This window comes from Lathyrus oleraceus, chromosome 3 (genome assembly GCF_024323335.1).
Source record: "Lathyrus oleraceus cultivar Zhongwan6 chromosome 3, CAAS_Psat_ZW6_1.0, whole genome shotgun sequence".
In the NCBI taxonomy this organism is placed as follows: domain Eukaryota; kingdom Viridiplantae; phylum Streptophyta; class Magnoliopsida; order Fabales; family Fabaceae; genus Lathyrus; species Lathyrus oleraceus.
This window is the reverse complement of record NC_066581.1, coordinates 202,138,351-202,210,439: the sequence shown is the minus strand read 5'-3', so window position 1 is coordinate 202,210,439 and position 72,089 is coordinate 202,138,351. Positions and strand designations below refer to the sequence as shown.

At 39.1% G+C, this 72,089-nt stretch overlaps 1 long non-coding RNA gene and 1 other non-coding gene across 2 annotated transcripts; both read left to right on the top strand.

Annotated features, from left to right (window-relative positions):
* Positions 1 to 39,168: 39,168 nt before the first annotated feature.
* Positions 39,169 to 39,275, top strand: LOC127133002 (small nucleolar RNA R71). The gene has a single exon (XR_007807003.1). It is a non-coding gene; the product is annotated as a small nucleolar RNA R71 (small nucleolar RNA).
* Positions 39,276 to 53,582: 14,307 nt separating this feature from the next.
* On the top strand, positions 53,583 to 55,599 carry LOC127126290 (uncharacterized). The gene is made up of 3 exons (XR_007804946.1): positions 53,583 to 54,448; positions 54,557 to 54,699; positions 54,804 to 55,599. It is a non-coding gene; the product is annotated as an uncharacterized LOC127126290 (long non-coding RNA).
* The last annotated feature ends 16,490 nt before the right edge of the window (positions 55,600 to 72,089 follow it).

Here is a 72,089-nt window from a genome sequence, read left to right as displayed (position 1 = left end):
AGACATGGTCCGATCCATGATGAGTCACGCCGATCTTCCAAACTCCTTTTGGGGACATGCACTATTGACAACAACTTACACACTTAACCGTGTTCCATCCAAAAAGGTTGAGAAGACACCATATGATATATGGAGTGGTAAGAAACCACATATATCTTACATGAAGATTTGGGGTTGCGAAGTTTATGTGAAACGACAAATTTCAACTAAGCTTGAGCCCAAATCTGACAAATGCTTATTTGTGGGGCATCCTAAAGAAACAAGAGGGTATTACTTCTACAATCCTTCTGAGGGCAAAGTGTTTGTCGCTCAAACTGGAGTTTTCCTAGAAAAGGATTTTATTTCCAAAGGAATCAGTGGGAGGAAAGTAGAGCTTGAAGAAATTCAAGAATCATAAAATATTGATACACCTATGGAGGAATTAGAGCAGGAAACACGAGTAGTTGTGGAAGAGCAACCTGCTCAAGTAGAACAAGACCAGCGTAGGTCAAGCAGGATACGTCACTTACCTGAGAGATATGGATATCTCATAACTGATCAAGGTGATGTATTACTCATGGGTCAAGATGAGCCTGTGACCTACCAAGAGGCCATAACTGGTCCCGAGTCTGAGAAGTGGCTAGAAGCCATGAAATCTGAAATGGATTCCATGTACACAAACCAAGTTTGGACCTTGGTAGAGCATCCTATAGGAGTTAACCCTATAGGATGCAAGTGGGTCTTCAAAAATAAGACTGACATGGATGGTAAGGTACATACCTATAAGGTAAGACTGGTTGCAAAAGGATATAAACAAATTCATGGGGTTGACTATGATGAAACCTTTTCACCAGTTGCAATGCTTAAATTTGTTCGGATTTTACTTGCTATCGCTACATATCATGATTATGAAATATGGCAGATGGATGTCAAAACTGCTTTCCTTAATGGGAATCTTCTTGAGGATGTGTACATGACACAGCCTAAAGGATTTGACATATCGAAAGAAGCCCAAAAGATATGTAAGTTACAAAGATAAATCTATGGATTGAAGCAAGCTTCTAAAAGCTGAAATCTTCGTTTTGATGAAACAGTAAAAAACAATATGGATTCATCAAGAACGAAGATGAGCCTTGTGTCTACAAGAAGGTTAGTGGGAGCATGATCGTTTTCCTGGTATTATATGTAGATGACATATTACTCATTGGAAATGATGTCCATACCCTACAACAAGTAAAGTCTTGGTTGGGGAAATTCTTTTCTATGAAGGACCTAGGTGAAACAGCCTATATATTAGGAATCAAAATCTATAGAGATAGATCACAAAAACTGCTTGGCCTAAGTCAGAGTACATACATAGACAAAGTGCTGAGACGCTTTAATATGCATGATTCCAAGAAAGGATTCATACCTATGCAACATGGCATGTGTCTATCAAAAACACAATCCCCTTCAACTAAGGAAGAAAGGGATCGCATGAATAAGATTCCATATGCATATGCAATAGGATCTATCATGTATGCCATGTTATGTACTCGACCAGATGTCTCGTATGCTTTAAGTGCAACGAGTAGGTACCAATCTGATCCCGATGATGCTCATTGGGTAGCTATCAAGAAAATCCTTAAGTATTTGAGAAGGACTAAGGACTCATTCTTGATATATGGAGGTCAGGAAGAGCTTGCTATAATTGGATACACCGATGCTAGCTTCCAGACATATAAGGATAACTTTAGATCGCAATCTGGTTATGCGTTTTTCTTAAACGGTGGCGTTGTGAGCTGGAAAAGTTCAAAGCAAGATACAATTGCTAATTCTACAACCAAGGTCGAGTATATTGCTGCCTCAAGTGCATCAAAGGAAGTTGTTTGGATCAAAAAGTTCATTAGTGAACTTGACATAGTTCCTAGCATTGTGGATCCCATTGGTCTCTATTGTGATAACAATGGTGCTATCGCACAAGCTAAGAAGCCTAGATCTCACCAACGATCCAAACACATACTTAGGAGTTATCACCTCATTCGAGAGATAATAGATAGAGGAGATGTGAAAATATACAGAGTACCTACACTTGACAATATTGTTGCCCCACTGACAAAGCCTCTTGCGCAGCAGAAGCATGATGGCCATACTAGATCTATGGGCATTAGGGGTATGCCTAATTGGCTCTAGTGCTAGTGAGAGATTGTTGGTGTAAGCCCTAGAGGTCAATACTTTTGGTACTTGTATCAAACTATTTATTAATAATAAAAAGCTTTTTCTTTATTATGTTTGTTTAATAGAGTCCCTAGAATAGCTAGTCCGTTTAATGTATCAAGTGTGACTTAATCATGAGATCACATTAAACATAAGGACACTATTCTTAAAGTATCCGTAGTCGATCTTTATTGTGAAATGGGATAACATTAAAGCATTAAGACCATTATGTATATAGACTGATGATCACATCTCATGGATCATGGATAAGGAGTTATCAAGTCTTAAACATAGGTATGAATATTAAGAGTAATATTTATACTGGATTGACCCGCTATGAGAAAACTATATAGAATGTTATGCAAAGTGTCATAAGTTATTCTCATGGTGATAATGGTCTATACCACCCTTCGACCTGAAACCACTATGGACCCTAGATATAGAGTCGAGTGCTTTATTGCTAATCAAACATTGTCCGTAACTGGATGACCATAAAGACAGTTGATGGGTAATCCACGAAGCATGCTAAGGGACATAAGTGACCTAGATGGAATTTGCCCATCCTGTGTAACAGGATAAATGTCTATGGGCCCAATATTGAACTGGACAAGAATGACACGGTCTATGCCTTGTGTTCAATATAGACATAAGGGAAAAAGGGTAATTGTACACATAAGTATTATCACAAAAGGATTTGTCATATCATATGACATTTTCATGTATTGGGTAGCAGTGACGTGTTTCTAGATACCGCTCACTGTTTATTATATTAAATACGTGATTTAATATAATTGCCAATGCCGCGAAAACCTACAGGGTCACACACAAAAGGACGGATTGATGAGAGATAGAGTAACTAAGGAACACCTTAAGGTACGGTCACTTAAGTGAATTGTAGAACATCGTAAGGTACGGTGTACTTAAGTAGAATACGAAATATGGTAAGGTAGCACGCGCTTAAGTGATTTTGGCATATTATAAGATATGGGTCACATACACTTAAATTGGCTTTTTTTAGCTTGTAGCCTACACAAGTGGTTCTATAAATAGAACCCTTATGCAGAAGCATTTGCACAGTTGCAATTTCGTTTCTCTCTCTCTCTCACTCAAAGCCTTCATTCGTAGCAGCTAGCACTGAGATTGAAGGAATCTGTTCGTGTGGACTGAGTAGAGACGTTGTCATCGTTCAACGTTCGTGATCGCTCCCTAGATCCGCATCAAAGGTTTCAATCGTCACAAGAGGTAACGATTCTATCACTGATCATGCCCGTTCGTAAGGATCACTAAAGGAGAAAATTTTAAATTTCGTTGCGTTTTGGATCGCTCTTCTCCTTCATGGACTCCAAAATTTTATTACCTCTACCAAGACAAAAGAATATGTATCCTTTAGCTCAATGTGGATATCCAATGAAAAACAACGACTAGTTTTTGGGTCAAGCTTTGTCTCAAAGGGATTATATATTTTAATCTCTGTGGGACAACCCCATAGACGGAGATGGTTCAAACTGGGTTTTCTACCTGTCCAAAGCTCAAAGTTGTTTTTAGTACTGATTTACTAGGAACTTTGTTTAGTATATTGAGGGTTGTTTACAAAGCTTCACCCCATAAAAACTATGGTAAGTTACACCTACTCATCATGCTTCTCATCATATCCTTAAGAGTGCAGTTTCGCCTTTCGGCTACACCGTTTTGTTCAAGAGTACCAGTCATGGTGTATTATGGAACAATTCCATAATACTGCAAGTATTTTGCAAAAGGTCCCACATTTTTTCCAGTAGAATTATATCTACCATAATACTCTTCACCACGGTCAGAATGCACCACCTTTATCACATTTCCTAGTTGCTTTTCAACCCCAATTTTAAAGATTTTAAATTTTTCAAGTGCTTATGATTTTTCCTTAATTAAGTAGAAATAGTCACACCGGGAAAAATCAACCATGAAAGTTATAAAAGATTTATACGTACTGAGAATATTGATTCAATTGGTTTTATAATATTGAGAATAGGAAAACATTGTGTTGCAATTATTTTATACACTTGATAATATACACATGACAATTGGTTTTATAATATACATATAACAATTAACAATCGATTTTATAACATAAATATAATGATTGACGTGACGCAAAAAAAGGCAATTGAACAAAAAATCATTGCATCACATCAATTGAAAAAGGCAATTGATAAGATACATATTGTATCTCATCAATTTGTTGAATGTCAATCGTTGGGTTTCAATTTTAATCGATTTTCTAAAATAAAATGGAAATTAAAAAAAATTAGAATGTCAATGGTTGAATTTTGCAATCACAAAACAGTATCCATCAGTTAGAAATTCAATTTTATCAATTGTTCAAAATTTGATCAAATTGATTAGAATCCTCAATTCATAATCATATATTAAAGACAAAAAATTGAGTTATAACTCATATAAGAAAGCACTTATACCAAATGTAAGCGGAAAAATTCACTAATCATTTATATGAAATTAGAACATCAATACTTACTTTTTGTAGACATGATTTGGGAATAAGGTTGTCATTCTTGTCACCTTGATTCGGAATCCTGAAAAGATGAGTGATTGAATATTTCTCTGTATCTCACACTCCTATTCAGAACTCTCAATGGGGCAAGCTATGGAGTCATCCGTTATGTTTATGATTCTGTGATTACAGAGAGGACCTAGCCATACAATATATACAACCCTAGTCCCTACCCATTATGGGCTAATGGTTAAAATCAAGGAGGGGGTCGTGTGCCACTTATTTCTATGGTCGGGCATTTGAGATATATCTAGGAAATCCCCTATTTCTTGGAAGAAAGTATGCAATAGTAAAAATCAAGATGGGTTGAATATTATAACAATCGAGCACTGGAATAAATCCAACCTTATCAAGCTTTTATGGCACCTTAGTGGTAAGCGTGATAATCTTTGGATCAAATGGATCCATTGTTATTATATTAAAGGCGAGGATCTTATGAAAGTGTCTATGAAAAACAACTGGTCTTGGATAATCAAAGATATCCTTAAACAGAGACAAAGGATATTCCAAAATCAAGCTTGGGGATGAATTATGTGTTGGAGAATTGCCATCCAAGGCGCAGCGGAATTTAAAAATTTCTCCATTTAGTGATCCTTACGAATGAGCATGATCAGTGATAGAATCGTTACCTCTTGTGGCGATTCAAACCTTTGGTGCAGATTTCTGATAATGTTACCTCTTGAACGATGACAACGTCTCTACTCAGTCCACACGAACGGATTCCTTCAATCGCAATGCTAGCTGTTATGAATGAAGGCTTTGAGTGAGAGAGAGATACGAAATTCCAACTCTTCAGTTGTGTTGTCTGTCCCAGTGAGTGACAATGCTTCTACCCAAGGGGTTCTATTTATAGAACCACTTGTGTGGGCTTCAAGCCAAAAAGCCCACTTAAGTGCATTTTGGTCCATATCTCATAAAATGCCAAAATCACTTAAGTATTTGGTACCTTACCATATTTCGTATTCTACTTAAGTACACCGTACCTTACGATGTTTCTTAATTATTCTATCTCCCATCAATCCGTCCTTTGTGTGTGACCCTATAGGTTTTCGCGGCGTTGGCAATTATATTAAATCACGCATTTAACATAATAAACAGTAAGCGGTATCTAGCAACACATCACTGCTACCCAAGTCACGAAAATGTCATGTGATCTGACAAAACCTCCTGTGATAATAATTATGTGTATAATTACCCCTTTGCCCTTATGTCTATATTGAACACAAGGTATAGACCATGTCATCCTTGTCCAGTTTAATATTGAGCCCATAGACATTTATCCTGTTACGCAGGATGGGCAAATTCCATCTAGGACACTCATGTCCCTCAGCATGCTTTGTGGAGTACCCATCAACTGTCTTTATGGTTATCTAGTTACGGACAACGTTGGATCAGCAACAAAGCACTCCCTACATCTAGGATCCATAGTGGTTTCAGGTCGAAGAGTGGTATACACTATTATCACCATGAGAATAACTTATGACACATTGCATAACTTTCTATATAGTATTCTCATAGCGGGTCAATCCGGTATAAATATTACTCCTAATATTCATACCTATGTTTAGGACTTGATAACTCTTTATCCATGATCCATGAGATGTGATCATCAGTCTACAAACATAATAGTCTTAATGCTTTAATGTTATCCCACTTCACATTAATGCTCGACAACGAATACTTTAAGAATAGTGCCCTTATGTTTAATGTGTTCTCATGATTAAGTCACACTTAATACATTAAACGGACTATCTATTCTAGGGACTTTATTAATCAATCATAATAAAGAAAATGCCTTTAAATAATTTGATACAAGTACCAAAAGTATTGGCCTCTAGGGCTTACACCAACAATCTCCCACTAGCACTAGAGCCAATCAGGCATACCCCGTATGCCCATTAATCTAGTATGGCCATCATGCTTCTGCTGCGCAAGAGGCTTTGTCAGTGGGTCAGCTATATTGTCAAGTGTAGGTATTTTACATATTTTCGCACAACGCCTAAGTATGTGTTTGGATCGTTGGTGAGATCTAGGCTCCTTAGCTTGTGCGATAACACCATTGTTATCATAATAGAGACCAATGGGATCCACAATGCTAGGGACTATGCCAAGTTTATTGATCCAAACAGCTTCCTTTGCTGCACTTAAGGCAGCAATATACTCGGCCTCAGTTGTAGAATCAGCAACTGCATCTTGCGTTGAACTTTCCAAGCTCACAGTGCCACCATTTAAGCAAAACACATAACCAGATTGGAATCATTCATATTAAAGTGTTTCAGCACTTTGTCTATGTACTCTGACTTAGGCCAAGCATTTCATGATCTATCTCTATAGATTCTGATAGGCAGCTTCACCCAGGTCCTTCATAGAAAAACATTTCCCCAACCAACACTTTACTTGTTGCAGGGTAGGGATATCGATTCCAATGAGTAATATGTCATCTACATATAATACCAGGAATACGATCATGCTCCCACTAACCTTCTTGTAGACACAAGGCTCATCTTCGTTCTTGATGAATCCATACAGTTTTACTGTTTCATCAAGGCGAAGATTCCATGAGTAGGTCACAAGCTCATCTTGATCCATGAGTAATACATCACCTTGATCAGATATCCATATATCTCAGGTAGGTGAAGTATCCTGCCTGACCTACGCTGGTCTTGTTCTACTTGAGCAGGTTGCTCTTACACAACTACTTGTGTTTCCTGCTCTAATTCCTCCATAGGTGTATCGATGCTTTGTGATTCTTGAATTTCTTCAAGCTCTACTTTCCTCCCACTGGTTCCTTTGTTAATAAAATTCTTTTCTAGGAAAACTCCAGTTCAAGCGACAAACACTTTGCCCTCAGAAGGATTGTAGAAGTAATATCCTTTTGTTTCTTTAGGATACCCCACAAATAAGCATTTGTCAGATTTGGGCTCAAGCTTAGTTGAAATTTGTCGTTTCACATAAACTTCGCAACCCCAAATCTTCATGTAAGACATATGTGGTTTCTTACCACTCCATATCTCATATGGTGTCTTTTCAACCTTTTGGATGGAACACGATTAAATGTGTAAGCTGATGTCAATGGTGTATGTCCTCAAAAGGAGTTTGGAAGATTGGTGTGACTCATCATGGATCGGACCATGTACAACAGGGTTCGATTTCTTCTCTCAGATACACCCTTCCATTGGGATGTTCCAGGAGGAGTAAGTTGGGATAGGATCCCACACTCTTTCAGATGGTCATTAAACTCTAGGATTAAATACTCATCACTTCGATCTGATCGAAGAGTTTTAATATTCTTACCTAGTTGGTTTTAACTCGTTAGGTTTCACCCTTTTGTATTAATGTTATTAATAGGCATTTCAAGATCAAGGACATATAGTCCATTGTTCATTTGTGCAGTAGCATAGAATATATCATTTAAATAAATTGAGCAACAATTGTTCTTTATTATAAATGAAAAACCAAACTTGTCCAAACAAGCAATGGAAATAATATTCCTGCTAATTGCAGGTACATAATAACAGTTCTCTAACTGAATTATTAAACCACTAGGTAAAGTCAATACAAAAGTTCCTACGGCTAAAGCAGCAACCTTTGCTCCATAGCCAACTCGTAGGTCGACTTCACCTTTTGCCAAATCTCTACTCCTTTTTAGTTCCTGCACATTTGTACAAATGTGAGAAATGCATCCAGTATCTAATACCCATGATGCAGAAGTAGATAAATTAATAACAAAAATACCTGAAGTTGAAGTCTCTACTCCATTCTTCTTATCTTCCAGGTACTTTGGGCAGTTCCTCTTCCAGTGTCCAGTCTTACCGCAATGGAAGCAGGTGCCTTCTTTTGCTATGCCTCCAATAGGCTTCAAAGTAGCAGTGGGTCTGGGATTGACAACTTCCTTGCCCTTCCCCTTATCACTCTGCTTAGTGGGCCTTTTGTTCTGTCTCTTTCCATTTCCGATCATCAGAATGGACTTCCCTTTTGACTTCAGATTCTGCTCGGCAGTTCTTAACATGGTGAGCAGTTCAGGAAGAGATTTCTCCATATCAATCATATTGAAATTTAGGACAAATTGACTGAAGCTATCTGGCAACGATTGCAAGATCAAATCAGTTGCAAGTTCCTTTTCGAGGGGAAAACCCAATCTCTCAAGGTTTTCCACATACCCAATCATCTTGAGTACATGGGGACCTACAGGGGCTCCCTCAGATAACTTGCTTTGAAAAAGGGCTTTTGAAACTTCAAACCTCTCATGCCTTGCTTGCTCTTGATAGAGCAACTTCAGGTGTTCGATCATATCGAATGCTGACATGTTCTCATGTTGCTTTTGCAATTCTGAGTTTAGGGTAGCTAGCATGAGACAAGCAGTTTCATTGGCATCATCGACATGCTTCTTATAAGCATCTCTTTCTGCCTTAGGTGCAGAACTAGGAGGTTCCTCTTCAGGAACAGGTGTCTCCATAACATACAGTTTTTTATCATGTTTGAGGACAATCCTCAGGTTTCGGTGCCAATCTAGAAAATTTGTCCCAGACAATTTTTTCTTATCAAGGATTGATCGCAAGATGTTGTTAGAGGTGTTTGTTGTCATGGTAATCTACATAAGGATTAATGAAAATATAAGTATCATTGACATATTCAATTAGGCCTTTATTAAACATGCTCCCACTATTTTACTCAAAACAAATGACCCTCATCATCTGATTCGGAAAATCCCGTTGGAAGATTTTCTAGTGGGTCGAGATCCATATTTCACTTCGTACTAAGTCCGCGTAGGCGGATTACACAAAACTAGGTTATTTAGGTAGGAACTCCTTCCAATTGTATCTCATACAACTCTCGAAAATTTCAATTGGGTGAATAACTCCTTATTCCAATCCATCATATGGATTATTCCCAACTCTTGCTTCTAAACATACATAAGAAAATTATAATCAAGTTTGACTCATCGTTTTAGCAGTTGGATATTACAATTATCCCATCGCACCTTAACTAATACAAAACATGCACCTCGCGTAGGCAAAACCTACATTATTTGATACCAGTCTTGATGAGTGCTAAAACTTGGAAAGTAAACATATATAATATTCTCATAATTTGTTTAGTTAAGTTTGACCCATTGTTTTAACAGTTGGATATTACAATTATCCCATCGCACCTTACTAATATATAGATCATGCACCTCGCGTAGACGAAACCTACATTATCCATTACTAGTCTTGATGAGTGTTAAAACTTGGAAAGCATAAACTTAATATTTAATTTGAGGGAATTGCAAATTTTCTGATCTCACCGGCTTGTTTATCATATAAACCGTCTCTCACATGCATCAACATACATTCACATGCATCAACATACATACATACATAATGAAACAGTTATGGCCCCTAGCGCAAATGTTCTCCCAAGCCAATGAGAGAATCTAAGCTAACCTACAACGATCTAAGCTTCTCCAAGCAAGATCTTCAAGGTTGTCCTCCTTTGGTACTGACTTCTTTGCTTTCTTCATATCATTACATTACATGAAAGAAACTCGTTTTACATACGAGGGAGTGAGATGAGAAAAGAAGTTACATTTGGGAGATTAAGAGAGAGGCACGACACGCAGGTCGTATTTTAAAAACCCAAAATAAAACAAAGGAAAACTAAGGCCATAACCGATCACCACAAGACAATAATAAACACTTTATTATTATTATTATTATTAATTCCTTTCATTAATTAAAATCAAATTAAATTTCGACGATCGATCACACTACGCAGAGTTAGCCAAACGGGTGAATTTTTTCTTGCGTTAACCGGTTAACCATATGGGTTAACCGGTTAACACTGTTTGAAAACTTTTAGAAAATTCTTTTCTGCCTTGCGTTAACCGGTTAACCATATGCGTTAACCGGTTAACACTGTTGAAAAATTTCTTGGAAAACTCTTTTCCGCCTTGCATTAACCGGTTAACCAAATACGTTAACCGGTTAACACTGTTTGAAAATTTAAAAAAAATATTTCGCATTACGTTAACCGGTTAACCATATGCGTTAACCGGTTAACACTGTTCCAAAAATGTTTAGAAGGCTGTATTCAGTTTCTCGTTAACCGGTTAACCATACGCGTTAACCGGTTAACACTGTTCGGAAAAGTGTTTAGAACGCACAACTCTTGTGTAGTCAAACCCCAATCGCATAACTCTCTGACAACACAACCCTTGTGCCGTCACTAACCCTGATGCACCAATTTCAGACCGTCAAACACATCTCGATTGTTAATTCAGTATGATTGATCAACACGTCATTGCTTCACCATACTAATGTCGGATCAAGAAGCAAACGACCATTGATCGCTCAAAGGAAAACAATCACTGAGGGTTTGAATGAACGAAACGAGAACACTATATCATATATAATGTATTTTGCATCAGGATTACATATATCACATATATGTAACTTGATCGATCTCAATTTAACCTTTGATTCATTCTTTCTTTAATCATATTATTACAGAACAAAAACAGTTATCAGATTCATGGTTTCATAAGTGGCTCTGATACCACTGTTGGAGAATTGCCATCCAAGGTGCAGCGGAATTTAAAAATTTCTCCATTTAGTGATCCTTACGAATGGGCATGATCAGTGATAGAATCGTTACCTCTTGTGGCGATTCAAACCTTTGGTGCAGATTTCTGATAATGATCAAAACCTTTGATACAGATCCACGGGGCGATCACGAACGTTGAACGATGACAACGTCTCTACTCAGTCCACACGAACGGATTCCTTCAATCGCAGTGCTAGCTGTTATGAATGAAGGCTTTGAGTGAGAGAGAGATACGAAATTCCAACTCTTCAGTTGTGTTGTCTATCTCAGTGAGTGACAATGCTTCTACCCAAGGGGTTCTATTTATAGAACCACTTGTGTGGGCTTCAAGCCAAAAAGCCCACTTAAGTGCATTTTGGCCCATATCTCATAAAATGCCAAAATCACTTAAGTATTTGGTACCTTACCATATTTCGTATTCTACTTAAGTACACCGTACCTTACGATGTTCCTTAATTATTCTATCTCTCATCAATCCATCCTTTGTGTGTGACCCTATAGGTTTTCGCGGCGTTGTCAATTATTTTAAATCACGCATTTAACATAATAAACAGTGAGCGGTATCTAGCAACACATCACTGCTACCCAAGTCACGAAAATGTCATGTGATCTGACAAAACCTCCTGTGATAATAATTATGTGTATAATTACCCCTTTGCCCTTATGTCTATATTGAACACAAGGTATAGACCGTGTCATCCTTGTCCAGTTCAATATTGGGCCCATAGACATTTATCCTGTTACGCAGGATGGGCAAATTCCATCTAGGACACTCATGTCCCTCAGCATGCTTTGTGGAGTACCCATCAACTGTCTTTATGGTTATCCAGTTACAGACAACGTTGGATCAGCAACAAAGCACTCGACTCTACATCTAGGATCCATAGTGGTTTCAGGTCGAAGAGTGGTATACACTATTATCACCATGAGAATAACTTATGACACTTTGCATAACTTTCTATATAGTATTCTCATAGCGGGTCAATCCGGTATAAATATTACTCCTAATATTCATACCTATGTTTAAGACTTGATAACTCTTTATCCATGATCCATGAGATGTGATCATCAGTCTACAAACATAATAGTCTTAATGCTTTAATGTTATCCCACTTCACATTAAAGCTCGACTACGGATACTTTAAGAATAGTGCCCTTATGTTTAATGTGTTCTCATGATTAAGTCACACTTAATACATTAAACGGACTATCTATTCTAGGGACTTTATTAATCAATCATAATAAAGAAAATGCCTTTAAATAATTTGATACAAGTACCAAAAGTATTGGCCTCTAGGGCTTACACCAACATTATGAACCAACATTGTGTGACTACCAGGTACATACACAAAGCCATAAAACATGAGAATCTGCAAATTTATTGGCGCAAGATGCGGTTTGCCAATCCAGCAAGACCGCGCGCCTTATTCACCTTGTGGATGACTTGTAAGGGTAGATTAGCTACTAAAGATAAGTTATACCGTTTTGGCATGATTGACCATGTTAGTTGTTTCTTTTGTAACAATGAAGAAACACTCCAACAACGCATGTTATTTGATGCGGTGTTTCGCAAGTATACGAACGTGTCAAAGTAATATAAAAGATTGTCGAATCCATAGAGACCAAGTGTCAATATATCGTTATCTATTGTTATGGTGTTTATCAAAGGCAATCAAAATAGGTGTTTTTGGAGTGCGCAATGAAAAGTAAAGTGTTGAATAAAGATTAATTAATAAAGACATGGTCGAATGTAATTCACGTAATCAATTAATAATCCATGTACTTGCTAATAGAGCTACTTATGGGCAGTGTTTCCTACTTTGAAAAGAACTAATTTAACAGGAACTATCGCTTTCGCGTATTCAGAACCGAGTTGTACTCCCTAATCAAACCCTCTTATTGTCACTTATAAAAAGGCGCGCATTGCGTTAGAGTAGTAAACCTATTTTTAAGAAATATAGTATCTTGACTAAGTTGAAAAGTATTATTACCTGGATTTCTTAACCAAAAAAGGTTCTCACGAACCAGACTCTAAACTTATAAACGCGTCCGAAAATAGTTTTAAAATCTCTTTTCTTCTTAAGCTAAAAACTCCTAATGAACTAAACAAAGCGCTTTCGCTGTTTTTGAAATAGTTAAAAACAATTAAGTTTAAAAAGACATTGGACGGCTTTCGATCTTACCCAACGGAAATTAAGTGCGGGAAAACTTAAGTTGAAAGTTAAAATAGCCCTTAAGTGTTTCTACGAATAATTGTACGGATTATCGGTTCAATTACGATCCTTACATTCTAACCTTATAAATTTAGTTAGACATGGTAAAGTAAAAGTGCATTAATTTAAATAAAAGTAGTGCGAGTGCGGGAAATAAATAAAAGTAGTGCGAGTGCAAGGAAATAAATAATTTAAAGCGAGTGCGAGGAAATAAACGAAAGTAAAGCGAGTGCGAGGAAATAAATAATTTAAAGCGAGTGCGAAAAAATAAATAATTTAAAGCGAGTGCGAGAAAATAAATAATTTAAAGCGAGTGCGAGGAAATAAATAATTTAAAGCGAGTGCGAGGAAATAAATAATTTAAAGCGAGTGCGAGGAAATAAATAAGATAAAGACAAGTAATAAAAACCTGCTCCAATCGGAGGGTTGAATAAATTGCAAAGCGGAAATGAAAATGGCGGCAGGATTAACTTCCTTCCAAAGTGCTCCAAACTCGATTACAGACTCTATCACAGACTTGATTACACAATTGTGGTAACACTCCAATGCGAAGCGATTACCACTTTAAAATACTGAATATATGCCTAAGTGAAACAAAGTTGCTCTGAGTTTGCCTCTGTTATAAGTTTGGATGATTGTAAAAGTGATTTCGAGTTTCTATTTATAAGCAAGTAAAAAGATGGAAATGACAAGGATACCCTTCAACTTGAAAATGGGAGGGAAAACTTTTCCTCTTGTGGCGCCCGCCACAAGGCCAATCTGAGGCGTCTTAGTGGAAGTAGTGGGGAACGTGGCAGTTGATGGAAGTTGAGCTTGGACACGTCATGGCAGGGTCTATGGCGCCAGCCATGGGGTATGCCACAAGTACAAAATGCTGAATTTTAGGGTTTTTAACTCTTTTTCACTCCTTTTCTTGATCGGGGCTCCGATTAAAGTAAAAACCTGAAAACAAAGGAAAACATAGCAATAACACAACAAAATAACAATAAAACAACTAGAATACATGTGAAATCGGAGTCAAAAATACGGTAAATTTCAGTGTTATCAAACTCTCCCACACTTAAACCTTTGCTTGTCCTCAAGCAAAATATTAAAAAGCCCATAAAAGAAAATTTGTGTAAACGAGTGCTTCAGGTGAAAATTCTAAGTTCAAGTCGGGATGCAGTGATAGGTACTAACTGAGTGAACTAAGGGTATCATGATGACACTAATCCGCAAATACGGACATAAACTCCATTCCTATATTAACCAACCCATATTATCCGACAATACCTAGGCCTGCCTCTTCATCTCTTTTTGTGTCCTCATTCAGGCGCAATCACATTAAGCTCGTTATCCGTACATGCTTCATAGTAGAGTGGCCTATTAGTGATTATGATCTGAGCATGGGGTTTCCGGCACATAAATATGTGTAAACCCTTTTATTGGACCCAACTGTAGTTGTGGGAGATCGGATCGTAATCCGCCCTACCGAGTTCAGTGCCAGATACCTCTGAACCAACTAACAGTGGGTAAGTTTTTCTTTTTCTTTTTCTTTTTTCTTTTGTTTGTAGCAAATTTTTACAATTCTTTGGTTTAAATGACTTTGTGAGGGTCACCTATCCCGGAGTTGCCTTTTTGCTTTCTTTTATTTTTTTGTTTTGTTGGATCATTCACTTATTTGCATCGGTCCCCTACGTAGAGGATGCGTAGGCCGGAGCTGACTGCTGAGATAAACTACTGAGGACTTATACGGAAATGATGATTAAGGCCATGGTATATGGGGTTTCAGGAGTGGTTCCTATATTCACGAAGTCTATGGTGCTAAAATAATACTGATGTTTCTCAAAGTTCTCCCAAGTCACCGCATCCTTACTCAAAACATGTCTTTAAAACCTGAAAACTTTCGGAATAACACTATTTTCTTTTGCAAAAAAAAATTCGGTGGGGCTAAAGGTATGGGGAGGTAGGATTGTACTAAAGATCTACTATATTTGGTGACTCGTCAGACTCATGCATTATACTAAAAAGCAAAGTAAACAACTAAAAATAAACAAACTATCTAAAAACAGCAAAGAAAAACAATAAAGAAAAGACGAGAAAAGCAATAAAGAAAAGACGATAGAGTCTCCTCCCACACTTAAATCGAACATTGTCCCCAATGTTTTGAAATAAGATAAGGGAAGAGTTACCTGACAACCTATGGCTGACCAATGGTGCCCTCGCCATCCTGAGGTGGACGATAGGATCGGGTACGACGACGGTCTCTTTGATCCATCCTTGCCCGCAGGGCATCCTGAGCGGTCCTCACCTCTCGAAGGTTACCCATAATGGAACCTTGAGTGGCTTCAATGAGTGCCATGTGTCTCTGGTGGTAGTGTTGCTGACGGGCTTGTGTATCTGTGATCGTTTGCAGGGACTGTAGAACAGTGTCGTAGGACCTGTCTGTCCTCCGCTGCGACTCTTGCATGAAGCTCATGTTATTTGCCAGCTGTTGTTGGATGGTAGAGAGTAGGTCGTCACGCCTTTTCTCTCTAGCCATGTGGTCACGCCACATCTCCTCCGTAATATAAAAGCCAGGAGTGGTACCTGCAGAAGAAGAAGATGGTGCAGTGTGTGGTGGTGAAGGATGATGGGGGGACACATGGGGTACGGGAGATCTCTCTCTCTGATTGTATTCATCATCAGTGTCATGTTCCGCCTCATCAGGAATGTTAGGAGGAAGAGGATCCAAAACAAGTGGAGCATCTAAAGCGTAGGTCCAATTCCTTTCATCTCGTACATTTGTACGTCTAGTGCACGGTAAAACAACAGATGGGATGGCTACACCATGAACCATAAGCATATAGCCTCCTTCTCTCCTCAAACGGCACAATTTCATGTCTCTTAGAAATTTTAGGTTAATTGTGCGAGGAGGTAAGGGGTCTAGGGTAGCCATCTCATTGTTCAGGTTAAGCGCCCGAGCAATAGATGTAATCAATCCACCAAAAGAAATCGGTCCCGCTTTATTCAAAGTTAAAGTCATATGAGCAAGCATGAACGGGACCGAATTAATTTGTCTATTTGTGAGGCTTCCTTGTAAAAATAGAAGCTCTCTAGCATTAACCTTATTTGGATTCTCCCGGCCAAAAATAGTGCATGCCAACAGATATCTAAAAACTCTGATGGCCGGGTTATGGATAGTTGAGGCAAGAACTCCTTCAAAAGAGTTTATGGAAGTGTTTGATAAACGCTCCCAGAAGGAAAATACCTCAACTGACCACTCTGAATCCAAAGGGGCCTCACAAATAGCACCTTCCCCATGAGGGATTCCTAACAGACTGGCTAGTTCTTCGGTACTAAATTCATATTCAACAACAAACATTCTAAATCTGACAGTACCAACTGTGCTAGCAGTGCTAGGGTTGACAATATAGATTAAGGAACTCAAAAATTCAATTGTCAATCGCTCATAGGTGGGTTCTTTGTTGGAAAAGAAATTATGCAAACCTAAGTTATCTAATAAATGAAATATGCTATGATAGATACCTAAAGTGTAGAGACAGTTTTCGTCAATATACCTTGTTGGGAGGATCTCCCGATTTTGCAACCGTTCGATAATTTTTCTTTGTCTATCCCCCGGTTTCCCTCCTCGAAGAATGAATCCATTACACTCCATTTGTGTAGCTCTTGAAAAGTGACGAAGAAGATGAAGTGGAATGTGAAAAGGTTAGATTTTTACGAAATCCGACGGATGAAAATGGAAATGGAAATCGAAAAAATGATTTGTACGATGTGGTGATTAGAAAGGTATGAGCTTTTTGTGGGTTCAAGGATGTTTTTCCAAGGCAAAAAATGGGTTTGGGAGGTTGTAAGGTGTGAAAATGATGAAGAAAGGGATTCTGCCCCGACCTTTTACAGACGTTGTGGCGGGCGCCACAGGGTCTATGGCGGGCGCCACAAGGCAAAATCTGGCTGGGCCGGATTTTGGTCCTTTGGTTTGGGCTTCTCTTGTCTTTTGGCTTTGAGGGGTCCGGATAGCATTTGTCTTGTGATTTTCCTAGCATCATTGACTTGCATAATTTTATAAAAGTAAAAATAAAAATGAAAATGAAACAAAAATTAAATATTAGACTAATAAATAAATAAATAACTGAAAAATAAAAAATGCAAATAAAACAAACATAAGACATATATAGATAAAAGTAGAAATATCAATGTATAAACATAGTTTATATAATATTCCAAATGCGATAATATAAGATGAGTTATGTAAATACGAGAAAAATAAAATAAAAGAAAGATAAAATAAGATGGAATGGTGAGATCATATAGTAGGGATGTCGTCTTCCTGAGAGGATCCACAGAGCATGGCTACCTCCTGCCTGAGCTCTGCGATCTCCTGATATAGACAGTCGGCTTCAGTAGCATGGGTGAGATCAGACACTCCCATCTGTAAAGTGAGGTCAGCCACCTCCTGCCTAAGCTCTGCGATCTCTCTACGACACTCAGCAATCTGAGTGCGGATGTCGGGGGTCTGCAATGAAAGATTATTAGAGAAAACAGTGATCCTGGGAGATGGTGGTGTAGGCGTGTATTCAGCAATGGGTGGTGATCTGGGCTCCTCGACGGTCTCTCCCTGGCCCTCCAGAGCATAACTCCAATTCGCTGGATCATGCACACTGGTCATCATAGGATCTGGCAGTGTGAAATAATGGATAGCCTCGCTGTCGACCAGCAATCGGAACTGACATGGGTGGAAAGAGGCTCTCCTCATCAACCCTCTGGTCAAACAGAAGTCGGTGTCCATGGTAGTGTACCCACAGTAGATCCGGAGATGTGACAGCTTGCGAGACAGACCTAAAGCGACAACAATATGTGTGATGATTTCGCCCACATGGATGACTCCTTCGGTAGATCTGGAGATACCGCTGAGACTATATAACAAAAAGTTCCCACATGCTACTGGGCGAGACTGGGATGCACAAAATAGTAGGAAGATCTCCTCTTCACTCAGTAATGTCTCTGCATCCGGCCTTCCCAGGAAGGAATGTGCCAATATCATCTGAAAGTATCTGAAGGCGGGGTTATGTATAACATGGGATAGCTGCGTAGATGGATCCTGGCTTCCTCCACCTAATATATCACTCCAAAACTTCTCAACCTCCTTACTCATAAAATATCCCATAGGTGTCTCCGGGATAGCATCAGGAGTGGTTTGGAAACCCAATAGGTCGCCGAACTCTTTCTGGCTGAAAGAGTACTCAAGTCCAAAGAGCCTGAAAGCAGCATACCCATCTGGTCCAGAGTATGGGTCATAGTCGAATGAACTCAGGAACTCCAATGTCAGGTTCCTGTAGGTGTTACTCAAGTCATCAGCAAACTCGTCCCAGTGAAGCTGGTGGCTAAGGAATCGGGTACTCGGCTCGATACCCAGTGACTCCATACAGTGCTGATCAGGATAACGTGTGGGTGCCATAGGGCGCTGATACAGAGCGATGTAGCGCTCTCTCTGAGCATTATCTCTATAGGCCACGTGCATGTCATCGAAATCCTGCATCCTGTCAAAGTTAAGAAAGTGATCCTGAAAGTGCAAACCATTCAAATTTTAGTCCCAATGCAAAATATGATAAAATAAAATAAAAATAAATAAATGCGAAAAAGTAAAATGAAAGAAAAACCATGGGTTGCCTCCCACGCAGCGCTTGGTTAACGTCATTAGCTTGACGATTAGAATTTATACACATGTAGTAGTAGGAATTGGTGGATCAATCAGGGTGTGGCTTGAGTAGTATGCTGGAACGTCTCCTCCTTCGTAGAGCTTCAGTCTTTGTCCATTTACAATGAATGGACTACAGGTTTCGTTCTTGATTTCTACGGCTCCGGATCTCAGAATCTTGGATACTTCGAAAGGACCAGTCCATCTTGAACGTAGCTTTCCAGGGAAGAGTCGTAACCTAGAGTTGAAAAGGAGAACAGGATCGCCTATATTGAAGTTTTTCTTTACTATTCTTTTGTCGTGATAGGCTTTTGTCCCCTCTTTATATATTTTTGCATTCTCGTAGGCAGATTGCCTAAGTTCTTCTAGTTTATGAATGTCTAGGGTACGCTTTTCTCCAGCGGCTAGGTAGTCTAAATTCAAAGTTTTAATGGCCCAATAGGCCTTATGCTCTAATTCGAACGGTAAGTGACAGGATTTTCCATAAACTAGTTGATAAGGAGTAGTTCCTATAGGGGTTTTGAAAGCGGTTCTGTAAGCCCATAATGCTTCTTGAAGCTTCTGAGACCAGTCCCTCCTAGAAATAGAAACGGTTTTCTCTAGGATTTGTTTTATCTCCCTATTAGATACTTCGACTTGGCCACTAGTCTGTGGGTGGTATGGTGTTGCTACTCTATGCCTAACTCCATATTTTCTTAAAAGTTTGTCAAATATTCTCGATATGAAGTGTGATCCTCCATCGCTTATGACTAAACATGGTGTTCCAAATCTAGGGAATATATAGTTTTTAAATAGTTTGATTACTACCCTAGTGTCGTTTGTGGGTGCAGCTATAGCTTCAATCCACTTAGACACATAGTCTACAGCTACTAAGATATATCTGTTTCCTAAGGATGGTGGGAAAGGTCCCATGAAATCTATACCCCATACGTCAAAGAGTTCTACTTCCTGAATGTTTCTTAGAGGCATTTCATCACGCCTTGAAATGTTTCCAGTGTGTTGGCATCTATCACATTTGACAATGCAAGCATAGACATCACACCACATGGTAGGCCAGAATAGGCCAGCTTGAAGAATCTTGGCGTATGTCTTAGAGGTGTCGCATGTCCACCATAAGGTGCAAAATGACAATGCTTGATAATACTATTTACCTCTTCTTCTGGAACGCAACGGCGAAAAATGCCATCTTTACCCCTTTTGAAAAGGAGCGGTTCGTCCCAATAGAAGTTTCTCACATCATGGAAGAATTTCTTCTTGCGGTGGTAGTCAAGATCAGGGGGTATTATATCAGCAGCTAGGTAATTAACGAAGTTTGCATACCAGGGTACGTTAGTTATTGCTAAGGAATTTTGGGGATGCTCATGAGGGCTTAGGTTATTATCTTCAATGATTTCTACTCTAGCTATCAGTCTATCATAGGCGAAATCATCATTTATGGGTACTAGTTCTGGTTTTAGATGTTCTAGCCTAGAAAGGTGATCGACTACTACATTTTCAGTGCCTTTTTTATCTCTTATATCTAAATCAAACTCTTGTAGTAATAGAATCCATCGGAGTAACCTAGGCTTGACATCTTTTTTACTTAATAGGTAACGAATGGCAGCATGATCGGTGTAAACTATAATTTTTGCTCCTACTAGATAAGATCTAAATTTGTCTATAGCGAAAACTACAGCGAGTAATTCTTTTTCAGTTGTTGCATAGTTAAGTTGGGTAGCATCTAGGGTTCTACTGGCATAATAAATGGCATGTAATTTTTTTATCTTTCCTTTGTCCTAGAACGGCTCCAACTGCATAATCACTAGCATCGCACATTATCTCAAAAGGTTCAGACCAATCATGTGGTTTCATAATGGGTGCTGAGATTAAGGCTTGCTTTAAAAGATTAAATGCGTCATTACATTTTTCATCGAAAATGAATTCAACATCTTTTATTAAAAGTCCAGTTAAAGGTTTAGTTATTTTGGAGAAGTCCTTAATAAAACGCCGGTAGAATCCAGCGTGTCCAAGAAAGCTTCGGACTTCTCTGATGGTTTTTGGTGGTTTTAGGTTTTCTATAACTTCTATTTTAGCTTTATCTACCTCTATACCTTTTTCGGAAACTATATGTCCTAAAACTATTCCTTCGGTCACCATGAAATGACACTTTTCCCAGTTTAGCACGAGGTTCACCTCCACGCATCTCTCCAGGATTTTCTCAAGGTTAGCAAGACAATTATGGAAATCAAATCCGCAAACCGAGAAATCATCCATAAACACTTCCATGATACCATCTAGGTAATCTGCGAAGATTGACATCATGCAGCGTTGGAAAGTAGTTGGGGCATTACAGAGGCCGAATGACATTTGTCTGTAGGTGTCATACCCCAAAATTTGCCCATTAATATTTCAAGACATTTTTCAGGGCACTCCGACTCATTTTTATGACACTGATCTTAAAGGAACAAAGGCCCAGCTCACGAATGACCCAATCCAGAAAATGGCCCAAACTGGCCTGTTCGCTACACGCTCGCCTAGCGAACGTTCGCTACACGTTCGCTACACGCTCGCCTAGGGAACGTTCGCTACACGTTCGCTACACGCTCGCCTAGCGAAGCTGACAGACAACAGAAAATTTCGGGCTTCATTCTGAGCCCATTAGGTCATGAAAAAGAGCATTATAAATACCAGCACTTCAGTAATGAAAAGGGAGAACGAAAAAGGACGAAAGGAGAACCCTAGCAAGCAAACCCTCGCGCTCACAGACGGAAAACCCTGGAGGCTAACCCTGAGAATTCCGAGAAACCCTGAAGGAAAAGCCGGCGGCAGCAAGGTCACTTCCGCTCAATTCGATCCGGTCGGCCAATTCAAGGTTACAATTCGATTACAAACAGGTTGGCATTGCTATTACTACCTTATGTTCTTAATTTGCATATGGCATTATGATTAAATTTATGAAAATATCTTAAGTTTGTCATGTGAATTGTAGTGTGCACTTGAATACCTTAAATGATTAACCATATAATTGCTGTAATGAAAGCCATAAGGCATAAAATTGGTTGAAATTGTACTGATATCAAAACCAGAATCCGCAGTCGCTCGCTAGCACGTCGCTAAGCGAGCATGAAGCGAGTATTCGCTAAGCCTTCGCTAGGCGAGGCAGGCGCGAACCTGACAGTAGCCGACTTTTCTATTCTGATTTTTCATTCATGTTTTATCATAGCCAGGCATTGTTTATCTGATCATATTACTGTTGTGATTTCTTTTGCGGTGTAATCCTCGATTGCACCCTGATTTGGTATTCTAACCCGTTTGCTGAATGTTGCAAAGGTTCACACACCCCAGGAAAAGATTGTTGTTTAGGTCTTCCACTTTATCTGTGGGATACCCTTGTGAAGAGCTGCCCTAAATTGCTTAATTAATTTTAATGTATTAATTTTAATGTATTATTTTTAATGTATTGATTTTAATGTGGAGATTCACCCTAATTACCTAATAAACTTTAAAATATGGCCTCTAAATATGCGATCTTGGACCTCTCTTTTGCCCTACGGTATTACGGTATAACGGTCATGTCCCGCGAATGTAGGGATACACTTAGCAACGGCCCTTCGGTTAAATCATCATAAAATAAATCATGGTCCCTCGGATGTTGCCTTCGAAAATACGATTTTGTCCCTCGATGACCCTTCGGTGTAGCCTACGGTTAAATGATGATCGTCCCTTCGAATGCTAAGGTATCCTTACAACTGTTGCCTTCAATGACCTATCGATGACCCTACGATGACCCTTAAACATCCAAAGGGTAAAATTACTTACTTCTCAATAGTAAGGACAGTTTTACCCTCATAAGGATAGGAAACGTTCATAACGACCTTAGGAAGGTATAACTCTCAATTACTGGATCATAACCTAAAATATTTTCAACACCTCACACCTTTCAAACCTCTTTTGGAAAATCACCACTTGGTATACATTCATACTAGAATCATTACCGAGTTATATTTTTCTAAACAACTTTCAAAACAAACGAGATAACCACTTTGTATACATTCATACGAGAATCATTACAAAGTTAAACTCTCTTTTCGAAACATTTTTAAACAATTCACCAACACTTTTCAGACAAAAATATAAGTGATCCAGCAATTAAGAGCCCATGGATAACCATGGATACAAAGGGTGCTAATACCTTCCCTTTGTATAATGTACCTCCCGAACCCAAAATCTATTGAGGTCTTTCCTGTTCTTTTCCACCTTTCCTTATTGGATAAAAGAAAAGTCGGTGGCGACTCTTGCTATCCGCGACATTGCGATAAAAAGCAAAATACCCCAAGTCAGTTCACCGTATGATAGAACTGGCGACTCTGCTGGGGAGCATTACAAGAGAGGTTACCTTAAAAAACAAGATCACTTATTTAAAATTGTCTGATTTACTTTTAAGGGATTGCTTGGGTATTCTTGAGTGAAAGATCCTACACCCGGATCTAGTGTACCTTAGGTAAGTAGCAATAGATCATCGCGACTATCCGGCGTATACTGGAATGGTTAAAATGATGGCTACGGTTAATGTGACACTTTGGATGTCCTGATGTTCCTCATGTTTACTTGAGGAAAAATTTGGCATCTGCGTGGTGTCATTAAAGCATTAACCAGACTTTTAGAACCCTAATTGACTCATCCTGGCCATTAGAAAGTAGTGAGATAACTGACTTCGGTTCCGACTGGGGTTGGTTGAGACTCGATACTACACTCCTTGAGATTGGACTTTAGGGAAGCTTCGGTCAACCACTTGGTGTTGCACTGAAGTGGACTTGAGGAAGGTCAATGATTGGAGATCCTTTTAGAACCCGGTTACTATTCTAGGACAGGTTGAACCAACTAAACTTCAGTGGGGAGGGTACTTACCTATGGAACTCATGCAAGCCTTAAAACCTAGGAATGATGGTTGTGTGACTTGCTTGCGCTTGTTATTTATTTAACCTCATAACATCATAACATCATAACATCATGACATCATAACATTGTACTAACCATTTCAAGGACTTAGGGATTTAACTTTGCTCTGTTTTGTAAAGCTATGGCTCCCAGGAAGACCATCCGGATTAATCTTGTAGCAATCTCTCCTCAACTCAAGAACTTAGTGTCAGAACTTTCCGATCATGCCCAGTTCATCAAGAAACACGGTTCTCTCCTCAATTTGGTTACCACTGGTTTCAAAGAAGATATGATGAGAGTTTTATTCCAGTTCTTCGACCCTAAACATCATTGCTTCACATTCCCAGATTATCAGTTGGTACCTACACTGGAAGAATTCTCCAGACTGCTTGGGATACCTATCCTTGATCAAATACCTTTCAGTGGTTTAGAAAAGGTTCCGAAGGCTGAAGAAGTTGCCGCAGCTTTACACATGACGAAGTCCGACGTTGAAGCTAATTGGGTAACAAGGAGTGGAGTTAAGGGTTTACTTGCCAAATTCCTGACAAATAAGGCCCGAGAATTCTTAAAAGTTATGAATGTCCGTGCTTTCGAAGACATCCTGGCATTGCTAATCTATGGCTTGGTGTTATTCCCTAATCCAGACCAATTCATAGACATGAATGCTATTAAGATATTTCTCACTCATAACCCTGTACCTACCTTGCTGGGAGACATTTTGCATTCCCTCCACACTCGTACCATGAAGAAGCAAGGGACTCTCATGTGCTGCATACCTTTGTTGTCTAGGTGGTTTATTTCGCACCTTCCTCAATCAGTCTTGAAGAACGAGCAGAATTTGAAATGGTCTCAAAGGATAATGTCGCTCTCCCACCCAGACATCTGTTGGTGTCCTCAGTTCAAGGAAAATGTTACCATCATTGACCGTTGTGGCGAGTTCCCTAATGTACCACTCCTAGGAATAAGAGGAGGTATTACTTATAATCCTGCTTTAGCTCTGCGACAGTTTGGTTGTGCTCGAAGAGATGGTCCACATGAAATGATCATCGAAGGCATTGTGTTCGACTATGACAACGATTCCCAAGGCCTCCGTCAAAGATTTGTACGAGCTTGGGGCATGGTGAAGAGAGGTACGTTAGGACAGAAAAATTTTATTCCTATGGAACCTTATCTCAGATGGGTACGCGCCAGAGCTCGTGAACTTGTCATGCCATATCTTGCAATCGGACCTCAGATTGTCGAACCTGAAGCTGAAGGAGGTGCTCCTCAGATCATTCCTTATCCAGATATGCCTACCAACGTTGAGGAACTAAAGAGATCCTGGATCCAGTTGAGAGAAGAAAGGGATACTTTCGAGACTCAGTTCGTCGCAGAAAGGAAGAAAGTGTTAGAACTTACCAGTCAGCTTAATGAGGAACGAAGACTCAATGCGTATCTTCGCCCAAAAAGAAGCCGCCCCTGGGAGACTTGAGCTTTCATTGTATTTTATTATTATTCCTTTTGTAATGAACATTGATCAAAGAAATTAGCAATAAACATGTCTCTTGTTGGTGATTTACGCAAAGTTAAATTCCAAAAGTCCTTGAAAACATTTCATACATTGCATAGCATAACATAACACTGCATAACAGGTATTCTACAAGTTCAATGTTCTCACGGTCTTCATTACAAACAGAAAAATGGATCTCGAACAAACTGTCAAAGATCTCCAGACTCAGAATGCTCAATTCAAGGAGATGATGCTAAGCTTATCCAAGGGGCAGGAGGAACTGAAGGCTCTTTTGCTCGAAAAGAAGAAAGACAAGAAAGCTGTGAGTTTCATTAACCCGGGAAGAAGGCGTAAAGGACAGGCCGCAGGAGTCAAGTTTGGAATCCCGAATGGTCCAGAAGAGGGGGCGGAGAATGATTCAGAGGAAGAGAATGCTGATTTCTCCAACCCTGAGGATGACGATGAAGATTATGAAAATGAACAGTACTCTCCAAGAGATGATAAGTACAAGTTGCTGGAAGAACGTATGCTAGCTATGGAGGGTCAGAAGGCGCCCGGTCTGGATTTCGAAAGTTTGGGTCTGGTCTCCGATGTGACCATTCCTCGCAAATTCAAAATCCCCACTTTCACTAAGTACGATGGTGCGTCTTGTCCTCAGATGCATCTGAGAGCTTATGTGAGAAAGATTCAGCCGCATACCACTGACAGGAAGCTATGGATCCATTTCTTCCAAGAGAGCCTGTCTGGCACACAGTTGGAATGGTATTATCAGCTCGAGAGCTCTGACATCCGCACCTGGACTGATTTAGCAACAGCTTTCTATAAACAGTACCAGTATAACTCTGAACTAGCACCTACCCGGCTACAGTTGCAGAATATGACTATGGGATCTAAAGAAAGCTTTAAAGAATATGCTCAAAAGTGGAGAGATTTGGCTGGCAGAGTCAAACCCCCTATGACTGACAGAGAATTGGTGGACATGTTCATGGGCACACTGACCGGCCCATTCTACAGCCATCTACTGGGAAGTTCTTCATCAGGTTTCACTGAACTTATATTAACAGGTGAACGTGTTGAAAGCGGCATCCGAAGTGGAAAGATACAGGCGGCTACCTCTGCAAGCACCAAAAGGTCCTATCAGGGGAGGAATGAATCAAATGCTGTGTACGGTCAAAAGGGTCGTAACAAGAAAAACCGTGACCACGACATTGGAGCAGTTACGATTGCAGCACCACCATCTCAAAACTTCCAGCCCAAACAAGACAGGCCAAGAAGGCAGTTTACCAGGATCAATATGACCTTGGCACAGGCACTGCAGGGAATGCTAAAGGCAAATTTGATCACCCTCAGAGATCCTCCTACGAATCCCAACACTACCTCTTCTCGTTATAACCCTAATGCCAGGTGTGCATATCACTCCGATAGCCCCGGGCATGATACAAACGATTGCTGGTCATTGAAGAATAAGATTCAGGATATGATCGAAGCTGGAGAAATTGAGTTTGAGCCTCCGGAGACCCCTAATGTCATCACTGCCCCTATGCCTAATCATGACAAGACGGTTAATGCCGTGGATGATGACGATCACGTTTCCAATGTGGCGGACTTAACATCTCCTCTCCCGATCATAAAGAGGAATTTATTGCAAGCTGGTTTATTTCCAGGTTGTGCTGAAGATTGCAATCTCTGCATACTCCGGCCCGAGGACTGTTTGAAATTGAAGAATGGTATTCAACGGCTGATGGACGATCGTACAGTTCTCTTCGAAAGGATTCCTAAGGCGGAAAACCCTATTGAAGAAATATCTGTGATTGCTAGGTCCAAAGTTCCAGTGAAGATTACCGCTACCAGGGCGCCTGTGAAGATTACTGCTGAGCCCAGGGTTGCTCCCCTAATCATCACTGCACCTGGCCCGATCCCGTATTCCTCAAGCAAAGCTATTCCGTGGAATTATGGCGGTGATGTTTACGTCCATGGCGTGAAGCAAGTGGATAATGCTGCTAATACTAGTGGCATTGTTGGGACTAGTAAAATTACTCGAAGCGGAAGGATCTTCTCTCCAGAAATCTCACCTCCTGTCCTTGAAACTCGAGGAAAGGAACCAGTCAATCCTTCTCAGTCAGAGACACCGGTCGAAGTTACTCCCGAAGATGTTGCCAAACAAGAAATGGAAGAAGTGCTGAAAATCATCCGCAAGAGTGATTTCGATGTGGTAGAACAGTTGGGGCATACCCCGTCTAAGATCTCGATGTTATCCTTGCTGTTATCTTCTGAATCTCATGCCAATGCATTGATAAAATTCTTGAAGACTGCTCATGTGCCTCAGGAAACATCTGTCGATCAGTTCGAAAATTATGTTGCTCACTTGGCTGTTGACAATGGCCTAGGCTTTTCCGATGCTGACCTGACACCAGCAGGAAAGAATCACAATAAAGCCCTGCATATCTCCATTGAGTGTAGGGGAATCACTTTGTCTCATGTGTTGATCGATAATGGCTCTTCCTTGAATGTGCTGCCGACAGCTGTGCTGGATAAGCTGGATTGTAAAAGCATTGAACTGAAACCTAGTGACATTGTGGTACGTGCTTACGATGGTGCGAAGAGTGTTGTCCATGGCGAAGTAGTCCTTCCTATCAAGATAGGACCTCAAGTCTTCAACACTACCTTCCATGTAATGAACATTCGTCCTGCCTATTCCTGCTTACTGGGACGCCCTTGGATTCATGGGGCAGGCGCTGTAGCCTCGTCTCTCCATCAAAAGTTGAGGTATCCCACAAAGGGCAAAATTGTCACCGTGTGTGGAGAAGAAGAGTACATTGTCAGTAGTGTGCATACCTTCAGATACGTCGAGATGGATGGTGAATTCATTGAGACTCCTTGTCAGTCATTTGAAGTAGTTCCTCCGACCAATCCTGTCCTTAAGCCAACTTCCGTGTGTGCCCAAGGTTATTCGTGCTCCTCCTGCTATGATTTCTCTGAAGGACGCTCAAGCCGTGGTTGAAGATGGTGGTCGTACTGGCTGGGGTCAATTGATCGACGTACCGTACAAGTCTGACAAATTTGGCCTGGGGTTCAGCTCTGACAAGAGTCAAATTAATGCTGTAGAAGATGCTGACAGCGATTGCGACCTGGATAGCTGGATTTTCCCAACAATTGGTGACGGACTCAATAATTGGAAGGCTGAAGACACTATCCCGATTTCCTTTAGTCAGGAGTAATTGTTATTGTCTATTTTAGTGTTGCAAATTTTGTTTTTTTTTTACAATTGAACTTCTCCAAGCGTTGTGTCTATGCCCGGGGCACAATAGCTAATTTGTTAAGGGTTTTGTCATCTTCATAAGCATATTCATATTCAATAAATCAATGGACTTTTTGCATTCAAATATTGCGCTCTTTATCTTTTCTGTCATCTTCCAAACGAGCTATGTTTTCTTACACACACTCACGTAACGAATTGCAGATCCATACCCACTCTGGATCCTGTTGACAATAGTTCTACTACTGTTCATTATGACTTTGAAAATCCGATCTACCAAGCCGAGGATGGAAGTGAGGAAGATTGTGAAGTACCTGGAGAACTTGCCAGACTGTTACTGCAGGAAGAAAGGACTATACAGCCACACGAGGAGTCAGTTGAGACTGTAAATCTGGGTACTGAAGTAAACAAGAAAGAAGTCAAAATAGGAGCAGGCTTGGAAAACAGTGTCAAGAGAAGGTTGATTCAGATGTTGCATGACTATGTAGAGATTTTTGCTTGGTCTTATGAAGACATGCCAGGACTGGATACCGATATAGTAGTGCATCGACTGCCAACGAGGGAAGAATGTCGTCCTGTTAAGCAAAAGGTTCGTCGCATGCGTCCTGAAATGTCTGAGAAAATCAAAGCCGAGGTGATGAAACAATTTGATGCAGGTTTTCTGGCTGTTACTTCTTATCCTCAATGGGTTGCTAATGTGGTACCAGTGCCAAAGAAGGATGGTAAGGTGCGAATGTGTGTAGATTACCGAGACCTGAATAAAGCGAGTCCCAAGGATGACTTTCCACTCCCGCACATTGATGTTCTGGTAGATAACACCGCTCAACACAAGGTGTTCTCATTCATGGATGGATTCTCAGGTTACAACCAGATTAAGATGGCGCCTGAGGACATGGAGAAAACTACGTTTGTGACGCAATGGGGCACGTTCTGTTATAAAGTAATGCCATTTGGTTTAAAGAATGCAGGGGCAACGTACCAGCGTGCTATGGTGGTTTTGTTCCATGATATGATCCATCATGAAATAGAAGTATATGTGGATGACATGATAGCCAGATCTCATACTGAGGAGGAACATCTCGATCATTTATACAAACTGTTTGAGAGGTTGAAGAAATACAAGTTGAGATTGAACCCGAACAAATGCACCTTTGGAGTAAGATCCGGTAAACTCCTGGGCTTTATTGTCAGTGGTAAAGGGATTGAGGTTGACCCGGCCAAGGTGAGAGCTATTCAAGAAATGCCAGTTCCCAGTACAGATAAAGAAGTCAGAGGCTTCTTGGGACGCTTGAATTACATTGCCCGATTTATCTCCCATTTGACCGCCACCTGCAAACCCATCTTCAAATTACTGAGGAAAAATCAAGAGATGATATGGAATGATGAATGTCAAGAAGCTTTTGACAAAATCAAGAAATATCTCCAAGAACCTCCAATTCTGATGCCACCGTTGAAGGAAGACCTCTAATCATGTATTTGATCGTGTTAGAAAATTCAATGGGGTGTGTATTGGGGCAACATGACGAGTCTGGTCGAAAAGAGCATGCCATATACTACCTTAGCAAAAAGTTTACCGACTGTGAAACAAGATACTCACTGCTCGAGAAAACTTGCTGTGCTTTGGCCTGGGCTGCTCGCCGACTAAGACAATACATGTTGAATCATACCACTTTATTGATTTCTAAGATGGATCCTATCAAATACATATTTGAGAAACCCGCTCTCTCCGGAAGAATAGCAAGATGGCAGATGATCTTAACAGAGTACGATATCCAGTATACTACCCAGAAAGCAATCAAAGGAAGTGTGCTAGCCGATCATTTGGCTCATCAAGCAGTGGATGATTACCAATCTATGAATTTTGAGTTCCCAGATGAGGATGTCATGCTTGTTACTGATTATGAAGAACCTGGACCGGATGAAGGACCCGAACTAGGATCCCGATGGACTATGGTTTTCGATGGGTCTTCTAATGCATTGGGCAATGGTGTTGGTGTGGTAATCATTTCTCCCGAGGGTTACCATACGCCTTTCACTGCTAGACTATGTTTTCATTGTACCAATAATATGGCTGAGTATGAAGCATGTATTTTGGGACTCAAGGCTGCTATAGACCGGCGGGTCAAGTTTTTGAGTGTGTACGGAGACTCAGCATTAGTAATCAGTCAGATCAAAGGAGAATGGGACACTAAGCATCCGAATCTCATCCCTTACCGAGAACGGGTGATGACATTAATCCCATACTTTGAAGAGATAACATTCGAACATATCCCACGAGAAGAGAATCAGTTGGCAGACGCATTAGCTACCATGTCATCTATGTTCAGAGTCAGATGGGACAATGAAGCTCCCAGGATCACCATTGAGCGACTAGATGAACCGGCATACTGTTATGAACTTAACACGAGGGAGTACGGGAAAAACCTTGGTTCCACGAAGTAAAAAGATATTTAGAAACTCAGGAGTACCCTGAGGGGGCATCTATCAATGATAGAAAATTCCTGAGGAAGTTCTCTGCTAAATTCTTTTTGAGTAATGGAGTATTATACAAACGTAATCATGACTCAACTTTGCTTCGCTGTGTGGATAAAAAGGAAGCAGAAGAGATTATGGAAGATATGCACGACGGTATTTTCGGGACTCATTCTAGTGGACATACGATGGCCAAGAAGATTCTGAGATCAGGGTATTATTGGTCTACCATGGAAGCTGATTGCCATCATCACTCCAGAACCTGTCACAAGTGCCAGATATATGCGGATAAAGTACATGCACCTCCTGCTCCATTGAACGTGTTGACCGCACCTTGGCCCTTTGCAATGTGGGGCATTGATATGATTGGGAGATTAAACCTACTGCTTCTAATGGACATCGCTTCATCCTTGTCGCTATTGATTACTTTACAAAGTGGGTAGAGGCCGCCTCATTTGCTTCTGTCACCAAGAATGTGGTGGCACGATTCATCAAGAATAATCTCATTTGTCGGTATGGCATCCCTGAAAGAATTATCACTGACAATGGTACTAATTTGAACAATAAGATGATTACTGAACTCTGCACGCAGTTCAAAATAAAACACCATAACTCTTCTCCGTACCGGCCAAAGATGAACGGGGCCGTAAAGGCTGCTAATAAGAATATCAAGAAGATCATACAAAAGATGACGGTGACGTACAAAGACTGGCATGAGATGTTACCGTTTGCTCTTCACGGTTATCGCACTTCAGTACGCACTTCGACAGGAGCAACTCCTTTCTCTTTAGTCTACGGAATGGAAGCCGTTTTACCAGTGGAAGTTCAGATTCCCTCTCTAAGAATCATGAAAGAGGCGGGCTTAGATGAAGATGAATGGATTCAGACTCGACTCGATCAGATAAACTTGATTGATGAGAAGAGACTTGCGGTTGTTTGTCATGGACAGATATATCAGAAGCGCATGACCCAGGCATTTAACAAAAGAGTCAAGAGACAGGTGTATCAAATTGGCGACTTGGTGGTAAAGCGCATCACTCTACCACAAGGTGATCCCAGAGGCAAATGGATTCCCACGTACGAAGGGCCGTTTGTAGTTAAGAAGGTATTCTCTGGTGGAGCCATGATACTAGCTACAATGGACGGCGAAGACTTCCCACATCCCGTGAACGCAGACATAGTCAAAAAATACTACGCATAAAAGAGACCTGCTAGGTCGACGTACCTAGGCAAAAGTAAAGGCATCCCGGCGAACCAAAAAGGTTCGGGCAAAAATTAGGGATAAACATAAAAAATCTGCACCCGGCAAGTCGAAAACCTGAAAAGGCGGCTTGGGCAAAAAGGGGTATCCTGGTGGATTGAAAACCTGAAAAGGCGGTCCAGGCAAAAATTAGGGATTAAAGCGTATGACTATGTCCCGTTCTCAGACAGCTTCATCCAAGTTCAAAGGACTGAACAAGCTAATCACTTCTATCCGACAGCAGGAGATGAGAGGCTTGAAGACATAATGGCAGTAGTGGAATTAAAGTCAATAGGACGTTTTCGGCATAGCTTTCTCTTTGTTTTCTTGACAATTTCCTCTTACTAGGATTTTTGTCTCCTTGTACACAAATTGCCTGTTTATAGGCCCTCTTTCGAAATCAATATAATTTTAGTTTCAAAAAAAAAATGCTCTTGTTTTACTTTCTCTGTTTTGTTTGCATAAACGTCCATTGATTTAATTCGAATTAATATATGCATTTGGATATGATCGATGTTTACCAAAAATGCGTGCATAAAATAGAAATAGCAAGTACTACTAGGCTTCAGGATCGAGGAGAAGGTCTAACCATGCTTTCCAATGAATCCGTTGCTAATTCTATTCCCCAGCAAAGCCAGTTATTCCCCAAAAGCAATTGGCATTACTAGACAAATTGGTCATCTCTTCCACCCCCAGCCAGGCTTCTGTTAAATATTTCTACCCTCAGACAGAATCAAGCATCCCCGGCTAAGAAAGGGTCATCGATACCAATATCTCCCAACCAGAAGATTGAGATTTGTTTTCCCCAGTAGAGTCCTCTGGAAGAACTTTTCAGATGCATAATTCATTCATTACATTATTTCACAGCATACGCATGCATACATCGTTCGTAGTTATTTTCGAAAGCATAAAACATCTCATGCATCATGACATGGCATGAAGCTAACTTTATTTTTCAGGTTAATTATCTTCCTGATACAGTCAAAATAGAGAGCCATTCAGACGAACATCTTCATCGATTACGTTCAGATTCAAATACATCTTTCAGATACACTCCATGTCAACATTCATCCTGACGTCCTCCTAGTGATGGCATCTATAAGCCCATCCCAGACATTTATTGCAAATACAACATATACAAATACTATCAGATATAGCCTAGCGTACGGTTCATTCTGATTCAGCTCAACATATGACTCCTTCAACTCAGATGCGATCTAACGTACGATCCATTCCGACCTTCAACAACTCCAATACGGTCCAACATACGACCCATTTGGACCTTCAAGGCCTCGGGTGCTACCTAGCGTACGGTACCTTCTGAAGTGTAGTCTGGCGTATGACTACCCCTTTATTATCAGATGCAGCCTAACGGACGGCTCGTTCTGCTACTCAGAGACGGTCTAGCTTACGACCCGCTTGGATGTTCATCCCCTCAAATGCTACCTAGCGTACGGTACATTCTGAAGTGTAGTCTGGCGTATGACTACCCCCTTCATCATCAGGTACAGCCTAACGGACGGCTCAGTCTACAACTCAGATACGATCTAGCATACGATCCATTCTGATCCTTCACCCCCAGTAACGATACAGCCTAACGGACGGCTCGTTCCGCAACTCAGATACGATCTAGCGTACGATCCATTCTGATCCTTTATCCCCAGCAGTGTATGACTCATTCGGATTCTTATCTCATCCTGATTCGGCACAGCATACGACTCCTCCAACAAGTCCGATACGGTCTAGCATACGACCCATTTGGATGTTCTTTCCTCAGATACTACCTAGCATACGTTACATTCCGAGGTGTAGTCTAGCGTACGACTACTTTTCGTCAGATGAAGCCTAACGGACGACCCATTCTAAATCCCCAGGGAAGTCGACGGCCTAATGAATGACCCACTATACGGTCTAGCGTATGACCCAGTGACACCCATGACTTCAGATATCTTCTAACGTACGACGTACTCTGAAGCTCTCATCATCAAAACTTCCTAGATGGCATCTTTAAGCCCATCTCCATCAAGACTAACTAATTGACAAGTGCAAATTTTTAGGGCATTCTAAGTGTTCAATAATCTTCCACCTCCAGACCACGAATGGCGTACATACCATTCTGACTCTCTCGGTTCAAGAATATTGAACAGGGGCAGCTGTCATACCCCAAAATTTGCCCATTAATATTTCAAGACATTTTTCAGGGCACTCCGACTCATTTTTATGACACTGATCTTAAAGGAACAAAGGCCCAGCTCACGAATGGCCCAATCCAGAAAATTGCCCAAACTGGCCTGTTCGCTACGCGTTCGCTACACGCTCGCCTAGCGAACGTTCGCTACACGTTCGCTACACGCTCGCCTAGCGAACGTTCGTTACACGTTCGCTACACGCTCGCCTAGCGAAGCTGACAGACAACAGAAAATTTCGGGCTTCATTCTGAGCCCATTAGGTCATGAAAAAGAGCATTATAAATACCAGCACTTCAGTAATGAAAAGGGAGAACGAAAAAGGACGAAAGGAGAACCCTAGCAAGCAAACCCTCGCGCTCACAGACGGAAAACCCTGGAGGCTAACCCTGAGAATTCCGAGAAACCCTGAAGGAAAAGCCGGCGGCAGCAAGGTCACTTCCGCTCAATTCGATCCGGTCGGCCAATTCAAGGTTACAATTCGATTACAAACAGGTTGGCATTGCTATTACTACCTTATGTTCTTAATTTGCATATGGCATTATGATTAAATTTATGAAAATATCTTAAGTTTGTCATGTGAATTGTAGTGTGCACTTGAATACCTTAAATGATTAACCATATAATTGCTGTAATGAAAGCCATAAGGCATAAAATTGGTTGAAATTGTACTGATATCAAAACCAGAATCCGCAGTCGCTCGCTAGCACGTCGCTAAGCGAGCATGAAGCGAGTATTCGCTAAGCCTTCGCTAGGCGAGGCAGGCGCGAACCTGACAGTAGCCGACTTTTCTATTCTGATTTTTCATTCATGTTTTATCATAGCCAGGCATTGTTTATCTGATCATATTACTGTTGTGATTTCTTTTGCGGTGTAATCCTCGATTGCACCCTGATTTGGTATTCTAACCCGTTTGCTGAATGTTGCAAAGGTTCACAAACCCCAGGAAAAGATTGTTGTTTAGGTCTTCCACTTTATCTGTGGGATACCCTTGTGAAGAGCTGCCCTAAATTGCTTAATTAATTTTAATGTATTATTTTTAATGTATTGATTTTAATGTGGAGATTCACCCTAATTACCTAATTAACTTTAAAACATGGCCTCTAAATATGTGATCTTGGACCTCTCTTTTGCCCTACGGTATTACGGTATAACGGTCATGTCCCACGAATGTAGGGATACACTTAGCAACGGCCCTTCGGTTAAATCATCATAAAATAAATCATGGTCCCTCGGATGTTGCCTTCGAAAATACGATTTTGTCCCTCGATGACCCTTCGGTGTAGCCTACGGTTAAATGATGATCGTCCCTTCGAATGCTAAGGTATCCTTACAACTGTTGCCTTCAATGACCTATCGATGACCCTACGATGACCCTTAAACATCCAAAGGGTAAAATTACTTACTTCTCAATAGTAAGGACAGTTTTACCCTCATAAGGATAGGAAACGTTCATAACGACCTTAGGAAGGTATAACTCTCAATTACTGGATCATAACCTAAAATATTTTCAACACCTCACACCTTTCAAAACCTCTTTTGGAAAATCACCACTTGGTATACATTCATACTAGAATCATTACCGAGTTATATTTTTCTAAACAACTTTCAAAACTAAACGAGATAACCACTTTGTATACATTCATACGAGAATCATTACAAAGTTAAACTCTCTTTTCGAAACATTTTTAAACAATTCACCAACACTTTTCAGACAAAAATATAAGTGATCCAGCAATTAAGAGCCCATGGATAACCATGGATACAAAGGGTGCTAATACCTTCCCTTTGTATAATGTACCTCCCGAACCCAAAATCTATTGAGGTCTTTCCTGTTCTTTTCCACCTTTCCTTATTGGATAAAAGAAAAGTCGGTGGCGACTCTTGCTATCCGCGACATTGCGATAAAAAGCAAAATACCCCAAGTCAGTTCACCGTATGACAGTAGGCAAAAGTTCCATAAGGGCATGTAAAGGTAGTTTTTTCTTGATCTTCGGGGTGGATAGGTATTTAGAAGAATCCAGGGTATCCATCCAGATAGCAGAAGTAAGAGTGTCTGGCTAGACGCTCCAACATTTGGTCTATAAATGGTAAAGGGAAATGATCCTTCCTAGTTGCTTTATTTAATTTTTTATAATCTATACACATCCGCCATCCTCCTTCTAAACGTTTTGCTATATGTTCGCCTTTATCGTTTTGCATGACTGTGATGCCTCCCTTTTTAGGTACTACATGCACAGGGCTCACCCACTTACTATCCGAGATCTGATAGATTATACCTGCCTTAAGTAACTTAAGAACTTCCTTTTTAACAACATCACTCATTATAGGGTTTATTCTTCTTTGATGTTCCCTAGAGGGTTTTGAATCTTCTTCGAGCGAAATCCGATGCATGCATACGAATGGGCTTATACCTTTCAGGTCAGAGATATTATATCCTAAGGTTGAGGGATATCTTCGTAAAACGTCTAAAAGTTGGTTCGTTTCCTCTTGGCTCAAGGTAGCACTAACTATAATTGGACGGTTCATCTCTTCATCGAGGAACTCATATCTCAAGTTCTTAGGCAGTTCCTTAAGTTCTAAGGTTGGTTTCTTAGGGCATGGCATATGATCTGGAGTAAGGGATAAACATTCGTAAAGGTTATCATCGATGTGGGGTTTCTTAAAGTCATCATCTTCCCTTATGAGAGTGGATGGTAACTTAACTGTTTTTATAATTTCTTTTTGTTCTAATTCTCTAACACATTCATCAATGATATCTAAGGCATAACACGAGTCTCCCATCACAGGTGCCATAAGAAATTTCGAAAGTATAAATTCTATTTTCTCGTCACCTACCTCAAATGTCAACTTTCCTTTCTTGACATCTATTATGGCTCCTGCAGTCGATAAGAATGGTCTACCTAGAAGGATTGGTATATCATTGTCCTCTTTGATGTCCATGACAACAAAATCAGTAGGGATAAATAACTGACCTATCCTAACAGGGATATCTTCTAAAATTCCTATCGGATATTTAACAGATCTATCGGCTAATTGAAGTGACATCTTAGTGGGCTGTAATTCTCCTAAGTTTAACCTCTCACAAACTGCTAAAGGCATTAGGCTCACACTAGCTCCTAAGTCTAGAAAAGCTTTTTCGATGACATGATTACCCAAAGGCAAGGAATGGAGAAATTTCCAGGATCTTTATCTTTCTTCGCTAATTTGTCCTCGGAAATAGCATTACATTCCAAAGGCTTCGGATCGTCAAGTCTACGTTTGTTGGTAAGGATGTCTTTGAGAAACTTTGCATAAGAAGGTATTTGGGTGATGGCTTCTGTGAAAGGGATTTCTACATGAAGTTTTTCTATAACTTTAATAAATTTTTGATACTGTTTATTGATCTGGGTTTGTTTGAGTCTTTGCGGATATGGTATAGGTGGTTTATATGGCGGGGGTGGTACGTAAGTTTTAGGTTCTTCTCCTTTTTCTCGACCTTCCTGGTTTTCAGGTTCCTCTGGTTCCTTTACTTTGTCCGTGGGTTTGGTACATTCCTTAGAAGTTTCGGGTTCACTCAATCTAGGGTTTGGTGGCTCATCATAAGCGTTCCCACTTCGTAGGGTAATGACATTGGCTTGTCCTCTTGGATTTTGTTGAGGTTGTCCAAGGAATTGTTCTCTAGGTGTAGTCTGAGGGGCTTGGTTTAAAGCTACCTGAGAGATCTGGGTTTCAAGCATCTTAGTATGAGTAACTATTTGGTCAACCTTGGTTCCTAACTGAGTAATCAATTCATTAACATGAATGTTTTGGTTCATGAACTCCTTGTTTTGTTGGGTTTGAGCGGTGATAAAATTTTCCATAATTTTCTCAAGGTTCGGCTTTGGTGGTACAGGTTGCATAGGTTGACTTGATCTTGGGGCTTGATAACTAGGTCTCAGAGGTGCATTATTTTGGATTGGGTTATTGTTTTTATAGGAGAAGTTCGGGTGATTCCTCCATCCAGGGTTATAGGTATTCGAATATGGGTTCCCTTGGGTGTAGTTCACTTGCTCAGAGTGGGTTTTGTTTAATAGATTGCATTCTGCAGATTGGTGTCCTTTGGTCCCACATATCTCACAATCCGACGAAACTGCGGCTACAGTATTCAGGTTTATGCACATATGCTCGACTTTGAGGGCTAATGCGTCCGTTTTAGCTTGCATCATGTCTATAGAGCTTAGTTCATGCACTCCTCCTTGGGCTTCCTTCTTCTCAACTGTCGCTCGTTCGACTCCCCATGATTGATGGTTTTGAGCCATATCTTCGATGAGGGCACTAGCTTCAGGGTAAGGTTTGTTCATCAGAGCACCACCTGCGGCAGCGTCGATGGTCATCTTGGTGTTATAGTGAAGTCCATTATATAAGGTTTGAATGATTAACCAATTTTCTAAACCATGATGTGGGCATGCTCGTAATAACTCTTTATATCTCTCCCAAGCTTCGAACAGCGATTCTCCTTGGTTTTGGGTAAATCTAGTTATATGGTTTCGGAGAACGGCGGTTTTACTTGGGGGAAAATATCTAGGAAAAAAACTCTTCTAAGGTTATCCCAAGTCATAATGGAATTGGGTGGAAGGGAATCTAACCATGATAGGGATTTATCTCTGAGGGAAAAAGGAAATAATCTTAAATGTATTTCCTCAGGAGAAGTTCCATTGGTTTTAAAAGTGTCTTCTAATTGAAGAAATATTTTTAAATGTTGGTTTGGGTTCTCAGTAGCGAGACCTGCGAATTGTCTCTGTTGCACTAGTTGCAACAGGGATGGTTTAAGTTCAAAATTATTAGCTGGGATGGTTGGGTTTACTATACTAGAACTAGGTTCTTCATTTGATGGTTGAGCGAAATCTTTAAGAGGTCTTTGGTTTTGATCTTCGGCCATAGCTCTCTTAATCCTATGAAAGAATAAACATGCGCGAGCGTAACGTTCAGGTTCCGCCAGAGGGTATACTAAGCTTAAACTTCCGGTGCTGCGAGTTCTTCGCATTGACCGGCGGGAAATAGCCTAAGTCTAAACGATATAACAACAGGAAAATGAAATTTGACGAAATTGGTCCCCGGCAACGGCGCCAAAAACTTGATGCGGTGTTTCGCAAGTATACGAACGCGTCAGAGTAATATAAAAGATTGTCGAATCCACAGAGACCAAGTGTCAATCTATCGTTATCTATTGTTATGGTGTTTATCAAAGGCAATCAAAATAGGTGTTTTTGGAGTGCGCGACGAAAAGTAAAGTGTTGAATAAAGATTAATTAGTAAAGACAGGGTCGAATGTAATTCACGTAATCAATTAATAATCCATGTACTTGCTAATAGAGCTACTTATGGGTAGTGTTTCCTACTTTGAAAAGAACTAATTTAACAGGAACTGTTGCTTTCGCATATTCAGAACCGAGTTGTACTCCCTAATCAAACCCTCTTATTGTCACTTATAAAAAGGCGCGCATTGCGTTAGAGTAGTAAACCTATTTTTAAGAAATATAGTATCTTGACTAAGTTGAAAAGTATTATAACCTGGATTTCTTAACCAAAAGAGGTTCTCACGAACCAGAATCTAAACTTATAAACGCGTCCGAAAATAGTTTTAAAATCTCTTTTCTTCTTAAGCTAAAAACTCCTAATGAACTAAACAAAGCGCTTTCGCTGTTTTTGAAATAGTTAAAAACAATTAAGTTTAAAAAGACGTTGGACGGCTTTCGATCTTACCCAACAGAAATTAAGTGCGGGAAAGCTTAAGTTAAAAGTTAAAATAGCCCTTAAGTGTTTCTATGAACAATTGTACGGATTATCGGTTCAATTACGATCCTTACATTCTAACCTTATAAATTTAGTTAGACATGGTAAAGTAAAAGTGCATTAATTTAAATAAAAGTAGTGCGAGTGCGGGAAATAAATAAAAGTAGTGCGAGTGCGAGGAAATAAATAATTTAAAGCGAGTGCGAGGAAATAAACGAAAGTAAAGCGAGTGCGAGGAAATAAATAATTTAAAGCGAGTGCGAGAAAATAAATAATTTAAAGCGAGTGCGAGGAAATAAATAATTTAAAGCAAGTGCGAGGAAATAAATAAGATAAAGACAAGTAATAAAAACCTGCTCCAATCGGAGGGTTGAATAAATTGCAAAGCGGAAATGAAAATGGCGGCAGGATTAACTTCCTTCCAAAGTGCTCCAAACTCGATTATAGACTCTATCACAAACTTGATTACACAATTGTGGTAACACTCCAATGCGAAGCGATTACCACTTTAAAATACTGAATATATGCCTAAGTGAAACAAAGTTGCTCTGAGTTTGCCTCTGTTCTAAGTTTGGATGATTATAAAAGTGATTTGAGTTTCTATTTATAAGCAAGTAAAAAGATGGAAATGACAAGGATGCCCTTCAACTTGAAAATGGGAGAGAAAACTTTTCCTCTTGTGGCGCCCGCCACAAGGCCAATCTGAGGCGCCTTAGTGGAAGTAGTGGGGAACGTGGCAGTTGAGGGAAGTTGAGCTTGGACACGTCATGGCAGGGTCTATGGCTCCAGCCATGGGGTAGGCCACAAGTACAAAATGCTGAATTTTAGGGTTTTTAGCTCTTTTTCACTCCTTTTCTCGATCGGGGCTCCGATTAAAGTAAAAACCTGAAAACAAAGGAAAACATAGCAATAACACAACAAAATAACAATAAAACAACTAGAATGCATGTGAAATCGGAGTCGAAAATACGGTAAATTTCAGTGTTATCATTATTTATGTGCCCTATCATGAAGAATATTCAGGTATATGTGTTGAATTGATTTTAAATTAGGCATAACCCTTTAGATTGGAATGAATAATTGGATTGGTTGATAACCCATTGTAAGGGTAAATGTTGGAGATCTAAGGTCCTCAAATGTGCCTTCGCATACCCGATTTATGAACCCTGGAAATTCAGAAATCAACATTGTTTTGGCAAAAAAATTCAAATGCAAATGAAACTCAAAAACAAATGCAAATGAAATTCAAAACTAAACCAACCTTAAATATTGAGTTACATTCAACCGTGGGTATTTGACGCATATTTTAACATATTTGAATTGTAATTTTCTCTCTCCCTCCATTTCTTTTTTATGATGCAAAAATGAACCATATTACATACATGGATTTAACTAAAGCAAGGCTTGATAAGATTTTTGTTATGCAATTCAAGGTTCATGAACATGGATAATATAAAACTAACTATTAGTATATAATAGTCGGCCATTTCTTTCAAATTCAACTATGTCTTATCACTAGCTCATCCCATATAAGAAGAATTTCAAAGGTATGTTAACTTAATAAACCCTACATTAGGTATCTCAAGACAAATCAAAAGGCAAAGTCTTGACAGAGACAACCCTTCTCGTGCGAAAGGCAACGAGGGGGAGACGTGATTTCGCGCACCAAGCAACGAAATAAACTCACGAAAGGAGAGTTATCTTAATGAAATCATCTCCATGAAGGAGGCAACAGGCTTACGACAGGTAAGCGAAAAAGGAATGACTTTGAAAAATCCTGTTGGGGTTGCCAACTAGTAGCTTTACAGGGGTCAAAAAGGTCATTTATTTTCTATCTTGTAATGCCAACGGGGTAGATTATGGAAAGATGCCAACGAAAATGTGCAGTTGAATAGTGCCGAGAGAGTTTTTGGACTTGATTCTTCCTTGTTAGAGAGATTTTCCTATGCTAGATGATATGCATGAATGAAATGATATGAATTATGCATGACATGCTGATGCAATGATATGAGGATCTACAGATGCCCTAATCTTGGGTACGGTGCAATGAATGATGCGAAAATTTGCTCGGGTTGCGAGGCTTTTGATTTATGGAGGGTGGGTTGCGTCTCGCATGACTTCCCGATATCCGACTTCTTGATTTTGCTGGAGGAAGAATCTGACGTAGACCTTCAGATGCCCCAAGCTGGATATGAAAATCTTTCATAGGCAGGGAGAAAACCTTCCTTTCTTTGGACCATCTTGCCCCGATCTGTTGGATATTTGCACGGATTGCCCCAATCGCAAGTTAGGAAGCAACTTCATCGCGAATTATCTCAATCGGACTTTCCCCAGTGTCTCGGAACTGCATTCCTCTGATTAACCATTTTTGGGAGATTAACTTCTTGTGCTCTTGGGGTGGCCTACCCCAGTACGAGCCTTTAAGTAACCTTACCTCTGGTTGGCCGATCTTTGAGGGAATGCCCCTGACTTACTGATCTTCAGAGAGATTGATTGAATCTCGACTTGACAACTTCAGATTGACTGAATCTTGTAGAGATTTCTCAACGTGACTTCTTCTGATCAACGGGATCTCGAAGCGGTTTGGCTTTATGCTCGACAGAGTCTTCAGACATTCTGACTAATGTAATAAAAAATAAGTGGCATGCCCCTGCTCAACGGAGGTCTCAGTCGTTCTGCACTTTTGAATCATCAAGTTCCTTAATTCACGTTTATTGTGGCAGATTTCTTGATGTCAGATGCTTACTCACGAGTAAGACAAGTTCATTTTTTGGAAATGATAATGCCAGTGTCATGTTTATGCAGTTTTGAAATCCAAGCATTCTCACTGAAATCATGACATATAATGAATGCATCACTGATATCTGTAGCGGTAAATTCATGATCATCAAGCTATGGATAAGCTAGAGATTAAATAACAAGAGTCGCCACCGCACTTTTATTGTTTTCAAGGGAAAAGGGAAAAAGTACGAACAAAACCCAAAAGTAAGAAGTTTTCAAATCAAAACTTATAAAATGTCAGAGATTACAGGTAAGGGGGTTGGTTACACAGAGGGAAGGTGTTAGCATCCAAAGTGTCCTAGGTACTCCTAGGGAGCCCTTTTTGTGTGCATATGTATTTGGTACAAAATGATATTTACAAACAAATAGAATGGGGGGGTGAGAAAAAAATTCATTAATTATATATTTGTCTTTGACAAGACCTTCGGACTTGCGCCTACGTACCAACACAAAAATGAGGGATCAAAACCTCGTAGTTCGTGATACAAATTTCAAAGTGGATGCATTGCTTTTAATAAAAATTAAGTTTGAAAGGCATAAAGACCTGAAAATGGTTTGAATGAGTTGTCTTTTTTTTGGCTTTTCTGAAAGTTTAAGTCAAGTATAGTTAAGTTTATTTACAAATTTGATTTAAGAAAAGAAGTTTGAAAATGCAATGGCATAAGGCCAAAGTTTCTATCTTTTTGCAAAGTGGTCAAAGTTTAGAACAAAATAAGTTCAATCAAAGAAGATTTTGAAAAGGGAGGGAGAGATTTTGAAATTAAAGAAATGGGGAGAAGATGAAGAGACTAATCCTATACACAAAATTAAAAGATAAGAGTTGAAAAGATCTGACCAATGGGTAGAAATCCAATAGACAAGAATGTCAATAGAAACCCAGAATTCCCTTGGACATTTAGAATCAAGCAACACACAAATGCACAATTATATTATCTTGAAGAGCAAAGGCATCAAATAAAGATAGCCACATCCAAGCTTTAGCCACTCCATGATCTTCTTCAAATTAGCCCATGTAACAAATGAATTCCACAAGTAACAGGTTCAAAATAACAGCTTCACAATGATCATGTTGCAGATGAACTCAGAGGGATCTTGAATGATGTATCAGTTGAAGTTTCAAATTGCAAGCACTTGGTTTCACAGAAAGTTGGTATTGGCCAAGTCCTTCAGCATAGGAATGTTGCCTAAGTTCTAAGTCCATTTGTCCAAGATCAAGCCAACAGTCCACACAAAAGTTTTATAGGGTTTTTGTTGTTATTATGTACATTAATGGTCAAAGACCACACAAGCAAGCAAATTATACACAAACAAAATATATCACACAATATGGTCCAAGTGGACAAAGTGAAAATTGCATTAACATAAACAATTAGAATGGTATGAATAATGGCAAAATGAATAAAAAGCTAAAATTAAATGACATTAAAGTAAATGGCTTGAAATTAAAAGTTAGTTGTTAATGAGTTAGAAGTTAATATTGTTTTGCTTTTGCTTTTCATTTTAAGACATTCTTTGGAGAACACTCAACTCACTTATCACAAACATGGATCCTTGAGCCAAGACATCTTCCAAAGGAAGGAAAAAAGGCCAAGTTTCCACATAATACCATGAAAGAGGGGAGACTTACAATCTCACTAATTAGAATGCTATGTCTTTTGTGTCACAAATTTAGCGCTATGTTAAGCAATCGTAATTGGACTTATGTAGAAGTCACAACTATTTGAGGTCGGGCAATATAATTTTGGTGTTAATGCATGTTAGAGACATAGTATAATGGACTATGCTCATGAAACATACCACACACAAAAAGAATATGCAAAAGAGGTGACCTAATCTCATCCATACTCATGTTAATTTTTCAATCAATTAGCTTTAGGACTTTGAGATATCATAGGCCAAATGAGATGAATGCATAAAGAAGGGGAATGAGATGAAGAGGGAGGGGAATATATCAAAACTCAAATTGGTCAAAGGAGGACTTTTACCAAATTAATATCATCCATTTATTTTGGGAGATGGAATATACATTCCATCAATCCCCTAAATCCAATGATATTAACTTGACAAAGTCAAATCAACCTTGACCAAGGCCCAACAACAAGAGTCAAACTCAAACAAGTCATCACAATTGGTCAACAAAATTATTTGGCATTAATTCAAATTAAAAAGACTAAAATAATACATTTAAATTAAATATGGTTTGTCAAATTCCTAAAACCTCATCAAAACACCAAATAAATGACCATGAGATTTATCATAGGTCAAACAAGGTCAAAGGACCTTGGAGAAAAAATTTCAGAATTTTTAAAGACTTAAAAGTATTTTTAAACAATTAAAAATAATCATAAAATCAATTAAATCATGAAAAATATTAATAATGATCCAAGAAATAATTTTAATCCAGAATATGGAAGAGGAAATTATTTGAAGTTTTTTTGTGAAACTCTCATATTTTTTGGATCAATATTAAAATTAATCTGAATTAATGAAAATAAAAGGATTAAAATGAAAATAAAAAAATAGCAAAAAACGTGAGCCACTTGATCTCCCTAATTAATTGAGGTGGCAGATCAAGTGGCCTAGAACGCGCGTTCCATGATGCACGCTAGTCAACGCATCCACACGTCTGGTATTCACAATGGACGCGTGAGATTAAAACGTTTTGGAATGATCATGTGGCTCAGAACCTGTCCAGCACACCACCGGTGCTAGACCTCCATTCACCTTCTCATGCGAGTCTCACCGGACTGGTTCAGTCATCACCATCACATAAATGAAAAAGGAGGACATGATCTGAAAGAAAAAATGGCGTAGAGCATGAATCTGACCTCAAATTTAACTAACTCCACATATATAGAAAGATATGAGGATTTGAATTTTGAGGTGTGTCAACTGAGTTACTTCAATTTGACCTCTAAGCAACTCAATCTTCTTGCCTACATTGGAAGGACTTCAGACAACCAAAGATCCAAGAGAATTGAGTAGAATTGAGAGAGAATCGAAGAGATGAAGTTTTCTGAAAATTACCTTCAATGTTATGCAGTTCTCGATGTTGCTTGCTCCAAACTCAATCTGATCACACTTGAGAAGCTAACAGGAAGTGATTAGAGAGGTTGCAAGGCTTTAGATCCTGGAGTTTTTGAATCTCCAACAGTTGAGATTCAAACTCAAATTTCAAATTGAAGTTTCTCAGGTTTTCCTTTAGAATGAGAGGGTTTTAATGGGGGGCAAAGCTGGCGCGCAAGGTATGATTCAAATGAGCACAGAGGTCATGTATTTATAGCATGAATGAATGATATTTGCACACTTCAAATTTTGTCCAATTTTAGCAATGTTGATGGCACGAGTGCATGGGCATGTGCAGGCCCATGATGCAAGGCAAAAAGGTCCAAAATGATTCCAGATGAAGTCTGAATGGAAGCTTGATTGGCAAGGTAAAGTGAACTGAAGTTTTGAAGTTTGATCCTTTCCAATTATGCATCCCTGTTAGAGCCATGCACATACCTAGCAAACCTCATCCAAAATACATGAACTTTGGTTCTTTGGAAAGCTTGGGTCAAGGGGAACAAGTTTGATTTTGAACACTTTTTCATTTGGAGCTTGGAACATGGAGAATTTTGAGGTGGAAGTTTGGAAATTTCAACATGTTGAAATATTTTCTTAGTGTCAAGCCATATATCTCAATATTCCACCTTGCTTAACTTTTTATGTGAGCTTCAAATGAGAAAAGTGTCTTCATAAAAGTTATAGGTCTTTCAAAGACCTTCAAAATGGTCACCAATTTCATGTCATTTGGGTTTATAATGATAGAGTTATGCATTTTTGAAGTTTGAAAAAATCACTTGTTGAATGGTATAGGTCAAAAATGACCTATAATGTAACCTCATATCACATGCTCATAAAAGTTGAATTAGCTATCACTCCAAACATCAAAGTCGAACTAGACATCTTGAATTTGATTTTGAGAATTGGAACTCTTTCATCTCATAAAAATTGAGCAAGTTATGTCCTTGGGAAGTTGACTTTCAAATTAGGGTTTAGACAAAATGACCTATAATGTTTCAACATAGAAAATGATTTTACAAGCAAAAATAGCTATATGTCTCAACATGAAAGTTGTTTGGAATGTCATTTAGAGTAACTTTTCTCTTGGAATAATTTTCATATGGTGAAAATTTTAGGAGATGGGGTCTAGGGGGACCTAGTTTTGATTAGATGAATTCATCTGGCCAACCACCGTCAACCAACTTGCTAACCTTCAATTCTTTGGACTTTCTTGGATAATGGTAGATCATATATGCATAAGATGATGAATTTTTAAGTGTTCCTTGAGAAATTTGATTAATTGGTGAGATAACTTGTTGGAGAAGTTACTCAAGATACCCAGTCAAACTAGGATTTCCAAGGCAAATCACCCTCAAACTCTTGAAAAAAATTGATCAATATGACATGTGGAGATCAATGGAACTCATATATGATGTTCATAACCATTATTGGATCCATTCATGGTTGTGCTCTTTGTCATGAGGGTCTCAAACCCTAGATATGAACTTGATAGATCAATGGTGATCACGCCCTACCTACAAAAGAGGTAGGCAAATGCAAAGACATATTTTTGTATTTTGGTTAGTAAAATGATAATATATAAGTATGATACAATCACATAGTGCTTGGTGATCTCTCCCAAAATAAACCCAATGAAAGAGGGGTAAGGAGGATACCAAGGTATGATCCAATGCTAATGCATATGATGAAATTGCATGAGGGATCTTAGGGTCAAAATTAGGGTCTTACAATAATGAATGTCATATCAATATCAACACATATGAGCAAATTGATGAGGAGTCAGTTTTGACACGACTGTATCGACTATAGTACGTCTTCGAAATAAACCCTTGCTTCAATTAGGTCTTTTGAGGGCTGTAATATGGTCTGGTTCACGGTTTTAGAAAGAAAGGATATAAGGCTCGAACCTATCCTAACCCACCCGCTCTTCGTGATGTTCTCCAGTCCTACGTCCAACTAGTTTGATACAAGCGTCCGTCTTCCAAAAGGGATTTGAGAGTGATGGTTAACGAACCCACGGGGTTTTCGGTGTGGCAGCCATCCTTCTTTTGTTTGGTTTGGTAGCCACACGATTTTGTTCTTGCTGAGGATTTTCTTTTGATTCCTCTTTTGCAGAGTTGTTTTTTCATTTTCCTATTTTTGTTGGATTGGTTTGGATTTACAATCCACAGGGATGCCCTAATTTTTGCCTAAGTCATCATTTTCAAGTTTTCGAATTAGCAGGCTTTATTTCTTTTGATTTCTGATTTTTTTTGTTTTTCCTGTTTTCTTTTTGTTTTGAAACAAATTGTGTGACATCTATCCGCTTGATTGGAATGGGTTGTGAACGCCTCGTGCTTCTGTGGGTGAGGGACAAGCGTTTGGAATTTGGTGTTATCCGACCTCTTGTGGGGGATAAGATATGGTTGATCCTCGGATAGGACACTCCTCTTTTGAAGTTTAAACGCTTGGTCAAATTGACTGACGACTACCCTGTCCCGGTTTGCGATTGAGGGTTTTATATTTAGAAAGAAACTCATACTCCTTGGCTCGAAGGGGTTGACTAGGGATTATCTTCCTTATATCTTCGATGTTTGGTATTTGAAACAATGCCTTACATCATCAACAAGTTTTTATTCAAAAGCGTACGAGCAATGACTTCACGTTTTTAATTTCATCATCCTCCTCTTAAAACCAACAGTTGGATATTGACAAAATAAAGTATGAGTGGCGACAAGTAGATTTATTCAAAACATGCATATTCATTTCAATGTCATTATTATTAAAAAACAAACGAGTTTATTACAAATGAATGTTACAAATGACAATCAAGAAACTCACATATGAACATGATTTAACCAAACTAATGACTACGGGCATAATTGGCCTTATTCAGTGTGGTGTAAGCCCTAGAGGCCAATACTTTTGGTACTTGTATCGAATTATTTATTAATAATAAAAGGCTTTTTCTTTCTTATGGTTGTTTAATAAAGTCCCTAGAATAGCTAGTCCGTTTAATGTATCAAATATGACTTAATCATGAGATCACATTAAACATAAGGACACTATTCTTAAAGTATCCGTAGTCGAGCTTTATTGTGAAGTGGGATAACATTAAAGCATTAAGACTATTATGTTTGTAGATTGATGATCACATCTCATGGATCATGGATAAAGAGTTATCAAGTCTTAAACATAGGTATGAATATTAAGAGTAATATTTATACCGGATTGACCCGCTATTAGAATACTATATAGAAAGTTATGCAAAGTGTCATAAGTTATTCTCATGGTGATAATGGTGTATACCACTCTTCGACCTGAAACCACTATGGATCCTAGATGTAGAGTCGAGTGCTTTATTGCTGATCCAACGTTGTCCGTAACTGGATAACCATAAAGACAGTTGATGGGTACTCCACGAAGCATGCTGAGGGACACGAGTGACCTAGATGGAATTTGCCCATCTTGCGTAACATGATAAATGTCTATGGGCCCAATATTGAACTGGACAAGGATGACACGGTTTATGCCTTGTGTTCAATATAGACATAAGGTCTAAAGGGTAATTGTACACATAAATATCATCATAAAAAGATTTGTCAGATCACATGACATTTTCGTATCTTGGATAGCAATGATGTGTTGCTAGATACCGCTCACTGTTTATTATGTTAAATATGTGATTTAATATAATTGTCAATGCCGCGAAAACCTACAGGGTCACACACAAAAGGATGGATTGATGAGAGATAGAGTAACTAAGGAACACCGTAAGGTACGATGCACTTAAGTGATTTGTAGAACATCGTAAGGTACGATGTACTTAAGTAGAATACAAAATATGGTAAGGTACCACGTGCTTAAGTGATTTTTGCATATTATAAGATATGGGCCACATAAACTTAAGTGGGCTTTTTTAGCTTGCAGCCCACACAAGTGGTTCTATAAATAGAACCCTTATGCAGAAGCATTTGTGCAGTTGCAATTTCGTTTCTCTCTCTCTCTCTCTCACTCAAAGCCTTCATTCGTAGTAGCTAGCACTGAGATTGAAGGAATCCGTTCGTGTGGATTGAGTAGAGGCGTTGTCATCGTTCAACGTTCGTGATCGCTCCATAGATCTGCATCAAAGGTTTCGATCGTCACAAGAGGTAACGATTCTATCACTGACCATGCTCATTCGTAAGGATCACTAAAGGAGATATTTTTTTTTAAATTTCGCTGCGTTTTGGATCGCCTTTCTCCTTCATTCAGATTCTCAGTCTGGAATTATTAGGCCGACAACAGATAACATGACCATCTTCAAGGAGACCCTTCTCAAACTCTTCTCATAAGTGCATACTCTTCAAACCTACCCTAGCTCCCATTTGTATTGATCATGGCATTACAAATGTGACCTCTTGTAGAGGCATGAGAATGTTCACTATATTCAGGCCTTACGGTATGAACATAATAGCCCTTGAATCAATCAAGTCGTGTACCTTGTACTTAAGGCTCTTGCAGTATTCGATTGAGTGTCCAGGTGTCTCAAAATGGTACTCGCACCTAGCATCCACATCATAATCTGGAAGAAGAGGTGTTCGAGGGTCATTAGCTTCCCTTAATTGCACCAATGAACTATTAAGAAACAGGGGTAGGATTCAACCATACGACATGGGCACTGGATCAAACTGCTTTGGAGGCCTTCTTAGTCCATGTCTCCTTTGTTGAGCGAAGTTTCGTTGCTGATTTAGATACTGGTTCGGCACAGGGTTCATTTGCCTTGGTCGGGGGACAAGAAATGGTCGCTGATACGGAGCCCTCGGAGGTACAGGATGTGTATGAAATCCACGAGGCTGCTCCTGAGGTGGAAGGGGGTCAGGCATGTTCATTGGATTGACCAGTTCTGGTACTACAGTTGGCTCAGGATGGCCTTCCTTCCTTAGCATCGACTGCAAGATCTCCATGATCAGACTCATCTGAGTCTTTAACTGGCTGATTTCAACCTTCATTGCTTCTTGATTTCTTTGTAGTTCTTCCATGGTAATCTGCGACATGCCTCTAGTTCAAGACAGATGTCGGGAAATCAACTTGGGTGGTAGTGGTTTGTCTGACAAAAGGCAAAGTGATGGTGAGATTGGTCTCATGAAATGAAAGATGCTATATGAATGATGTGTGAGTATTATATTTTCTTTTATCATTTACGATGCATGAATGCGTGACTGCATGGATGTACGATTCATAAGCATGGCTTCATAAGTTGCATACACAAGCATGTGTAGTATTACAGGCTCGAAATACGTATGAAGGATAACACTGATTGCTTTCCATAATAGGGATCTCACCGGTCGTAGTCTAGGGTTAGATATGGACCCAAGAGTCATCGATTCATTTGGCTGTTTGGCACTTACAGCAAAAGCTTGTCAGTCGTCAACTCCCTCAAATGAGCCTCTTCTAGGTGAGATCTTCATACCGACCCATGCGAGAAAAGCTTCTCGGGGACCCGCACTACGCGACCATCAACATCGCGTTCTAGACAAGGGTCTCAAATTCATGGACCTCCTTGACTGTTTTCCGCTTATGCCAAAAGCTTGCTGGTCGACAACTCCATCAAGAAAAACTACTTTAAGTGAGATCTTCGTACCGACCCTCGCGAGAAAAGCTTCTCGGGGACCCGTACTAAGTGACCATCAATCTTAATTGGTCGAAGGTTCAATGTTCTATGAAGGTCCTTAGAGTCACAGATCCTAATGAAAACATTGATGGCTTACGCCAAAAGCTTGACGGTCGTCAACGTCTCCAAAAGAATCTACTTTAAGCGAGATTCTCGTATCGACCCTTACGAGAAAAACTTCTCGGTGGCCCATACTACTCAACCTCTCCTATCTTAAGTTTGCACTCTAGACTCGGGTAGATAGTCTTTCCCACAAGGCTTCTTGCAATCGAAGTAGTATCCATCAATACCATAGAATCATGGAACCATGTAATAGATATCAAAAGAAATTTAAAGCAAAAGGCAATAAATAAGGCAAACAATCAAAAGGATAAACATCCACACATGCGAGGAAGCAACCTAAATTAGGCTTGACTTGCTTAGGGAGGTGTCCCCAGCAGAGTCGCCAGCTGTCGCTACGCGAAAAAATACAGAGTCGCCATCGGTTTTTATTTATTCCAAAGTAAAGGGAAAATATCGAGAAAACCCCAAAGAATGGTCATCGCAACCACGAACAGGTTCGAAAGTCGGTTATGCAAGGGGAAGGTATTAACACCCCTCATATCCATGGTACTCCATGGGAACCATCTAGGATGTTTGCGCTTACTTGTGTATTGTTTATCGAATGTTTGCTTGCCAAAGGTTTGCGGAGTGGAGGTAGATTTTAAATTAGTGTGCTCGTCAAGGATTGGGTCCTTGTGCCTACATATGCCCACTTGTTGAAGTGAGAAATCAGAGCCCCGTAGTTCGTGGGTTTAAAATGTTTATGTGTTTTGTTGATTTTGTTACCTTGAAGAAGGGTTTTCGATTGTGCCGCCCTAAGGCTCAAACAAAAGGTTTGAATTAGTTGAATTGTTTTTAGGTTTTGAGAAAGTGTTATTGATTTCGGATTGCATTAAAGACTATGGATAAAGGTGACTACTTCGAACTACCAAGCCAAACGTCTTGTGTTCGAAGCATTCAGAATGAGTGTAGGAAATCTCCAGTCTCATCCCTTCTTTATCGCTTAAGGCTCGTGACGTACAATCCTAATCGCAATTTATTATGTTTTATGAGTTTGATTTGGAAAAAGACCGCTTAACGTTGGATCAAGGGTTTGTTTATTGAGTTTGATTTAAGAAAAGACCGCTTGACGTTAGATCAGGGGTTTGATTATTGGTTACGAGATGGTGAGAGAGTTCCTAATGCCTAAGGAGTAGCTATAAAGCAATAAAAGACAAAGAAAGTAAAAGCATACATCGGAAAGGGGAGGGAGGTACATGTAAAGTACAAGGGAGTGCATGACTAAAATGTCTCATTGTCAGGTAGCCCAAGAGAAAGCTGTATGTGTGCAATTGTGTCCTAAACTAGAAATCGCATAAAAGATTACAAGTTCTTCTTGATTCTTGAATGCTCCATCCATGTTCGGGTTGAATATTTGTCCAAGGCCTTTTGCAAGGGTCTTAACAACAATCTCTAAGTCCATTCCAATGTTTTTTCCATGCTAAGGGAATTATCTTGTTTTTCTTTTGCATTTTTGAAGTCTTATCCATTTTTAGGTTCATTTTAGAATGAGATGAAGAATGATGATACAATATGATAACAAATCTAAATAAAAGCAAAGTAAGGTAAATGACAATAATTAAATGTTCCGAGCGGAAATTAAAAGTTAGAAGTTAGAGGGCGAAAATAGTAGAATTAGAAGTTAATTGCTAGATGTTAGGATTAAGACAAAGAATATTCAATATCCATATTAAAATCTAAATCAAATTCTAATGTTAAACCATAAACAAAATTAAAATTCTAAAACAATTACAATTATCAAATCTAAAACAATTATCAAAAATGAATTCTAAACCATATCCTAATTCACATTAAAATTCTAAAACAATTCTAAAATATTAAACAATTAGCAAACCAAAATCAAGATTAAAATTAATTCAAATCTAATAAGTCCTAAACTAATGATAATCTTAATTCTAAAAATCTGATCCTAATATTAACTAATCCTAATAAAACAAAAAATAAGAAAATAAGAAAAGACTCAAAAAAAACAAGCAGAATGGGCCTTGATCTCAACTGCTAGGCCCATACAGAGGGGGTGCAGCGTTTGGCCCGGGGTGAGGATAGTATGGGCCCGGGATCTCAACTGCTAACGCCCTAGTCTCAATGTCCTGAACCGAACAAGCCAAAATCGTCAACCAAACACTCAGAATCCTGACTCACAACGTCAAATAGAATCGGGAATCGAAGGAACCTAACACAATCACCTAACATTTGATTAACGAATTCGCAAAATCAGAACCCCGCACGCGAGGGCTCTGCTTCTTGAATCAACATCCTACACAGTTGCAACAAAATCGGCGAGAGATAATGGAAGATCAAAACTTACCGTATGAGCAGACGATGGAGGCGACGACGATGAAGCATCGATCTCAGGTACGCTTCGAGAAATCCTTCCTTTTGTCTTCTCCGTTCTCCTTCTGGACTTTGGTGGTGATTTCTCGTTGTTTGTGTTCTTCGTGTCTCAATTCTTACGCGCTCTAGGTTATAGTTGTTGATGGATTACGGCGGTCACCGAAACAAAGTACGCTGTGGAGTAACGACTAAATTCCAGTTTGGATAAAAAATGGCCAATGGATCCTCCGGAAAAAAACCGAACGGTGATGTTTAACGAAGGTGGACCTCAGGTATGTCCTCGATCTATTCCTCTTATGCTTCACATTCTTCTTCTTCCTATATCCCAGACTTCGCCTTCTTCTCGGTTTCACGCGAGCTTCGACTGAACTTGCAGAGAAAAAACGAGCCTGGAGCTTTGTTCGAACTGAAGGTCTCGCCGAAAATGTAGAACCCCCTTCGCAGGGTTGAGGTCAAGGAATATATAGGAGCAGAGTTAACAGCAGAGTTAACAAGAGTTAACTTAATCCCTTTCAAAGTTGTTGGGTGTTAAGTAATTCTGTTAGTTTCAATTCAGTTAGATTGAGTTTTGGAATTTCGTTGTCGCTTCTGATATTTTCTTGGCTTATGTAGCTTATCTGTGTTTTGTATCGATTTCGCGTTCGTTTATGCAGCGCTTTGCAGATTGGCTTGCAAGATGAAGTTTTCTCATGTCGTTTATTGCAGCTGATGGTTTTGCTTGTGGCTTGGATTGCGTTTTGACGCTTAGCGTGTTTTTGGATGCAGCAGCTGAGCGTGTTGTCCTGTATGCAGGTCATACATGTGCGCCGTATTGCCCACCGGCTTGTTTGCATTTGGTCGCCGTATTGCGCACCGGCTTGTTTGCATTTGGTCGCCGTTTCGGCACTAAGCCATAGCAACTCTTGGCTTGTGATGTCTAGTGTTGCGTTTGGTTTAAGCTGTTTGGATTGAGTTGCAGCTTGCAGCTTGTTTGGAAGCTTGGGTTGCTGCGCGTTGCAGTTGTAGCAGCTTATGACAGTGGTTCGTTTGTTATTTTTTGTCTTAACAAAACATGGATAATGGATGTGGTGGATTAAATTGTAATTAGATAATGGTTTGTTGGATGAAATGGATTTAGGTTGGTAAAATATGGATTATTTGTTTTAATGGATTATGGATAATTTGGATGACAATGGATTTAATTGGGTTTGATAAATGAAATGGAGAATGATGGATTAAATTGGATATGGATTAATAAATGGATATTGGATTTTTCTAATGGGATTGAATTTGTAAATTGGATAATAATGGATAATATCAACAAAAAAAATGAGTGGTTCAATGGGCTTAAAGAAAAAACAATGGAATGGGCTCAATGCAAAAATGATCAAATTTCCAAAATCAATTCGATTTTTTAATAATCAACTCGGATCGTCCAACTCAACTTGAATTTCCAAAATTAATTTGAAAAAGAACGAAATGATTTTTAAAACCAAATTTATTTTCAAATAACTCTAACCACGAAATCAACTTAAACTTCAAAAATTAATTTGAAGTTGAAATTAATATGACGTTAGAATTAATCAGAACAATTATTGACATGATGACGAAATGATGATTGTATATGCAACAGACTGATGCGACTTGTAAATCAGATTGGACCATGCTTATTCAAATGAAATGAATGGATGAAGATGATATGCAAATGTTTGGAGTTAGTGACATATATGATTATGTGAAGGGTAGGGCGAATTTTGGAGTATGACACTGGTACGTATGTTTTTAGGGCCCATAAGAACCGTGACAATTCTTATGAATCCTCCCAGTTTTCGAATACCTGTTTAACAACCTTTGTCCTCGCAATCCACGCTTTCTTGTAAGATGAAGTATAATTATATCTTGTGACGATATGAGATATTATTATACTCACCATCACTGATGGGTCTTTGTTGACAAGCGGTAAAATGTCTTGAAATATCAATGCAACACTTAATTTACGGTGATCTTGTCCAGTGTTAGTTACAATGCAACTGTGAGGTGGGTCTATAGAATCTATCTCCCAAGAGTCGCTTCTCTTTTTGTGAGATGCAGTCAACCGAAACTTACAAAGAGTCGCTTCTATAGACGGAAGTGATGTGTCAAACATGCAAGCAAGTCAGAAGTGATGTGTCAAACATGCAAGCAAGATATAAGTGATGTATCAAACATGCAAGCCAGAGGGAAGCCATGTGTCAAACATGCAAGCCCTGGTGCCAGTATAATTGGCGCTAGCTTGTAATGCTTGCACATGGGCGCCAATCCAATTGGCACCACCATGTCTTGCATGCAGACCTCGTAACCAAGCATGCAGAGCCATGCATGCGCCAGGCTAGGTAAAGATGTAGCATGCATGAGGCTAGGGGAGGCGCCAATTTGATTGGCGCTAGCATGTGACAAATGCACATGGGCGCCAAACCATTTGGCTATCACATGCAATCACAATTTTCCATACATCCACACTTTTGCATGTCACACCTTATAAATAGGCAAGAAACTCTCACATTTTCCCACACCAACACTCACTTCTTCCTCAACAACATCAACTCTTTCATCTGCAACAAACACTTTTTCAACATTTCCTCCGACAAGATATATCTCGTCACAATGGGTGAATCACACAGAGGAACAATTGCAAACATAGCAACTTATGTAAGCATTTAATTCTTCTGTTATTTGTCTAGAATATCTTTAAATAACAATACTCATTTTGTTGTTTATCTTTTATAAAGTAACGTATTTTGTTGTTTCTTTTATAGGATGTTTCAAGGTTTCGAACTCGGGTCCACGAATATGTACACATGTACCCGATGATTCAACCGTATGTCGAACTCGCCGGTTTTGGACATATAAGCAAAATAATGTCTTGGTCGGTGGATAATAAATTCATTCTTGCGTTATGTGAAAGATGGCGTCCCGAGACACACACATTCTGGTTTCCAACCGGTGAGTGTACTGTGACGTTAGAAGACGCCTACATGCTATTGGGATTGCCTATCGAAGGTGAGGCGGTAAATGGTAAAACCAACAATGCGAATTCAATTTGCATGGACCTCTTAGATGCTGATTTGTTAGATGATAACTCGAGAGGTCAAGGTATACTCCTTTCACACCTTAAGGCATATTATAACAGCTTACAGTTAAATGAGAATTCTACCGAAGAGTCTCGAATAATAAAAATTAGGTGTTACATTATGCTTTTAATTGGTTCTTTTTTATTACCCGAAGGTAGTGGTTCTAGTATGCATGTTATGTATTTACCTTTACTAAGACATGTAGATAGAATAGGAAGTTACAGTTGGGGATTCGCTTGTCTGGCTTATCTTTGTAGCTCTTTGTGTAAAAATTCACACAAAGACACATCTACCTTTTCTGGATGTGCTGTTTTGCTCCAAGCATGGGGTTGGTCCAGACTACCGTCCCTAGCGCTCGTCAACAACAACCTTTCACATTCCCGTATGCACAAAAGTAAGTTCTTAAAATAGACTATATTTACTTACTTTATCGATTATTATCTCTAAATAATATTTTTACCTTTATGGTGCAGATGGTCGGCACGTGGTATGAGTTATAACAAATGTCCTAGACACGGTATTACCCAGTATCGCAATCTCTTAAATCACCTTCGATCGAAAAATGTATGGCCATTAACCTAATTATTTCGTAATAATTTATTAATTTCTTCTACCAAATTTATAATCTAACATATGTTCACATTTCAGTTTATTTGGCGTCCATATCTAAATTTGGATCATGACCATGAAATCAACGAACAAGACGCAACCGTTTGGATTGCATGCACACCGATAATAAGATTCACCACTATGGAGATGCACAATAATGAGCGTGTTAAATTGCAGTTCAGTATGCTTCAACACATCCCAGATCCCCCAGCATACCTAAGAGAATGACATCTACGCAAAGTTAACGACCAATGGAACTTTAACCCATGGCAAAGCTTCACTAGATCTGAGTGTCGCAAATGGAAGCACCGCCATGACCATGTCTTAACTGACGTTGTGATGTCAACTGAAGAAAAACCAAGTCGTAATTATATGGCTTGGTACAGATCGGTTGGATTTGAGTTCATCGCCGAGGATATGTACCTATACGACCCACGCCAGGCAACTTACATAGCACAAGGCTCAACATCTAATCCCTAACAACATTGTCAGACCGACTAATCACAACCCTCTATCCGTCAAACTTTCCGTTCCACAAACACACAAACATACAACCCTAACACGCCATACACCTAACCACAATACCAAGATCTAACCCACGCCAGGATATGTACCTATACGATCCACGCCAAGCAACTTACACACCACAAGGCTCAACATCTAACCCCTAACAACATTGTCAGACCGACTACTCACACCCCCTATTCGTCAAACTTTTCATTCCACAAACATACAAACATACAACCCTAATATGCCATACACCCAACCACAATACCAAGAGCATACCACGTACCACCACCAACAACTAGATCATCATCCAGAGACCCAACATCGCTACGCATCCAACACACCCTACCAAAGTCACCTTAGCCAAAACACTCAACAATCATTTAACAGCAACCGTCCCTCCTCCTACCATAGCCAAGAAGCTCAAACATCTCAAAACCAAAACCTTCAACAACCATATGTCTACCAAACACCACAACAATCATTTCAACCTTTCCTCGACGCACCATTCACACCAATGACTCCCTTCAATCGTCCTGATCTCCCTCCAACAACTCAAACACAACCCAACTACTCTGGCATGTGTCATGAACTCAGCTATGGCAGTACACCTTCGATGCATACACAATACTACGCTGATTTGTCTGACTATCTCAGGCAATCTGCAATTGGTGGTGACGTTCCTGGGCCCTCAGATACTCAAACACCTGGGGTGAATCATCAATGTGTGGTTAAGGCCACAGGTTCAGATAGCTAGGGGATGTGGGACCGAAGGTCAGTTAGGTGATCCCGGTCATCAACATTAGTCTTTTTTGTATAAACGAATATTAATATTAATATGAATTGGTCTGATTTCGACTTTATCTATCATGTTGAATTTTTTTAAAAAAAAATTACAAAACACAAAAAGGTGTCAATCCAATTGGCGCCTCCCTTAAAGTTTAACACATAGGCGCTAATTGGGTTGGCAACACAAGTATCCCTAGCCAATTCAATTGGCGCCTCCTCTCTAAGTTTAAGAGGAGACGCCAATTGGTCTCGCATCTCCTCTTAAAAGTGGGGTAGATTGATTTCTTTTTAAATCAAAGTTATTTTAATTTTTTTTTTGAAAATAGGGATATTTGAGTAAAAAATTCTATAAATGAATATGTTTGGATAATAATTAGATTTATGTAATATATGACTTTTAAAAAATATATTTATAACCATTAATAAAGAGATGTCTATTGCAAGGTAAGGATTAAGTCTCTCACAAGAGGATTATTAAGTTTTTACTGTCAAATGAGACAATTTTGGTCTAGGATACTTTTTACTACCCGTCCATAAATATATGATTCTCTTGAGTACTCTCTTCGTCCGTCATTATGAGACCCATGTGAATCTCAGAGATAATAATATAAATAGTTGTAGCAATAAATATATAAAATAATGTGTGTCATTTTCACACAATTATTCCTATAATTAATTATATAATAGGCGGGGAAAACAGTAAATTTAATAGGGTATTGTTGGGAAATAATTCATTGATACATGTGAAAACTTGTGAAGGATTTTATAAAAAGAGACGACAAATATATAATTTTTATCCAAAGAATCTAATTTTTTTAAAAAAAATCTCAAAATAATTTATTTTTCAGATTATTTCTCAAAATACCCCACTTTGAAGAGGAGACGTCTGATGAATCGGTGTATGCTCTTAAATTTAGGGAGGAGACGTCAATTGGATTTTCATCTAATGTTGGCAATCCAATTGGTGTCTGTGTGTTAAGTTTTAAAGGAGACGCCAATTGGTCTGGCACCTGTGTGTTTCGTATTTTTTTTAAGAACATTATACATTTAGATAAAGTCGAAATCAGACCAATTCATATTAATATTAATATCCATTTACACAAAAAAAAACTAATGTCGATGACCGTGATCACCTAACCGACTTCCGGTCCCACATCCCCTAACTACCCGAACTCGTGACCCTAACCCACGTTGATGATTCACCCCAGGTGTTTGAGTATCCGAGGGCCCAGGAACACCACCACCAACTGCAGGAGATTGCCTGAGATAGTCAGACAAATCAGCGTAGTCTTGTGTATTCATCAAAGGGGTACCGCCATAGCTGAGTTCATGATCCATGCCAGAGTAGTTGGGTTTTGTTTGAGTTGTTGGAGGGAGACCAGGACGATTGAAGGGAGACATTGGTGTGAATGATGTGTAAGAAGAAAGATTGAAATGATTGTTGCGGTGTTTGGTAGACATGTGGTTGATGAAGGTTTTGGTTTTGAGATGTTTGGGCTTCTTGGCTATAGTAGGAGGAGGGACGATTGGTGTTAAATGATCGTTGAGTATTTTGGCTAAGACGGCTATGATAGGGTGATATGTTGGGTGCATAGCGACGTTAGGTGTCTTGATGATGGTCTAGTTGTTGGTGGTGGTACGGGGTATGCTCTTGGTATTGTGGATGGTGTTTGGCATGTTAGGGTTATAGATTTGTGTGTTTGTGGATCAAAAAATTTGATGGATAAGGGGTCGTGAGTAGCCGGTCTGACAATGTTGTTGGGGGTTAGATGTTGAGCCTTTTGGTGTGTAGGTTGTCCGGCGTGGGTCGTATAGGTACATATCCTCGGTGATGAACTCAAATCCAACCGATTTGTACCAAGCCATATAATTACGACTTGGTTTTTCTTCAGTTGACATCACAACACCAGTTAAGACATGGTCTTTGCGGTGCTTCCCTTTGCGACACTCAGATCTAGCGAAGCTTTGCCATAGTTTAAAGTTCCATTGGTCGTTAACTTTGCGTAGATGTCATTCTCCTAAGTTTGTCGGGGGATCTGGGATGTGTTGAAGCATACCGAACTGCAATTTAACACGATCACTATTGTGCATCTCCATAGTGGTGAATCTTATGACCGGTGTGCATGCAGTCCAAACGGTTGCGTCTTGTTCGTTGATTTCATGGTCATGATCCAAATTTAGATATGGACGCCAAATGAACTGAAATATGAACATGTATTAGATTATAAATTTGGTAGAAGAAATTAACATTTTTTTACGAAATAGTTAGGTTAATGGCAATACATCTGTCGGTCGAAGGTGATCCAAGAGGTTGCGATACTGGGTAATACAGTGTCTAGGACATCTGTTATAACTCATACCACGTGTTGACCATCTACACCATAAAAGTAAAAATATTATTTAGAGATAATATTCGATAAACTAAGTAAATATAGTCCATTTTTAAGAACTTACTTTTATGCGTACGAGAATGTGAATGGGTTGTTGTTGACGGGCGCTAGGGACAGTAGTCTGGACCAACCCCATGCTTGGAGCAAAATAGCACATCTCGAAAATGTAGATGTGTCTTTGTGTGGATTTTTACACAAAGAGCTATAAAGATAAGCCAAACAAGCGGACCCCCAATTGTAATTTCCTATTCTATCTACATGTCTTAGTAAAGGTAAATACATAGCATGCATACTAGAACCACTACCTTGGGGAAATAAAATAAACCAATTAAAAGCATAATGTAACACCTAGTTTTTATTATTCGAGCCTTTTCGATAGAATTCTCATCTAACTGTAAGCTGTTATAATATGCCTTAAGGCGTGAAAGGAGTATACATTGACCTCTCGAGTTATCATCTAACACATCAGCATCCAAGAGGTCCATGCAAATTGAATTCGCATAGTTGGTTTTACCATTTACCGCCTTACCTTCGATAGACATTTCCAATAACATGTAGACATCTTCTAACGTCACGGTACATTCACCGGTTGGAAACCAGAATGTGTGTGTCTCGGGACGCCATCTTTCACATAATGCAAGAATGAATTTAGTATCAATGGACCAAGACATTATTTTGCTTATATGTCCAAAGCCGGTGAGTTCGACATACGGTTGAATCATCGAGTCCATTTGTAAAAATTCGTGGACCTGAGTTCGAAACCTAGAAACATCCTAAAAAATAAACAACAAAATACACTACTTTATAAATAAAAAATAAACAACAAAATAAGTATTGTTATAAAAAATTATTCTAGAAAAATAATACAAGAATTAAACGCTTACATAAGTTGTTATGTTTTCAACTGTGCCTCTGTGTGATTCACGTATAGTGAGGAGAGACATCTTCTCGTAGTAAATATATGAAATAATGGTTGTTGTAAATGAAAGAGTTGTTGTTGCAGAGGAAGAAGTGATTGTTGGTGAAGAAAAAATGTGAGACTTGCATGACTATTTATAATGAGGGACATGCAAAGACATGCAAAAGTTTGAATGCATGGATAAAAGTGCTTGCATGCTAGCGCCAAATGGTTTGGCTTACACATGCTAGCGCCATATGGACTGACGCCACCTAGACTTGCATGCATGGTCTTCACATAGTCTAGCACCTGCATTGTTATCTGTGTGCTAAGTTACGAGGTCTGCAAGGCGCCACATGGATTGGCGCCCATGTACAAGGAATACATGTTAGCGTAAATTGGACTGACGCTAGGGCTTGCATGCATGCCATATCACTTGTCTATTTAAGTGTATTACCATTACATCCTATAATCAACACAAATTCATCAGCACCAAAAAATTTACTTTTCATCTGCATAAAAAATATTACAAGGTCATCTGTACCAAAATATACTATCAATGCTCACTGCAACAGTGAGACATATGAGTGTCATCTATATGGGTTTTGTTTTCGAAACACCGATATTATCCGACTTACGATCAAGAGAAACTCAGATTTCTTGCATTTGAAAAATGAATTGAATCCTGCATATGATCTGGTCTTGTGTCACAAATCATGTATCAAAATCCAATTTTTTCCGAGAGCGGTCAATGTAAAATGTTCCCGCTAAAGATATGGGACGATGAAGATGTTGAATATATGTTTGTTAGTCACGAACATTCTGGTTGCAACTCTATTGAGTTATATATTACTCTTCAACCAAGTATACCATCTCAGCAATCTCAGATAACTAATCAAGTTGAATCTGATGAATTTAATTCAGAAAATTCAGATGAAGCCGACCTAGAAGCAGAAGCAGAAGCCAATATCGTTGATGAAGAAGACGAAGAGACCGAGACACAGGTCGATCATATGTTGAACAACAACATTGAAGATGACGATCATCCAGCGCCATTACCTCCAAGTCATGTATATAATTCGCCTCAACATATGACAAAAATGGTCTGCATGACGATGAAACATCCAACAGTGTTTTTTATAACCCGTATCCACGATCAGAGGATGAGTTAAAAGTGGGAGATATGTTCCACACTAAAGAAGAATGTGTGCGAGCTATCAAAAAATTTCACATGAATAACTCTGTTGATTTCACCGTGAAATACACTGATTTAAGAAGGTATGTCATTGAATGTCGTAACATCCTTTGCAAGTTTCAATTGGCTGCGTCTCACAAGAAGAGAAGCGACTATTGGGAGATAGCTTCTATAGACCCATCTCATAGTTGCATTGCAACTAATGTTGTACAAGATCACCATAAATTAAGCGTTGCATTGATATGTCAAGACATTTTGCCACTTATTAACAAATACCCATCAGTGAAGGTGAGTATAATAATATCTCATATTGTCACAAGATATAATTATACTCCATCTTACAAGAAATCATAGATTGCAAGGACAAAGGTTGTTGAACAGGTATTCGACAACTGGGAGGATTCATACAAAGAATTGTCACAGTTTTTATGGGCACTAAAAATATACGCACCAGGAACTGTTGCAATTATGGATACATTACCAGCATTTATGCCAAATGGAACCTGTGTTGCTGAAAATAGAATCTTTCACCGCCTCTTTTGGGCGTTTGAATCGTGCATCAAAGGTTTTGCATTCTGCAAACCTATTATTCAATTTGATGGAACATGGTTCTACGTCAAATACAAGGGCACTTTGCTTATGGCTGTTGCACAAGACGGAAACAATAATGTCTTTCCCATTGCCTTTTCTCTGGTTGAAGGTGAAACCGCTGATGGTTGGGGTTTCTTCCTTCGACATCTCAGAACACATATCGCACCACAAATCAATCTCTGTTTGATTTCAGATAGACATGTTGTCGTTGAGAGTGCTTACAGTAACCATGATAACGGATGACATGATTCTCCTTCTACCCATGTCTAACACATTAGACATATCGTACAAAACTTCATGTGTGTTATCAAAGACAAGAACCTGCAAAAAAAGTGGTGAATGCGGGGCATGCTTTAACTCAACCGTCATTTAAACATTACCGTGACAAAATTAGATTGTCTAATGCAGATGCAGGAAGGTGGGTGGATAACATACCAGTAGAGCAGTTGACAAAGGCATTTGACAGAGGCTGACGATGGGGCCACATGACAACAGACCTTGTGGAATGCATGAACGACGTATTCAAAGACATTAGAAATCTACCAATAACCGCATTGGTTAGAACAACCTATTTTAGGTTGGCATCTACCTTCACATCGAGAGGTGAAAGATGGAGTGCAGTGTTAATGTCAAGTCAAACATTCGGTGAATGTTGTATGAAAGTGATGAAATAGGAAAGTATCAAAGCTAGCACACACGCGGTTACAGTCTTTGACCGTCATAGGCAAAATTCCAGTGTACTGGAAACAATGGACCACAATGAGGGGAGACCAAATTTATCCTATGCTGTTAAACTAAACTAAAGTTGGTGCGATTGTGGAAAGTTTCAGGCATTCCGTATTCCTTACTCCCATGTAATTGCAACATGCACACATACTCGCCATGACGCTTACAACCATATATCTGATGTTTACAAGGTCATTACCGTCATGAATGTGTATAACAAAAGCTTCTCAGTGCTACCAATGGAGGAATACTGGCCTCCATATGAATGTGACATAATTTGGCACAGCGACGAGATGCGAAGGAAGAAAAAAGGACGTCCAAACAGCACACGTATTAGAACAGAAATGGATACAATTGATAAAATGATAAGATTATGTAGTATATGTCGTCAACTTGGACACAATAAGAACAAATGTCCCAATCTAGGAGCAACATCTGCATCATAATTTAGTACCTCCTTTCAATTTTTGTAACCTTGGATTTTTGTATATCATTAACTTTTTGTTACAACAAGGTTAATAACAAACATCACTACAAGATAAGCACACTTAAAACAGAAGAAGTCCAAATAAACAACACAAAAACCAAACATCGAATACAAATGAAAATACATAACCATAATATTTAAAAACAACATTTCTAACTGATTACAACAATCAAACTGATATCATATCGTCCAAACATCATTTCCCTAGCATCCTTATCAGTTTATACTCGCACCCAACCAAATATACTATCGAGTCTCTAAATACTTCTAATTTTTTCCCCTTCTGGTATTTTTTCATCTAACCAACAAACTATCTCCCTCTCCATTTGATCAAAACTACAGATGTTCCAGAAGAGCATCAACATCGGATGATTGTCTCTCGAATAAATCAATTTTCTATAGCGGCGACGAACACCAAACATGTTTGCAATATGGCGAAATGAGATGTTGAAAAATGAATCACACAACACCTCTATTTATAAAAAATTGCACATTACACTGAGGCGTCAGACTAATTGGCGCATCCTCTTCCAACTTACACATGGGCTATAGCCAATCCAATTGGCTTCCCCACTTAAAATTTAAGGGTAGGTGCCAATTGGTCTGACGCCTATGCCTTATGTATTTTTTTTAAACTAGGGTAGATTGAGAATTTTTTTGAAAACTGAGTTATTTTGGATTTTTTTTTAAACGTGGGATATTTTGAGTAAAATATTTACAAATATAAAAATTGGATCTTATCATTATGGCTAAAAGTATTAATTTTCTTGTCCTTAATTTCAAATTGCCTTAATAATTACTTTTTTTTTACCAACACTATCCCTATTTATGTTTTTTTTCCAATCTATTGTACAAAATATTAACTAATTCTCTACATGATAAACTTGTAAAAGAACATACAAATTATCAACAAAATTAATACAACCAAATCTTTTTAATTCTCTTAATTTAAACAAAGACGTCATATAAAAAAGGACTGAAATGCCTCAGTCAGTTTGGGTATATTGAGGGTATTTTACAACCAGCCCCTCTTATTTCATGCAACATTTCTTTATGGTTTTTAAACTACAATATGAGTTATGCTAGAGAACTACAAGCGAAAGTAGTTTATGAGACATTCCACTAGTAGTGCTTGGACGACTAAATAAAATGGTTTCATAAAATATCACTCCTTGGAACATCACTTATGCGTACATGCTCGCAGACCTTAAGAATTTGAACCACTATTATCATGATTACATCGTTCTATGACACCACTAGCCCGTGACGGTGTTGGTGATTTTAGTATCATCAATGTATTTTAGTAGTAATGTGATTTACTATAGGCGATGCAATTATGCGTTAAAGCTTGGAAACGAGTTAGGGGTAGTGCGGAGTGCACGCTCGTCGAGCCAACGTATAATTGAATGCGAATAATTGAAACGGGGTTCCAAGGGGCGAAGCCCCTGACGGGGTGCGGGGTAGCGCCCCGTTCGAAATTTTCTTTTGAACAGTTGAACTCTTTCCCAACCGACGTAACCGTTTCTTATTTATCTCCTATATAAGGAGTCATTTGGCCTCAGTTTAAAAGGGATAATGAAACCAAACTTTCTCTCTACATTCCTGAACATTTCTCTTTGCCAGAAACAAATTGTTCTTCAAGAATTATCCCCACAAAGATTTCGTGAACCCAGGCAAGAATAGGGTCGAAATACTTTGTTCGGAAAGTGTACGAACACGATTCTTCGAAGTTATCCAGGATTATCATACTCGATTATCTAACAAAGTATTTTCTGATAATCATGGATGGAGGAAGCACCGTCAAGGAGATGACTACAAACTTCGGAAAATTGGACAAGTTTCAAGGACAAGACTTCAGGCGTTGGCAGAAGAAGATGCATTTCATGTTGACAACGTTGAAGGTGGTGCACGTCCTGTCTACACCGATTCCAGAACTTCTGGAGGAAGACACGGTTGAAAATCTGAGACGCAGATCAAAATGGGAGAACGACGACTACATATGCAGAGGGCACATTCTTAACGGTATGTCTGATCCCTTATTTGATATTTATAAAAACATAGAATCTGCAAAGGAATTGTGGGATTGTCTCGAATCCAAGTACATGGCAGAGGATTCATCCAGTAAAAAGTTCCTGGTAACCGATTTCAACAATTACAAAATGGTTGAATCGAGGTCTGTCATGGAACAATTCAATGAACTCCTCCGAATTCTTGGACAGTTCACACAACACGGATTGAAGATGGATGAAACAATATTTGTCTCAAGCATCATAGACAAGTTGCCTCCTTCGTGGAAGGATTTCAAACACAATCTGAAGCATGGAAAAGACGAATTGTCTTTGATCCAACTTGGAAGTCACTTGCGCATAGAAGAATCTCTAAGAGCGCAGGAGGATGACAAAGGAAAAGGCAAAGAAATTGTTGGACCCTCGGTTAATATGGTCGAAGAGGGTGGTAAGAACGGTAACAACAAAAACAAAGGAAAGAAGCGTGCTTTCAAGAACAATAAGGGTTGTTTCGGTGCTAACAAGAAACCGAAACTAGAATGCTGGAAGTGTGGCAAAACAGGCCACTTCAAGAAGGATTGTCGTTCCGGCAAAAAGCATGATAACGCGAATGCAAGTGGTTCAGGAAAGGGGTCTAAGGACCAATCCGAAAACGAAGGTCAGAAATCAATTCGTGATTTGAATAGTTTGATTAAACATTCGGTTTCACTAAATTCTGAAGCATTCTATGTGCAGGATGATGCTATCGCGTGGTGGATTGATTCTGGCGCTACAACTCATGTTTGCAAGGATCGTTTCTGGTTCAAGACTCTTGTTCCAGTGGAAGATGGTTCTGTCCTCTACATGGGAGATGATCACTTCGCTCCCGTTGAAGGCAAAGGAAACGTGGTGCTAGAATTCAGTTCTGGAAAGACTATTACTTTGTTTAATGTTTTGTATGTTCCTAAACTACGTAAGAATTTAATTTCTGGTCCTGTATTAAATAAGCTTGGATACAAGCAAGTGTGTGAATCCGATAAATATGTTTTATCGAAGTCTGGTGTGTTTGTAGGATTTGGATATTATAATAATGGTATGTTTATGATGAATTTGAATGGAGTTCCTAATGATTTTGGTTCTGTATTTATGTCCTCTTCGAATGTTATCAATTCATCGTTATGGCATGCTCGTCTAGGACACGTACATTATAAAAGAATGCATGAAATGTCTAAAGATGATTTAATTCATGTTTTTGATAAAAATGTAGAAAACTGTAAAACTTGCATGTTAACAAAGATCACTAGGCAACCTTTTAAAAGTATAACAAGGAAATTTGTCATTCTTGAGTTGATACATAATGATTTGTGTGATTTGCATGCTACTCAATCATTAGGACATAAAAAATATTTTGTCACTTTCATAGATGATGCATCCAGATTCTGCTATGTTTATTTGCTGCACGCTAAGGACGAGTCCTTAGATAAATTCAAAATTTATAAAACTGAAGTTGAAGTGCAACAGAATGTGTTGATTAAAACATTACGTACAAATAGAGGTGGTGAATATTATGATCCTGTATTTTTCCAATCCGTAGGAATCATTCATGAGACTACGGCACCTTATACACCTCAACAAAATGGTGTGGCTGAAAGGAAAAATAGAGTGCTTAAGGAAATGGTGAATGCCATGTTATCTTACTCTGGTTTGAGTGAAGGGTTTTGGGGAGAAGCTATGTTAACGGCTTGCTATTTGTTAAATAGGGTTCCTAATAAAAGGAACAGGACTACCCCATATGAACTTTGGTATAAGAAACGACCCAACTTAACATTTCTACGTGTTTGGGGTTGTAGGGCCGTGGTTAGACTCCCGGACCCAAAAAGGAAAACTTTGGGTGAAAAGGGTGTAGCTTGCATCTTTGTTGGATATGCTGAGCACTCCAAGGCCTATAGGTTTTATGTTATAGAACCTAATGACTCGATTTCTATTAACACAATTATAGAATCGAGAGATGCCCTATTTGATGAGAATTGTTTCTCTTCTATACCTAGACCAAAGGACTCTATACCTAATTCAGATGAATCTCTAAGGGATGATCATTTAAATGATGTGCCAAGTGAGACACTTGAACCCCGTAGGAGCAAAAGAGCTAGAAAATCTAGATCTTATGAATCTGATTTTCAACTATATTTAGTTGAGGGATCAAAGGATCAGATTGACACTCAATACTATTATTGCTATAGTATAGAGGAGGATCCAAGAACGTATGATGAAGCTGTGAAATCTCGAGATTCTGCTTTTTGGAAAGAAGCAATTGACGAAGAGATTGGTTCTATCATGGAAAATAATACTTGGGTATTATCTGATTTACCACCAGGTTGCAAACCATTGGGTTGCAAATGGATCTTCAAAAAGAAGATGAAATTCGATGGTACAATTGGCAAGTTTAAAGCTAGATTAGTTATCCAAGGCTTCAGACAAAAGGAAGCGATTAATTATTTCGATACCTATGCTCCTGTTGCCCGTATCACTACTATTAGATTGTTGATTGCCTTGGCGGCTATTCATAATCTAGTGATTCATCAAATGGATGTCAAAATAGCATTTCTGAATGGTGATTTGGAGGAAGAAGTGTATATGAAACAACCTGAAGGATTTGTAATGCCTGATAGTGAGCATAAAGTGTGTAAGCTAGTTAAGTCGTTGTATGGGCTGAAACAAGCTCCGAAGCAGTGGCATCAAAAGTTTGATGAGGTTGTTTTGTCTAATGGTTTCATTCTAAACCAAGCTGACAAATGTGTATATAGCAAATTTGATACTTCCGGTAAAGGAGTTTTCATTTGTTTATATGTTGATGACATGTTGATCTTTGGCACCGACCAAAATCAAGTTGATAAAATGAAGAATTTCTTGTCATCAAAGTTCTCCATGAAGGATATGGGAGAAGCGGACGTTATTCTTGGTATTAAGATTAAACGGGAGAATAAGGGGATTGTAATTACGCAATCTCATTACATTGAGAAAATACTCAAGAAGTTCAATAATGAAAGTTGTTCTCCAGTAAGTACTCCCATGGATCCGGGAGAAAAGCTTATGCCAAATACAGGTAAACCTGTGGATCAACTCGAATATTCAAAAGCTATAGGCTCTTTGATGTATGCTATGATTAGCACTAGACCGGATATTGCTTATGCGGTTGGAAAGTTGAGCAGATTTACTAGTAATCCTAGTAGACATCATTGGCATGCGATAACTAGGGTATTCAAGTACTTGAAGGGTACAATGAATTATGGATTGTCATATATGGGATTTCCTTCGGTGTTAGAGGGTTATTCGGATGCTAGTTGGATAAATAATGCTGAAGATTCATCCTCTACAAGTGGATGGGTGTTCTTGCTTGGGGGAGATGCCATCTCATGGGCTTCTAAGAAGCAAACATGTATAACTGGTTCCACAATGGAATCTGAGTTTGTAGCATTAGCTGCTGCTGGTAAAGAAGCGGAATGGCTAAGGAATTTGGTATATGAGATTCCGATATGGCCTAAACTGATATCACCAATTTCTATCCGTTGTGATAGTACTGCCACATTGGCTAAAGCTTATAGTCAAATATACAATGGAAAGTCTAGACATTTGGGTGTTAGACATAGTATGATTAGGGAATTAATCATGAATGGGGTGATATCTATTGAGTTTGTTCGGTCGCAACAAAACTTAGCTGACCACTTGACGAAGGGGTTAGCTAGAGACTTAGTGAAGAAGTCGGTAATTGGGATGGGATTAAAGTCCATTTAAATCTATTAGCTATGGTATACCCAATTCCCTTCTAATATAACATTAGAAGCAGAATTCAATGTGGAAAGATCATAGTTAGAGATTGGAGCAATTGTGTTTATCTTCCCAAGGTATGTGCTCAAACCTGCAAGTGATGGCTAGGTTGAATTATATCTTCTTAATGGTTCTTTTGGAAAATTGCAAATGCAGGTGCAAGATTAAAAGAATCACCTATGTGAGCATGAAGTTTTGCCGCTTCAAGAAGCTTGGACTTGGCTTCCTATATGCTTATTAATGGATAACGACACATGGCTTGTAAAGTGTCAAGTATGAATAGTAGAGTATTGTAAGAAACATATGTGTACTATATCTTCAGACACTCAAATGGATTGACGGGTTCAATCGCTATGACACCCCGATTTTCGAGTATTTGGAATGTGTATTTGTACTAAGATGAAAATTCAATCGCAAGACATTTTCATTTATGCATTTGTTTGATCGTTATACCTGTGTGTTATACCCTTGTATATATTATTGTATATACTGAGTAAATCAAGGATTACACTAAAATGGGGGGGATTTGTTGGTGATTTTAGTATCATCAATGTATTTTAGTAGTCATGTG